Below are 69,277 nucleotides of genomic sequence, written 5' to 3'. Positions count from 1 at the left end.
CTGCGAGCGACAGAGCACAGCCTATGCAGTGTCCTAGTCGCCTGTGGAAGTGCACCCTCCCTCTCCGAACAGACACTGTTGACCTGTCCTGCTCCCGCCTGTCCCCTTGGTCGGCTGTCCCCGGTGGTCGGTGTGACGCGTCTCTGCGCGTCCCGCGGGAGCAGCTTCGCCCCCTCCCCCAAGCGGCTGTCGCCGCTGTCCGCAGCGGCCGCGCAGCGTCCGTAAGTCCGCCGTGGCTCGACTGGGAACGTCAGGGGAGCCGCACCAGCTGGCCAGGGCATGCGGTCATGTGCAGGGGAGGGGACACACGCACAGATTGCCGAGGGCAATACTCCTTAGTTGACGCAAATTAAGCCTTTCTTGAAGATTTATCTGCGCATCTTTTTCACTGTTTGATGTGACTACTAGGCAACGCAAGGTTCAATAGTGCTTGCGGTTTTTCTGAGTTCCATTCGAATTTCTCTCGATGCATTGGTTAAAAAATGAATAGCTTCTGATAGATAGGTGGTACTGCCTTCACACGACCGTTAAGTCTATTTAACCATGATAGGCAGCGGTTTGTTAAGTCCATTTTAGGAATTATTTATAGATGACATCGTTCAAAGCGTAGCTTAGCGAGATAGATAACTGATGGTTTTGTGTGAAACTATGTTTTATTCTCCAAGTCGGCCATTGGAAGTTTGAGACTTAAAGTGGACGACAGATCAACGCGAAGATATGCACCCTAAGGGTCAGTAAGCTCGTTGTGTCTTACAAACACCCCGCAGTTGACTAATTCACTACCCCAAACTTTTTTGCGGTAACGATCACAAAACAGAAGCATAGAAGCATCTGCACGGCCGCCGACAGGGACAAACTGCACACAGAAAAACCATGTTTTCTTTCCCTGGCTGCAACATCGATATCACCTTTCATCAATGAGAAGGTGCCCACAGAAAAGGTCATCATGGATAAGAACAGAGAGTTATACAGGATTTACATCGATATCACCTTTCATCAATGAGAAGGTGCCCACAGAAAAGGTCACCATGGATAAGAACAGAGAGTTATACAGGATTTGCGATAAGGGGACTTATCAAAAAAGTTCACACCAAAAAGACTTCTCAGCGCGCAGTAGCCGCTGAAATTTCTTGTAAAGCTTGTATTGACATTGCACGGCTTCAATCGGCTCAAATTTACATGTGTAATCATATTTTTCCCCCGAAATTCATATACGCACATTAATACATATGCAACTCTATAAGGGGAGGGCGTATGCCACTGGTGCCCTCTTGCATACGCCTGAGGATAGGTAACACCCTCGACTCGTCGCGGTGCGAGTATGCTCCTGGGCACACTCCCGGGACGTTGAGCCATGCCGACAGGAGACGCGTTCTGTAGCTGAGATAGAGGGACAGACGCATTATACTCACATAAAATAACTAAAGTCGCCGCGGGAAAACGGAAAACGTTACGTTTGTAAAGATGCATTTGATTAATGTATCTGCGAAATACTTGTGGTTGGCTACATATGCTCTGCAGTTCGATATCCTGAATCGCATGGCCTTCCAAAAGATACCGCTGCATAATGATTCAGTCACTCCCTACCGGTTGCGACAGGACAGAATTACGAGGCCGACACTAACAAGACCGCCATGGCGGGCGCAAACGATACTCGATCACTTGCTGGTTGCCTTAGCCACCTAGCGGCAAAAGTATGAAACGAGAGTTCATCTCCACGGTGAGGTTCGCTAGATGGCTGAACATTTCGTCAACCGGCTTTCATTGGACAATGCCTTAGAAGCCGCCCCAAATTACGTTACGCATGAAGGGGGAGGAGGGCGTTGACGCAGCGTAATGGAAGCGTAAGGGGAGAAAGGGGAGGATTTGACTGCACAAAGTCGCTCTCAGGTGTGCGAAGCATGCTGAAATCTTAAACACGCGCTCGGGTGGGGGTCAAATTGACCCTTCCCGAAGGCTTTTCCAGAATGGTTTCCCAACGGCGCGGCGTAGCCACGCCAAATTTTGCATAGCTGTATACAGTTGAACAGTGAATCGTCTGACATTAAAAATTAGATGCACCTTGTAAGGTTGCTGCTTTATGGCAGGTCAAAGTCAGGCCATGGTTTCAGCGAAGGCAATTTCCAGGGAATGGTTCAATCTGATGCAACAACAGAGTGCTAGACGAAGTCATATATCTCTGAGATGCTTTCTTAGGCATCTCACAAATATTAAATGAGCAAACTGAGTTGACCTAAGGTCAGGTATGATGGTCAGACCAAGGTCAAAAGCAACTTGTTTATTACTTCAGGGCCTGCTGTATGGGATAGTTTCTGGCGCTGATTTCGAATACATTGATAGCAGGAACCGCATATACATCTTCTATGGACATGGACTCCTTAGAGGTCAGAATAGGTCATTGACCTAAACTGACACAGGTCAGAACATTTGTTTTTAGGAACGTACTGTCTAGCGTAATCTTTGTCGCTTATTCAAATGCAAAACTCAGAGCAGTCTTATATAATTTTGGTCACCATGACCTTTCAAATTATGCATCTTCTATGACTTCTTAGAGGTCAGAATAGGTCGCTGACCTACAATGATCCAGGTCAAAAAAAATTATGGAGCATACTGCTTAGCGTAATCTTCTATACTTCCAGCTCATGAGATAAAGGTACCCGAAGGTATGGGAAAACTGGACCGGGGTGGACCCTGAACCCGCCACTTTTTCAAGACAGTTTAACATCAATGCAATGCAGCAAATACAATGGTGATATACGGAACGAATAGTCTTAAAAGTGGGCGTGGTGTGACTCATTTTTGGGATGTCCCAACGCCTCTGATTTGCAGATATTCGTTTGATTTAGTGTCATATGGTACATTTGGTCAACGTGCAGTCCAAAGTTTTTTAAATCCATCGCAGGTTTGAATGGACATCTTTGATATATATATATATATATATATATATATATATATATATATATATAGACTTTAAAGCATTCATCTTCAACGTGCGTCGCTGAAAAACATACATGTAGTGGCCTCAGTACCAAGGAATATTAACTTTTTGATAACTGGTGATTATGTTGGTATGGTTGGTCAGCACTTTGAGATAAATTTCATTAGTTTCCACCTTCTATATTTATTTTGATTTTAGTTTGCCATGCCCTCTCTCTTCCTTTCTCCCTCCCTCCCTCCCTCTCTCTCTCTCTTCTTCTCTCTCCCTTTTTCTCTCTCTCCCTCCCTGTCTCTATCTATCTTTCTATCTGTTTCTCCTCCGCAGCCAGTCTTCTTCCCTCTGTCTCTATTTCTAAATCAATCGGTATCCCTACGTTAACCTCCAAATGGCTCACAACCTTCTTGTGACCAGTTTCTTCCCTTCCCTTGCCACTCTCTCTTGTTTTTCGCAACGTAGAGATGAGCTAAATGATGACCACAATTCAAGCGGTCGCCGATAATCCTGCTGCTTGGCACATCCACACATTAGTATGAGAGTGAACTGTCACTGGGGCCACGCCGCCTTCCACCCATCTTTCGCTGCTTCCTTTGCCGTGGGCTGGGTGACGTCAGGGTCGCGCCTCACGTCTATCCGACGCCACCGAATTCGCCGCGGGCGACTTGTCCTTGCTTCCGTTTGCTCAGCACCACCGCTCTGCGCCTCTGCGCCCACGTTTGTCGCCGACGCTCGCTCCGCGCTGGCCATTTCCGCCTCTGCAAACTACGACCATAATTCTAACCAAGATTCAATCTATGCAACGGCGATAAGAGCCGCCGCTCGCCAGCTTTCGCTGCGATTCTGAGCCGTATCGGCTGCTGAGTATGCTGGATTTTGGTCAGTCGGCAGGCCGGCGGAATATTTCGAGCATCGCCAGGCTATCATGGCCGCCAGCTACAAATTTCCCAGATGACTAGATTTGAATTGCTGCGAACGGCGCAAGCGCCAGAGAGATGAAGAGAGCGAGAGAGAGAGGTGAGTGTGCGTCCGCCTCGTCGAATCCCCGGATTGGGATGCGGCTTACGTCTCGTCGGCTGGGACGAAATGCGTCGGACCGGCGTGGGGCCGGTGTGTCCCGAGGCGGGAGTCGTCGGTCCGCCGACCTCCCTCCCCCGGCCCACGTGGTCTCTGCCGGGTCACGACCTGACCCCGGCAGCCGCACGGCGCTAGCGCACTGGACGCCCATGGAGTGGTGGGCGCCCAGTGATGCTGCGGAGCTGCGCCTCACAGGTCTGACTCCACATTGCTGGCTTCAAACGGACGCACCGGCCTACAGACAGGGTAAACACCTACACGAGAAGCTGACGCCGTACAGGGTCAACTCTCCTGGCCGGGTCAGCCGCCGGTGGCCGTCCAGCGGGTCGGACCGGCGCGTCGGCCGGCGGCGGCGGCGGCGGCAGCGGCGGCGGCGCGGTGGCGGTGGCGGCGGCAGCAGGTCGATCGACACGGGCGGCGGCTCACAGCCGTAGGCAAATCAGCCGTGCACGCCTGATCACGGCCGGTGGAGCCGCCGCGACAATCGATCCGACCAGTCCGGTCGGACCGACGGCGAGCGGGTCCGGACCGCCGCTGCCGCCGCCGGCCGCCGCCGCCGCCGGTCGGTCAGCCGGCGCCGACCCACAGACGACTGGGTCAACACGGCGTCCTGCTGGCCACCGGCCGGCCCAACGGCGGCACCGCGGAAGCGACCGCGGGTCAGCGAGGACCGCCTCCATAGCCGACTGGGGCAACACGAAGGTGTCCTCGGAGGTAACTCAGGGTCAACACGCCGGCCCGCCGTGGCCGCCTGGGTCCACACAAAGTTCTCCTGGAGAACGACGGAAGCGCCTGTGGAGTGACTCGGGGGAGGCCTTCCGCGGTCCACTAAGATGCGGATCCGTGTGGATACTCTCCAGTGGAACCGGCCGCCGACTGACTGATGAGCCACTGTGAGCTCCTCACTGCAACAAGTGGACAGGCGAGGCCAAGTGTGGCGCGGCACGACTGATGCGGCGCCGGTCTGCGGCGGGGTGTGCTCCAGCGTGCCGACCCTTGCCGCCTCCGAAGTCCCGACCCTCGCCTTCCCTGGAGCCCTACCCTCTCCTTCTCCGGGGCCCCGACCCTCGTCTCCTCCAGAGTCCCGATCCTCGCCTCCCCTGGAACCCCGACCCTCACCTCCTCCGGAGCGCCGACTCTCCTCCCCTGGAGCCCCGACCCTCGCCTCCCCCCGGATCCCCTCTGGCGCCGGGCCGGCTGGGGTCAGGGCCAGCCGGCCCTGAGCGCCGCCCGTAACCGCTCGGCCCCGAACGCCCCGCGGCGCGTGACCGTCGCCGATAACTCAGCCCCCCCCCCCCCCCATTTGGTTATAAAAATAATATTAGATGCGTCAAAACAGGACGTGGAGAAACGACTCACAGGAGACTGTGTAACTACCCATTGTCCGTCCAGAAAAAGGAATTAAAGAGAGGGGAGCGCGAGAACCGGGGGAACAGCGAGAAATTAGGAGTGACGGCCGATGGCAGAGGGGCGAGACAACCCTGATGCTCATACGACAGAGCCCCGACCACTTGCACAGCATTCAGAACGTAGAAAAGCCATCCGCCAATTATGAGGAATTATTCAGTTGTCAGCGATGCTATTCAGGGTCGTGAATGTACTGGTGTGTGCGGGGCGAAGATCCTCATGGTCTTAATCAAAGGCTGGCGGCCGCTGCGTGGAACAGCGGCGAGTCGCTTGAGCCGATGATTAGGGCTTATCTGAATAACGAGCCCAGTGCTGGCTGACTGCTCTTGACTCACTCGTGCGGGTGATCAGGGGTAGCTTTCACCATGAACTACGCGATAAAGCCGGATCGAAGCTCGTGCATGCCTACTTTTCCGAGAAAAGGTATCCTTCTTGTCGAAACGTTTGCAGGTAACAGGGTGCGAAAGCCTGCATGGCTTAGAAAGATGCCAATTGCATGAGGCTTTGTCATGCCAGGCGTGTCCCTATAAGCCCTCTCGGGACAGCTTTGCCTTGCCAGAAGGCGAGCACGGCAGCGGTAAGGCGCGGCAAACGCCCCGCTATTTGCATAATGCCCAATACCGCACCATCAGTTGATTTCCCAAATGTCGGTGCGCTGAGTGTGCAGGTGAGCGTTCATGAATGAGTAAGGGCTGACATCGCGGCGGCATCGCGGCAGGCCACTGCCCGTCGTGCGGGAATAATAATCAGAGGGTCGATTACATGGTCTGCTGGCACAATCTCTTGTTCCCTTGGAATGCATGCTATTTGCTGCCGGTATTTTATGTAGCAGGGCCGTGGGCGTGGCGCGCCGCGGCCGGCTGGCACGGCGCCGCACAGCCACCCTGTAGGGTCACGTGGTGCAGGGTCTTGGACAGCGTGCAGACGCTGTGGGGTCCCTGGCGTCACCCGCATGGTCACGTGGTCGAGCCTGTTACTTGTGTGGTGGGACCTGCCACTTCTCTTACAGGTAATGCTAAGTTTGCACGAGAATGGTTTAAGGTGCGGGGGATTCGAGGCACCTGTTTCATGGGTACGTTACGAATGTCGTCGTGAACGGGTTTAGCGTTTAAAATGGTGCGTGCGCAGCAAAGAGAGAGGAAGAGAAAGAGAGGGAGAGGAAAGATGGGAAGAGAAGGAAGCGGAGGGATAGAGGAGATGAGAGGAAGGAAAGAACTGACTGGGTCTGGCACATCTCGCTGCAGACCTCACGCTGATCGGATGGCACCTGTACCCGTAGACTGTACCGCCGTGCATGTACGTCTGGAGACCTCGACGCAGTATAGACAAGGGCTGCTCCCTGCGTCAGCGCTCAGGGCAGTTGACCTATCCGCCCACGGGGCGCTGTGTTATGGAAGGCAATCCCAGGTAATAAACACGCAAGGCGGGCGGCATGAACCTCATTCGGAATAAGCACTTCACTTGAAAGAAAACATCAGACAAAATGGTGGCGTCGCTCTTGGCACGCGGGGCAGCTGAGCCACACGGAAACAGTGAAGACGGGACGCGGATCTGTTTTTTTTTTTCATCGAAGGGTCAGGGTTCGAGTTTTATTCCAACGGGAGCACCATCTTCAAGCTTCCAGGCCTCGAATGTTCCCTACGTTGGATTATCCATGACAATCACCTTGGCAGATTCGGCTGTGATTAACGATCACGATTATCGTGATAATGATATTCGTACTTGACAAAATGCTTAAAACTGTGCACTCAAGCAGTTGTGGGTGTAGTCATGATCCAAAATTGTGTTGCCTTGAGCATGGTCTTAACAAATTAGGATCAGCGAAGGAAAGTCCGACATGATGTCTTCTTATAAAGAGAACAATGCAAAAAAACATGCATTTGTTGCAGCCCAACATCGTTTCGATGGCAGACAAAAGCTAATTAGGGGAGAAATTAAGAGGAACACGTTCTCTAGCATCCCAACTGCTACATCCAAGCGATACCCGCCTCCAACATGCTCCAAGCGCCATAGGCGATGTTTGAGTTCGTATCTAGATTTCCATCCCCCCCCCCCTAACAACCAGGCATGAGGGTGTTAGGACTGCCCGCCGGTTTGCACCCCATTCTCGGAGTCTGACGATGCAGCCCCATCATCACGCACGGACACAGGACGGCGGTCTCCCGTCTCAGATGCGGCCCGGTCCGCGCCACCCCTTTCGCTCCCCTCCGTCCATCAATCCGACAGCTGACTTGTTGCGGTTTATCTGTTTTCATCCTTGGGCAGTTTCGATCATATCTCCATCCCTATCTGTCCACCTGATGATGGCCCGCGTCGAGGCGCGCGCGTCCGATTGGCGCGGGCGCCGCGCCACGCGTCTGCCGCTCCCCTTTCGCCGCCGGCCGGCCCGCTCCCCCTTCAAACGGCGCAGCGCGCATCGCAAATCGCCGCACTCGATCAAAAGGAAAACACTCGGGCGCGGGGTGACTACAACGCCGACAAGGGTGTTTTGTCAAGAATCTGAATTTTTCAGCGATTAGATTAGCCCTAAAATTGCGGAGATTTATCCGTTGCGGAAGGGGTTGTCAGCCGTCGAGATTGGGTTAGTGAAATAGCAAAACGACCGGATACGCTGCGCCAGGGTGGGGAATGTGGGAACTCAATTATGGCGACGTGTTTGTAAAAGGTGTCAAACAGCGCGGGAATAACGGACCGCCTCCGGGACAAGGTACAACACACATAGTACTCCCAATGCATAGGTTTACGACCACCGCCCTTGCCGGGTGACTCAAAAGCATCCGATGTGCAGCGTGCTGTGGCATCACACGTGTCAGAACCGCTACCGCCGGGCAATGTATGTCTGCAGATGCCGGCAGGTGGACGAGCGAAGCTCTACCGCTCGCTGGCGCTCGAGGAGCAGGCGCCGCCGCCGCCACCTCCGCCACATTATACTTTCATGATGGGTCACATCATCAACGTAAGCTCGTCCCATCCGCGCGAGGCCCGCCTCTCATCCATGTTGTTTCAATCTCAATCATTTTTCAATCAAATAGCCGCAGGCGCACCGCATTGGCTCATTGGATAACCATAAAAGTGTCGGCTGTATGAAGCATGGCCAGTGCCGGCTTATCTGTTACCCTCAGCCGCGTGGCTATTTGACCGGCGCCGGCCGCTTTCAACTGGGCGGCAGGCGTGTGGCTATTTCGCCCGCGTCAGCCGCTATCGTCCGAGCACCGTCCGTGCGCGCCGGAAAATAATTTGAGATGTAAAGCATCGGCAGCGGGTAGATACCGGACGCGGTCGGTGGCCTCAATGGACGCCCGATCGATGCGGTTTTTGCCGCGGGAGCTTGCAAGCTCTTTGTTTGCGTCCGTCAGCTCCGGCTCTTTGTATATTCGAGCCGGCGCCGGCGGCCGGCATTTGGGTCGTCGCGTCGATGGCTGCGGCCAGCGCGCGCCCATCTTTTTGTCACCCGTCCTCGGCTGGGGAGATTTCATTACAGCCTCCATCAGCAGCAAATGAGGGAGCACTTTGACTCGGTGTGAAATTGAATGGACAGGTAAATTAGATTGCAGATAGCCGTTGATTGAGTAAAATCAAAGTCTGCCGGACAATGGCGGGGCGTCGCGGCGACCGGCGGCCGGTCGGCGGCGATCCGTCAGTCGCGGGCGGCGAGGGTGCGGCGCAATCGGCGGCCGTGCGCCGGCTCCCCGCCGCCGCCGATCTGAAATTCCGGCCACTATCTGGTGCCGGCACGCACCGCTGGACTCCGGCCCGCGCGCCGCCGCCGTTTACATATCCCCCGTCGGTAACAATCTCGGCGCTGATTGTCCCCTGTTGACTCTATCAGCCGCCCCGATTCATATGCTGAATACGGAATCAATGTAGATGCGGCGCCGGCCGTCCGCCGCCGCCGACCCGGCCGACGCTGGAGGACCGCTGGACCGGCCCGGACCTTCGTTAGACTGCCGCGCCGGAACCGTTGGACCGGACCGGAGCAGACTGTCGCGCCGGACCGTTGGACCGGACCGGACCACAGTGTCGCCGGGCTGCTGCGCCGCCACCTCGCCAGGCGTCGGGTGTCGGCCGGACTTCCATTCAAATTGAATGAGCGATGGCCGCCGGCGGCCGGCCGGGCCGCCTCGGAGCCGGCGGCCTCCGGGCGTCGGCCGGCGCCTCATCAACTTTACATCGCTCGTCGCACGCCGGGCGCCGAGGTCACACCCGGGCCGTGCGCCGGCGGCACGCGGACACCGGCGCACGGACGTCGGCCGCCGGCGGGCATCTGTTGCGACGCCGTCGACGCGTCGCCGCCGGCGCCCCCGCCGTCTGGAGCGGGGTCGTTAGCGCGGCGCGAGACTGGGGGCGCCGACGGGGCGGCCGGCGCCGCTCCCCAGCCGCCGCTTTATGCATATATTGAGCAGCACAACAGAGCTAGCGGCGCGTGAGGCGGCCGAGATTGTTGAATAAACTCCGGTCTGGCCAGCAGATAACATGTCCACAGTCAAAGATTCAATTACGCCGGCAAATTGAGTGAGCGTGCAGCAGCCGCGCGAGGCGGCCGGCGTGTGGGGAGCGGTGGGTGCCGACGCGACGACTGTGGTCTGTCGGCAGCGATGACCGGCGGCGGACCAGCCCTGTCCAGGTCACGGGCTGACAGCAGCTTGGGGGACCGATCACGAGACAGAGGCCAGTGATCGTCAGTGCCGGACGCTCCGCCGTATCCCCCAGAGTCTAGTGCCGGCCTGGAGGAGGTGATGAAAACAGATATAAGCACACGGACGGCTGCTGCGTAGGCATACGTTGAGTATGCGGCCGCGTTTTCACCTCACATCGAACGCGTGGCTCTGCGGTGTGATTTAATGGAAACGGTTGCATGCGCGAGGTCAGCTATGAAATCGGCTGATACGCTTTAAAAACAAACTGCAATGACGTCATAAAGTTAGGCTGCTTGACCGGGAGTTGACTGGGCACAAACACAAGTTTGTGCAGCAACAGCCGACAATACCTTCAGCCAGCATGACTTTGTGTCACAGGCAGTTAATGTAAGCGCTCAATGCTGCATTCGCGTGATATACGCCGATCATATCAGGAACGGAGTTTTGCAGAACAAGTTGTGGGTTAAACAGGGAAATGTGCTGAGCCCACCCTGAAATGCATAAAAATGGTTTTCTTCTCGGACTTCTCCCACTTGCCTGTCGACTTTTGTGGGTAAGAGTCCATCCCCCAAATGGAAAGGAAGCTGGAGCACATTTTCTGTGTACGCTTTTGCAACAAACGCAATTTTATGTTTGTCATCGCCAATGAAACCGAAATCCAGTTTTTCGATGGGATCACATCAAGAGGGACTCCGTCTCATTAAGGAAGCCTTAGTTCCTGCTCCTTCAGAACTTGCAGTCTGCTGAGCTACATAGGAGAATTTGACTGGAGAGGAAATCTTCAAATGCATCTGAAAGTCTTCTTAAAGTGAGCAAGATTCTCTGGGCCTTGAGGAGCACCAAATGATTGCTTGTGACAGGAATTAAGCATGCCTCCACCCTCTGTACTCGCTACAAGCTAACTGCGAAAAGTCACATCCCAATTCGCTGAGAAAACGAAAGAGGCACTGTCGCGTATCATCCCATTTTCAGTACCCCGTTACTACCCCGTACTCGTACAACACCGATATATAGTCGAGGGGTCGCGCGGACGTCGCGCACGCACAGAAGCTGTTTGCCATAATACGCTCGGTGAGCACTGCACAGATTTCCGCACGGCTTACTCGTCACGCGCCGCTCATTTTGCACCAGCGCGGACGCACCGCACGGGATCTTCTCCGCTTCCACCGGGCGCAGGCTTCTTTGAACTGCTGGCGATGATGGCTGACGGCCGGCCCTTGTGTCGGCGGCCGACGCGGTGCGTCCACGCTTGCAACGCAATCTCTGCCGGCTGCCGGCCCGTCCCGGGTTCCTTTGAAGTGCGTTGACCGAGCCGTGGCGGCGGGCGAGCAAAAACGAGCGGCGCCGGCCGGCCGGCCGTCCGTCCGCGGACAGTATGCAAGGGCCGGCGCTCGGCCGGCATATCGATCGTCGGACGGTTACCGGGGGTGGACGGGTGAGCGGCGGCGCCTCCTCCGGCTGCAGCGCTGCAGGGGCACCGGAGACGGTCCCGCGGCCGAGCCGCGCCGCCCGCCGGTTACCGGGGGTGGACGGGTGAACGGCGCCGCCTCCTCCGGCTGCAGTGCTGCAGGGGCACCGGAGCCGGTCCCGCGGCCAAGCCGCGCCGCCCGCCGGTCACCGGGGGTGGACGGAGCCGGTGACGGCCTGGAGCGGTGCGACCCGGAGGCGGCCGCAGCCGGTGCCTCCAGCACCCTGCCCGGAGGCGGCCGGTACCCGCAGCACCCTGCCCAGAGGTGGCCGCAGCCGGTACCTCCAGCACCCTGCCCAGAGGCGGCCGGTGCCTCCAGCACCCTGCCCGGGGGCGGCCGGTACCCGCAGCACCCTGCCCAGAGGTAGCCGCATCCGGTACCTCCAGCACCCTGCCCAGAGGCGGCCGGTACCCGCAGCACCCTGCCCAGAGGCGGCTGCAGCCGGTACCCCCAGCACCCTGCCCAGAGGCGGCCGGTGCCTGCAGCACCCTCCCCAGCTGGATAATGATTATGTAAATAGAAGTTCCAGTTGATGGGAAGTCTTTCTGGCAAAAGGTCAAGTTACCTAAAACCAGGCACGTGGCTGAAGACACTAATGGACCAAGGAGTCCGTGATGACACGCATTCCGTTGTGTGCAATAGAAGAGTAAGTTCTCTGAACTACTCTACACTCTCTGCATTACGTCCAAGAGAGATATACAGGGAACCAGAGTGGGTTGAGATCCTGAGCAGTACCATAGGCCAGAGAGAACGATTTCAGAAAAGCCTATTGCAGCGAAGATTTCTGGCTTTTGCCATAGTCCTGTTCACTTTGCGAATCTAGCCGATGGCACTTAAAGCTTCGTCACCTTTCGCCATTCCGCCCGACTTCTTCTTTTCGCGACGCACTCACCCTGTTATTGTGATATTCTGTGCAAGACCGCCTTGCATCCCTCTGTCTGATGTTTCTCTATATGTGTGCCTCCTAATCTCAGTTATGCCTGCCTATATCCTACACCCTTTTTGTCGCTTAAATCGCATATGATAAATAACACAATCACAATCCCACAATACAAACAGCATCAAAGGTTCGTGGTAATTGCTTGTATGAATGAAGATATTTTGTGTACATGCACGTGCATGACCAAATCACGTACAGCTAATTTAGACTATCGCACCATATTTTTTAAAGATTTAATGCGAACCTTTTGCATAGACGAATGTCTGAGATCGGAGTTCACGCTAAGCAGTGCGTGTTGTGAGAGCTCTGTTCCCCACCATCTGATCGCGCAATTCCATGTCAACGGCAAAATCTGGAGGCGGGAGTTTAACGTGCCGCAATGCTCGGCATGGTCCGTCCTGCCCTCTAACGTCATCTGACATTTATCGCGACCGCTGCCACCAGCAGCAGCCCATACCTGTCGAGGACAAATAGCGAGCGCCTAAAGCGATTCGAACTCACCCCGCCACGGTTCGGGGAATTGGAAGGCAGGCGCTCTAACCAACTGAGCATTTCATGGAAATAGCAATCATGGAGATGACAGTGCGCCGACCTCCACTCTCGACCAAACGTGCACCGTGTTCTTCAGTTTTCAGCAATCTAATTCAATAGTTCGCTGGCTAGCAGCCCGCTTCCAAGTTGTGAGTTGTGTCAGCCACTGCCCCCTGTCGTGACGCCCTGCGAGCTGCGCCGCCGACGACGCGGACCCTGCCCGCCGCGCGTGTTGACCGTCCTCCTCTCGGCCGCCCGCAGACTCGGGTATCAACGGCGACCTGGAGGACGGCAAGAGCGACTCGTCGGAAGGCGGCGCGGCGCCGGGCGCCGGCAGCGGCCTGCCGGCCGGCGACCTCTCGCTGGACGACTCGCTGGACTCGGAGCGGGGCGACGGCGTGCTGAACCTGGCGCCGCAGCGGGACGGCGCCACGCCGCCGCCGCGGTCGGCGCCGCTGCCGGGGCCGGGCGCGCCGCCGCTGCCGCCGCCGCCGCCGCCCTCGGCCGCCGGCGTGCAGGCCGCTCTCGCCGCCATCCAGGCTGGACAGATGAGTCTGACGCAGGTGAGGCGCCCCGGCCAGCCCGACAAGAGCATGACGTGCGCGACATACGAGACAGAGGCAGACACGAGAGACAGACAGACAGATGGACATGCGAGAGTTGCCGCGCAGACTGGACAGATGAGCCTGACGTGAGGGAGTCGCCTTGCAGACTGGACAGAGGAGTTTGAGCCCGATGCGCCGCCGAGCGGATTCGGCTACGGCTGATATTTTCCACACAAAAGAATGATTGGGTGAGAGGATCCCAGGGACAATGTTAAACTTCTCAAGGTGTATTTTTTATACGACGCCTCAGGCGTAATTTTAAAATTGAAATCAGTTGGGGGCCCGTTCCCGAAAAGTGCACAAGGTGGCACACTTGAACTGGGAAGATTTGCGCGGGGCAGATTTTCACCATGAGCACCCTGCAGATAAATCTGAGTTAGACAAAACATCTCGCATACTGGGCGGCTAAGCACGCCACGGGTTGGTCTCCTTGCATGCTGAATACATGTCGGCATTCCACGCCATTTTGTGGCCATAGCGTGGAGGTCGCTTCTGGTTGTCTGCGTCATCACGATCGACACATTCTGAGCAGCAAAGTTGACGGATGACGTCATCCCCGGGAACGGATGACGTCACCGCTGGCCCGCTCCCAGTCATGTGTTGCGTAAGAGCGGCAACAGGCCGGTGACTTACTGCGGGCCATCAGCCTGTGGGAGGCGCGCATGCCGGCGCTAACCCGATTCAGGCGCGCGCCAGAGCCGTCTCCTGAAAGCCTCGCTCTCCGACCAGCACTCGGCACCTCCCGTCAGGGTGGTAACAAGCCCCCCCCCAAGGTCGGCGCTGGGCGCTGAGCCGCATGTATTCGTCTGTTCCGACCACATGCCCGTCATGAACTCATCGTTGAAACATTACTATTGATTTGTAATGATGCGCTACCCTTTGATTAGGGATGTGGGATCGAGGCTGATTAGTCGAGATCGATGGTGGCGCCGGGTCCGACGGGCCGAAGGACTCCGCCGGCCGGGGTCGCCAGGACTGGCCGCGGGGGCGGGCGCCGCGGGGGCGGGCGGGCGGCGGCCGGGGTCGCCAGGACTGGCCGCGGGGGCGAGCGGCCCGCTCAGACAGCGCCGCCGACCGGCCGGCCGGCCAGCGCCGGGCCGATGTCCACCGCCAGAGGGGAGCAGGGGCGCCGGCCGAGGGGAGCGGAGAGGGGAGACGCTGGAGCTGCCCGGAGGGGAGGGCGGCCGAGGTGTGCTGGCACCGGCCCGGCGGCAGGAGTGGAGGTGTGAGAGGCAGCCGGTCGCGAGGACGAAGGGTGCGCCGTAGACGGAGAGGAGATGGACGTAGGCGGAGGCAGAGCGAGGGAGACTAAAGGAAGAAGACTGAGCTGCAGGATAAAGAGAGTAAAAATACATTGCTGAGAAACTGACCTTTGATAGGAGTCGTTCCGACCCTGCATGATATGAGGACATTTCGCCGGGCGACGCTCGGGCCCAGGGCTCCGTTTGTAATCTATAAATGGCCGACAAAGAGCGCGCGCCTGTCAGCAAAAACTGACCTCGTTCCGACGCGGGCCTGGATCCATCGCAAGTGGGGGCCTATGTCCGTGAGGTCCGGGATGACGGATCCATCGAAGATGTTGGTCTGTATGCGCTTGGAGTCGGGGCCCGGGCGGGCAGGAGATGGGTGATCACTTCATGGGATGTGGATGTCTAGATCCATTCGAGGTGAGTGGTTTGGCTGGAGACGGGATCCTGAATCCATGACATGCATGGACCTGGGCTCGTCGGAGATGACATTTGGAATAATTCAGAAATGGAGTTATGAGATAGAGTCATCTGCAGTTCATCGGAGATCGTTTTCTGATTCGATCAAAGATAAGCCCTGGATCCATCGGATATGGGCTTCTAAATCGTATGAAATGAGGCTCGGGTCCATCGGAGGTGGTTTTCTGAATTCATCAGAGATTGAGTCTGCGCTAATCGAGGGTGACATTCATATAATCGGAGGTGGAGTCCTTAACTCACCGGGGTGGGTATACAGAACCAACCTGTAATGGCGTCTTTGAATGCATAACCAAGTGGAGGTGACTCCGGCCCGGTATTCGTGAGCCGATGCAGAGTATTGTAAACTCCTCCGTTCAGCCTGCTGCGGTACCAGCTGTTGTGACGCAGACGACGGCCACAAGCTAACAACCCTCGGACACTGTGACTGCATTGTGCGCCAGCGCGCCGGACGTGGTGCAGACGATGACATTGGCCCTCCCATGTGAGCTGACATCGACCTCCTGCGGGCCAGCAGCAGATGATGCTGCACAACCAGCTGGCGGCGGCGGCGGCTGCAGCCAGCCAGATGCCGCCCATGTCGACGGCCTACGGCAATCCCCTGGCGGGCTTCGGCAACAGCGAGTCCATTCAGGTGCGTGGTGATAGCGGCGGATTCGTCGGCGCGCTGAACGCCTTACTTCGCTTTTCGACGCCTTGTTGATATACCGGCCGGCCATCTCGCTTGTTAAATGACCGGAGCGCATTGATACGGCGTATTCACTCTGTCACAGCACTAGACGAAAGCTTGTTAGATGCCTTGGATTTCATCCTATGCCGCCTAAGGGTCTGACGCGCAAGAGCCAGCGCACTGGATTGAGAGACATAACGAAACCGCTCGACGTAAGGAATATACAGGTGTATTCAGACCGCATTTGACTGCTTGTTAGGCACCTTATATAAGGCATTTGGCGTCGTGGAACTCAGCCTCAGTCAAAGGGCCGCGTTGGGAACTACAGCACAGATCAATGTCCAACTTGGGGACATTCTTTTGACCGATGCCTGAGTTCTTTCCACGTCGGTGGGCGTGCTCTCTCTCTCCACTCGGAGAGCATTCTCACTGTTGCTGACTAGGCCCGGAGTTTTGCTCTTGCTTTTTTGCTGCCGTGCACGACAATCGATTTCAGAATTCTAACGCCATAGATCCCTTAATGATCCCTTCACCAGAAATTCACACGCCATGATTTGATAACTGTGGTAAATGCTGGTCTAACGCTATGAAAGTGTTCGGATGTGGTACAGTGTTGGACACCGTCCCTACCAACTGTGTTGATATTTACTTGAATGCTCGGCCACTTATCCCTCCAGCCATCGCCAGTTAGTGCTTGAACTGTGACGGTTCTGTCGATGGACAGTCGTTGGCGACGTGTGCAGCTGCAGTACAGCCATCGCCAGCTAGTGCTTTAACCGTGACGGCTCTGTCGACGGACAGTCGTTGGCGGCGTGTGCAGCTGCAGTACAGCCATCGCCAGCTAGTGCTTTAATCGTGACGGCTCTGTCGATGGACAGTCGTTGGCGGCGTATGCAGCTGCAGCGCGCAGCGTATGCTCATCCATGCTGAGCTTTCCCGTCGCGACCTCCAGCATCTTTGTATCGGATTGCTCTTGTGCGCCAGCTTGCCAGCGCGCTCCGCTCATGCCAGCCGGCACTGGACTCCAAATAGTTCAGGCAACAGGTGCCGACGGCTGGAGGAATAACGAGGACGAGCGCTGGTCCACGTCACGAAGGTGCTTCATGATCCACGTTTTAGGACATATTAAAACGCTTCGTGAAATTGGGTGGTACCTACCAGATGCAGCTGTACGGGGCAATACAAATTATTGCTGGCAGCACAGGCTTCCTTGACATGTGCAAGTACCTGCATAACATCAAGTGATATACACAACAGGCGTTGACAATAGGCGATAATCAAGTGGGCATGGCAGTTCCGTTGTTATAAGAAATAATCAACCTGAAACAACTTTAAGCAAACGTGGCCAATCGTGATTTTCCAGAAAAGCAACTGTTTTACACAGTCGCAGTATGCCTTTAAGAAAGCTCACGATGTTCCGAAGGCATAAGTCAGTGCAGTGGTCGCTATGATATTCTCCCCAGAGGTCTCTTTGCGGCCCTCCCGGGACGTTTGGGTGGTAGCTAGAGACCAGGGCCAGTGACTCATGGCGGCCACTGCCGTGTATCTCGTGGTGGGCCCTGACGCCCACCCTGTCAGCAGGCTCTGCTGTCGGCGCTACAACAGCAGCTGCAGCACCAGCAGCAGACGCTGCAGCAGCAGCTGCAGCAGTTCATGATGATGAGCCCGGCCGGAGGCAACAGTCACCTGTCGGCGCAGCAGCTGTTCCTGCAGAACCAGGTGTGTGCCCGGCCGCAGGCCGCGGTGTCGGCCCGTCCGCACAGCGTCACGGAGCAACGCCGAGGGTGCCCCGGGCAGGCCGCCCCTAATGTCAGCGCTGCATTTCGCCGTTGAGTTCAGTGTCATGCACGCACGACCCCACACCGACAGTGTACTGTCAACCACTTGCTGTGTGCAGGTGGCTTGTGAGGTAGGTACAGAAAAATTTTCGTGAAGCCACCGCTGTCTATAGGTGATCAAAGAAAGCTAGATTTTGACTGTGTTTTGTGCCTCCAGCACCCTAATTTTGTTTGCAGGCTTTGTTGCTATTTCTGTGCTCATTTCTGCGCGCGAGAATTAAACAATGTTGGGTTGAGCACTCAAACAATCGCTGCATTTTGTGACGCAGTGGACAGCTGCGTCATTCAGCGGGTCCCGGGTTCCCCAGCACGCGTTGCACCGCGCGTGAAGCCGGCGGCCGCTGCTGAGCTCCTGCGCCGCTACGGTGCAGCACGGAGACGGTGCGGCCGCCGCCCCAGGTGTTGGCACCTGTCCGGAGACGGCCCGGCCTGCCCGGCCCGGTCCGCTCGCTCCATTACTGTCGTACCTGTCGCAGATTTCCAACCAGCACACTCCAGCCACCCGACAGGCTAACGAAATTTAAGGCGGCGTAAATTCAGTCGGCGTCACCGCCTTTCAGCGCGGCGCGGCACCAATTCATCTGGCCGGCCGGCCGAGCGCGCGCGCGCGCCCGCCAAACACATGCCGCCGGCGCTGCGCCGCGGCGCATCAATACTCCCATATTGAAGACAGTTGCACGACAAAATGGCCTCCGCGGCGATAAATTCGGATGGACGGCGGACTGCGAATTCAGCGGCGCTCCTGCTTGAATGCGCGCGTCTGCTTGGACAGGGCGGCCGGCGCCGAGGAGCTCACCCCGCACCTCTGCGCCCCCGCGCCGCTCAGCCGTCCGCGCCGGGGGGGAATAATGAGGCAGGGCGCGGGGGCGCGAGATTCAATGAGTTACGAGCGGCGGCCGGCTGAAACGCATGCTAATTCAGCGTGCCGTCTTGAAATATTGACCTTTGGGGAGATGCGTCCGGCCGAAATGTATTCACGCTGCTGAATGGCCGCCTCGACCAACAAAGGGCCGCCGGCGACCATAAAGGCACCCTCGGCCGGACCTATTTCGTAGGCCATAATGCAGCCGGTGGACGACCGCGTGATGCAGCGGAGGGGAGGCCGGCCGCGCCAGAGCGGCAGTTTGCATTTTGGCCGCGAAAAACAAGCCCGGCGCGACGCCTGATGAAAAAAGACGTGCTTTTGAGAGCTGCCCGACTGGTAAAACAGGAAATGCCGCTCAAAGCCAAGCGGATTACATGTAAAGATGCTTTGCACCCTCTACCGAAGAGGATTTATGCTCATGCAAATGTGCAAAGCTTATCTACGGCTATCAAAAGATTACATCTCGCAGACAATGCCCCCTGGGGATGGCCGACGGCAAATGGGATAGAGGGGCCGTGGATCGTTGTTGGCGTTCGCGAGATCAAAAATGGGAAGCTAGAATGGTGTTTGTTGTGTTCGGGGAGGGTCGGACATTACAGCAACACAGGCGCACAGGGGAGCGGGGCTTCACAGCTTACTGCAGATCATGATGGATAACTCATTTCTTGCGATCGAACGTAAGAAGTAACAATGAAAGTACACACTTGGAAAGTCATTAAGCAACGCGGACAATCTAGACCTAGCCTTCTCCGGTGCTGTCTGTGGGATTGGGGTGTTGTCGAGGGCATTTTAGAGAAGGGGAACAAAAGCAGCGACAGTTTACGTCATTAACTAAGAAGCATGACGTAAACTGGTACGAGTACTGGCGTAACACCCGACAATTGCTTACGCCATTGGGCCGTGATTAAACCCCCCACTCTGTGCCCGCGAGTGTGCGCCAATGTTCGTTGAAAAATACAGACTTTGCCGGAGCCTGTTCTGCAAAGAGCACATTGCACAAGTTTTTTTCTTAGAACAATACATGCCCTGGAGAACATAATGGAATCGATATCATTCCATTGCTGATATGGTTGTCTTAATGTTCCCGTTGGTCGCTGCGGTTTATTTAGTTTTACATTGGACCTGTCCATCAGGGTCTGCTGCCGTCTGGCCTGCTGCCGCCCGGCCTGCAGGGGTCGCCCACCGTCAGCCACGCCCAGGTGGCGCAGGTGCAGCAGCTGGCGCAGGCGGCGCAGCAGCTGCAGCAGCTGCAGAAGCAGCGGCAGCTGGCGCCGCCGGCGGCCAGCCCTCCGCCGCCGGGCGCGCTGCGGCACGCGTTGCCGGCGGCGGCGCCGGGCGCACGCCTGCTGCCGCTGCCGGGCGCGGTCAGCCCGCACGGCCCGCCGCCGCCGCCGCCGCAGACCATCGCGCGGCGCTACACGGAGCCGCCGCCAGAGGAGGCCACCGACCTCGAGGAGCTCGAACAGTTCGCCAAGACGTTCAAGCAGCGTCGCATCAAACTCGGTGGGTGGCGAGCGCCGCAGCTTGGAGCGCAAGGAGGGGAGAACCGCACAAACAGAGGGCAGCGGAGAAGATGAGGAAAGCAAACCTAGTCGTTGCTGTCTTCGAGGCTTCAGACTTTGGAGGCCAAAAGCTGACGGAGACGCGGTCAATTTCGGTGATGATACTGATGACTCGTGTTGTTGGTGATGTTTCATTATGACTTGACGGCTTTGGCAGGAAGCTGGAATGCGCTGACAGATAGGTTATTGCTTTCTATCGATCTTAATTACTCACCGTAACTAGGAATCTTTCGTCACTGTGACTAGCATCGTCATTATTCTAAACGTGCAGGATACACTGATGTTTAGAGAATTGCAGGGATGTCGAATAAAGATCCTTTTTTATTTCAGGATTTACGCAGGGCGATGTTGGCCTGGCTATGGGGAAAATGTACGGCAATGACTTCTCCCAGACCACCATCTCTCGCTTCGAAGCACTCAACCTCAGCTTCAAAAACATGTGCAAGTTGAAACCGCTCCTGCAAAAATGGCTGGCAGACGCCGATAGTTCGATGTCCAGGTGCGCACCAGTTCAGCCAACCCAGCCACGGGCTGCGTTGCAGAATGCAGCGTGTGCTTTGAACAGATCTGCACGCGACTCAGTCATCAGTGCCCGTGATATACTTGGAGACTGACGCAGCACCCGAAAATGAGTTCGGTCCCCGCCGCCCTTATGACCTGTTGGATTTTCTATATTCAGTCGACAAACACTAGGGATAAATACAAAAGGGAATGTTCCGAATGGAAAATTATTCTGAGGCGTTCCTGACACTCACCGTGCACTGAAAACAGTTGTCAATGAAAGCTCTCGCGCGCGTCACGCGTGTGTGTCTATTACTGTTACTGATCACTTACTCATCATCATCAGTTACTGATCACTTCAAGTAATAGAACAAATTCCACTTCTATTTCACCTTCGACCAGCCCCGTAATTTGTGGTTCTTCCAGCGACATCTAACCTTGATGCGTCAACAAGCAGTCACTCCGTAACCCGTGACACCGATCTGCCGGCAATCCTTTGCTCCTGGTGACGTGCCTATGACCTGTGACCCCGGCCCACTGTCGGTCAGTTGCTCCCTGCTACCTGTGCCCCTGTCTGAGACCTATGACCCCTGCCGCCGCCAGTCCGTCGCACGTGACACCGCCGCACAGCACGGCCGACTCGATGGGCCGCCGCCGCAAGAAGCGCACCTCGATCGAGACGGGCGTACGCGTGGCTCTGGAGCGCGCCTTCCTGCACAACCCAAAGCCCACTTCGGAGGAGATCTCCATGCTGGGCCGCTCGCTCTGCATGGAAAAGGAGGTGGTGCGCGTCTGGTTCTGCAACCGGTAAGCCCACCAGCGCCACACAGCGCCCTGTGTCTGAAAGGACGCCACCAGTCGTCCGATGTCGCCATTCGCCTTATGCTGACGTAGACTTTGTCCGACATTGTGCGCTTATGCAAGCAGTCAGTGCGTGTTGTGCTCCGAACGGCTTTCAGCGGATGACATTTTATATTTTGCGGGTCCAAGTCTTGTTCCTTGGCCCTAATCAGACCCTTGGCCTACTATGGGCCATTCGCTGCGCCCCCGACGCAGTGCTGCGGTGTGGTCTGTGACCTGCCGGGCAAGGCAGCCGCCGCCGACCGCCGTGTACGAGTAACGTCGCCTTTGTTACAGTAGACAGAAACAGAAGCGCATCAGCACGCCGACGGCGTCGATGGGCTCGCCGCAGCCGGCGTTCCCGGCCTACTCCAGCGCCAACTCCGCCGGCTCGGTGCCGTCGCCCAACTCGCTGCCGTCGCCCATCTCGCCGCCGCTATCGTCGCCGCTGCCGCTGGTCACCTCGCCCCAGTACGCCACCGCGCCGTCTCCCGGCAGCCAGCCCTACAAGGACTGACCCGTGCTGGGCTGGGCTGAGCCGGGCCCGAGTCGGGCCGGCCGGTCCGAGGCCGCCTCGCCTCCGGACCAGCCCAGCCTCGAGCCGACGCCGCCGCCCCCCGGCCGCGATCTGGACTCGTCCGCGTCGGCGCTAGACCATGCTCTCGACGCCGCAGCGGCGGCGCGCTACAGCTTGGACTCGCCCGCGCAGGGGGCGGAACGCTCCCCGCCCCGAATCCACGGCCTGGCCGCCGGCACGCTCCAGCCTCCCGCGTTCAGCAAGGATTCCCCCCCGCTGCCCACCGAACACAGCTTCGACGATTCCGAGGTGTCCGGCTTCAACTTGAACTCATTCGGAGCGAGGCCGGAGCGCAGCTACGACCCAGCCGTGTGCGGCACGCCGCGCCCGCCGCCCGCCGCCGGACACGTGCCGGGGTACGGCGCGCCTGAGCCGGAGCACGCCCGGGCCGTACTGCCGCGCGACTACGGCGCCGACGCCGCGCGCCGCCACTTCCTGTCGCTCGGGTACGACGCGGACCTGCTGCGCCCGCCGGCCGGCGCCGGCCGCGGCTACAGCCACGGCTACGGCGGGCCGCTGCCGCGGCCGCCGGCCGGCCTGCCGCGGCACGACTACGGCGGCGGTGGGCCTCGGGGCGGGCCGGAGGGCGCGGCCGCGTCCGAGCGACCTGCCATACCGCCCGGCCACTGGCAGACCTAGACGGACACGCCCGGCCGGCCGGCGCGGAGGCGGCCGCCGTGGGCGACAGGAGGGCACGGCCGTCGGAGCAGCCTTCGAAGGGGCCATCGAGAGCCATCCGAAGGCGGCCCTGAGGAGAGCCGTCCGAGGGGATCGCCGAGCGGGGCCCCTGCAGGAAACTGCCGCAGGGAGCCGTCGAGGGAGCCGCCGGCGACGTCGTTGGCGCCGCGGCTCGCCCTCCGCCCCACCGGTGATAGACGCACAGACTCACCGCTCTGAGCGGGGTCTATAAAGGACAGAGGGAGGCAGAGGCAGCAGTGGGGCCGCCGCCGCCTGTCTTCCAGGGCCGGGCCGGGTCGGCATCAGCGCGGACGGCCCACTCCGAGGGCACACCAGTTCCTATTTTGTATTAACTTATCACGTGACGTCGACCGCTGGCGACGGATAAGCTCAATACGAAGCGCACGCGCGAACCTAGTTGGATTATGCTATACGCCCTGTAGATAGTTCCGATATGTTTCCGTGTGCATGTGCTGGAGCGAGTTCAGAGGGACCACAGGGCCCCCGAGGGCCCCGATCCCGCCCTGATACACCAGCGAGTCCTCCTCGGCCGCTCCGGCCCTCCGTTGTTCACTGGCCGGTGTCTCCCGGGGACGGTGTGCGGCGTGCGGGGCCCGTGATCACTGTCGTGGCCGCGTGCCCGTGTCCCTGCGCGTGCGCGTGTGAGAGAGGCGGCCGCCCGAGCCGGCCTGCGCGCCACCAGCGCCGCTTCAGTGTACAACCCGTCGTGTTGTGTGTTCCGGAAGGGTGGCGGCCGCCCGCGCGCGGCCGGGCGTCTGGCAGCGGAGGCGACCGCGGCCGCCCGCACTCCACTAGTCGCTTTGCTCAGGTTACACGGAACAGCACGCGCGCCCTCACGCTCCGCGTACAACGATTTCGTTCTGTTCCACGGGTTCGGTAGGGTTACGTTGTACCTGTATCTCAGATCAGTTCCAGGGGTGTGCTGTCAACAGTCGGCCACCCGTCCGTGTTCCGGTAGAGTGTGGTAGAGTCCCATCTGGAGAGCCGCTTCGGCCGAGGGTTGAGCGCGCGCGCGAGCGACTGGGTGTGGGTCCGGGCGTGTTCGTGTATATACATGTGGATATTTTTGTAAAGTGTTCTGTAGTCGGGCCGCGTCGTTGACGTATTTACAGGGTGTTTAGTTTTTTCCTGGATGATCACTCAGTGATCCAGTGTTTGACGGTGGTTACACCGTGTTAATTCTAAAATTAACTATATTACGCTAGGAGACTGTTGTAATGACGGTGTTGATTACAGTGAGTGTAAACAGCGTCATCGTGCTTTGTTAATTATTTTGTAGACACACGAAATACAAAACTGTACCGTCACTTGCGTTTTAAAGTTAACAGCTCGCATTAAGCAAATGGAGCATGTGGTCTTTAACATGACGGTCACTATCTACGCCGCAACAAAAACAACGTATTCAGATGGAGCATGTGTACACGACAGCGGAATCGTATTACGGTTCGTCACTTCGATGTCGAGCAAAGCATAAGCAAACATAACATAACGTTTAAGCTCACTTTCGCGCGCTTCCTGCATTGTCGCAGTTCCCCGGGGACGCCTCACTGCAGCAGTTGCTGCCCCGCTGCGGCTGCCGCGAGGCCTTGGTCGCTCGCGCCACCTAGCGGTGACCGGCGGCCGGCGGGGGCGGAGCATGTCGGCTGTGCTCCGCCAGGATTGGCCGTGACGTGGTGGAGAGGAGGCGGGGCGCCGCTGCGGCCGCCGGCTTCGGCTGCGGCGGCGGCGGCGACTCCAGCAGGGCGTCCAGCTCGTCCGGGGAGGCGACGCGAGCCTCAGGAGAGGCCTCGGTCGGCCGGCAGCCCCGCCCCGCCGCCCGGCACACGGCCAGGGAGCGCCCCACCACGTAGCAGACACCGAACACTGCGGCAAACGGTGCGTACATCCCCGTGACAGACGACGGACGCGGAGACAGGTCTCGGCCACTGTGACAGATGACGGACACGGAGACAGGTCTCGGCCACTGTGACAGATGACGGACGCTTACAGGAAATGCACACTAACAAATGACTCATTCTGGCAGGCGACATACTTTGACAGATCTGAGGCGTCTGCAATTAATGACGGATGCTAGCAGATGACAGACACTGGGACAAATGGCCGAAACTGTAACGGGAGGTGACTGTTACAGAAAGAGCTGCGGTGAGTTTAGGAATGGGCGAGCCACTGAAGACCCTAGAGGCTACCCGGCTCCGCCGATCAGCGTCTAGCGCTCTTTCCTGTAAACTGTGTTTTTACTATAAACTTCAGTCCTTGACAGTTCAAGGTGTCAAGGCTCTCTTTCCTAGAATACAAGTTTCAGGGGCGGTGGCTCTGAGAGTAACAGTATTCAGATCTTCGAGTGATGCTTCAGTCATTCATCCTGCCAGTCTTCGTGGCATTGGTCGATATCTGTCCTTCCATATGCAAGCAGCGCACCAGTGAGACGCCTTGCTTGGCGCGGGACGAGCGGAGCCATAACATCTGTGAATGCTGTCAGTTTGTGTGTAGATGACGCTAACAGCTAAGCTTGTGAAGCCAAACACATTCGGCAACTGATACCAGAAGCTTCCATCAGTGCGTTGCCAAGCATACTTCCCATGAACGTGTAACAGGCGGAGGTCAGCTGGTGCAGCATTAGCGCATCAATTCACAATCACTGCAGTACTCGCGCATCAACTCACAATCACTGCAGCACTCACGCATCAACTCACAATCACTGCAGTACTCGCGCATCAACTCACAATCACTACAGTACTCGCACATCAGTTCACAAGCACTGTTCCCGAAAGGGGGCTGGCTATCAGGCAGCTCAGGCTCGGAAATTACAGTGATTTACGGTCTTTGCAACTGCAACCAAGGTATTGAAAAGCGCAAATATGTGAGATGGATATTGAGCACAGCAGGCAGGGCTATGTGCAGATCAGTTAGCGAAGTGTAGCTGATACATTCGCCTACATCGTGCAGCTGGTTCCACTATTCCAGCTCCTCTGGTTGCTGAGAGCTGCAGTTGGTTCCAGTACTCCAGCTCCTCTGTTTGCTGAGATCAGCAGCTGGTTCCACTGCCTCAGCTGTTCTGGTTGCTGAGATCCGCAGCTGGTCCCACTTCTTCAGCTGCTCTGGCTGCTGAGAGCTGCAGTTAGTTTCACATCTTCAGCTGTTATGGTTGTTGAGATCCGCAGTTGGCTTCAGGTGTTCAGCTGTTCTGGTTACTGAGATCTGCAGTTGGTTTCATGTCTTCAGCTGCTCTGGTTACTGAGATCCGCAATTGGTTTCACGTCTTCAGCTGTTATGTTTGCTAAGATCTGCAGTTGGTTTCACGGCTTCAGCTGTTCTGGTTGCTAAGATCTGCAGTTGGTTTCACGGCTTCAGCTGTTCTGGTTGCTGAGATCCACAGTTGGTTTCACGTTATCTGGACTGGTTGCCGTGCACGACACCAATCGTTAAAGGCGCCACAGAACAGGTGGATGCATGGGCGTGCACGGAAATGGACGACGGTTTGCGAACATCAATTTACATTTTTGGCTATGTGATTGCCCGTTTTCTCGTTATCGTCGTCGTTCAGGCCTCGAATCGGCTCCATTTCTTCCGTTTTTGTTTGTGATTTGAATATTCCACCTTTTCCATCTCAACACAATGCGATGGGGAAATGAAATCGCAGTGATCTTATAATGTTGCAGGAACAATCGTCTGACCTGACGGACTGCATACGAATGCCTGGCAGTTTACATAACGGAACATTTCAAAAACTTGGCATCTTGTGCTATATACGTCCACACGAACCCGCAATCAGTGGTTGCAAAGATATCAGCTTCCAGAAAGTGTGACGGCGGCGTCGGGCCGCTCAGGTAGAAACTTGTATCATAGCTCAGGACCAGCCCGGCCTACGGCCTCGCTCGCGGCAATTTTTGGTGGTAACCATTGTCCAATCCGTCCACAAAGCCGGCAATCCTTTAGCAGCGTCTGTTTCGCCCAGCATCCGTTCTGGTCATAGCTGGCGTGGTTCGGTTTACCAGCCCGTCTGGCCCCTGATGTCCGCCGATCCCCACATGAGACCCACTGAAGGCTGACAGATTTGATTTGCTTTTAATTATAATTTGCTCTTAACTGCGGCGTGCCGCAGCAGCGCCCAGACCTCTGGCCCAGCACAGATGTCTGCTCTACGGGGCCTCCGGGGAGCGGTTGTAGCCCGGGCCGAGGATCCGCGCAGAGGCGGATCTCCTCGATCCCGCTCGCCGCGGTGTTCGGCAGGCGCGCATCTACGTGCAAGGCCTGCCTTGTTGCGATTAGCTCCGCGCGGAGGCTGCTGCATGCTGTCCCCGCCTCCGCCGCACACCGCACATACCGGCCCCTGTGAAGCAGTTTACTGACGGCCCCTCCTCCTTCGCTCCTCACGCCCCCCCCCCCCCCCTGCTCCAAACGCCCCCTCCTCCCTCGGCTGATCCGTCTGACCATACAGTACGATCCGACGCTGGGAGAGCCCGCAGCGTGCCGGCTCCCGCTAAGCCCCTGACGTGCGGCGGGTCTGCCCTCTCAGTGACCCGGGTACGTCGTGCCGGTCGGGTCCTCTCATGGGGCTTCGCCGGGCACCGGGCTGCTTCGCTTCGGACTGGCCAATGCTCGCGAGGCGGCCCATTCACTGCCGTCCTCGTCTGAGGCACGGGTTGTGATGGAACGCCATGCGTTCATCCGGGGGCTTCGGTGGTGGTCGTCCCTGTGCAGGGGCCGTGGCTTATGCCCTCTCCCGCCACGCTAGATGGAACCGGTACTTGGACCTCGACGCACTCCCGGTGCAGATGGCCGCAAATGATCTCATCCTCCACACCGGTGTCGCTCCGCATTTCGCACCATGCAGACCACACCGACGTGTTGTTGTCAGGAACAGAGTCCCTGTCCGACTCACCACATATTCAGCATTACAGGTCTGACTACCCGCTGTTGGCGTCGGATAAGACAGCGGGGGCAGGGGCGGGGGCCAACGGGGCGACCGTCCGGAACGTTTTTTTTTTTAAAGATGATTAGCCCTACGACGCTGTATGAGGATCCAATCGCTATCATTAAATCATGAATATGACCTAATGAGTCATACCGGATGCTCAGAAGATAATTTTGTCTGCCAGTTGAGGTCCTGTATGCACCAATAAAGCTCGAGGAGTTAATACTTCGCACGAAAGAAGTAATCAAGTACGCGCTGATAGCGCAGCCCACGCTCAGACCGCGGTCAGCGCTCGCTGAGACCGCGGTCAGCGCTCGCTAAGACCGCGGGCAGCGCTCGCTAAGACCGCGGTCAGCCCACAGCCAGCCCACGGTCAGCCCACAGCCAGCCCACGGTCAGACCACGCTCACTCCATGGTCAGTCCTTATAAGCGACCTTTCAAAAGCGGTAACACAATTATGAATCTGACGCATCAATGAAGTCCTGAGAACAGCAGCATGGTCCAGTGCTTGTGGAGCGCCATACTCAGCATCCAGAGCTAACTGCTCATTGCCAATACAACATTAGAAATGTTCACCGGATGGCGTGCGGTCGGATGCTAAAAAAATAGGCTTTTAGAGTAGGAGCCGAGGACGCATCGGTAAGGCCTCAAATGATGGCACGGCTTCAGGCGATTGAAAAAGTAAGAAATTTTGTGAGAATCCTCTCCAAATCACAAATTTTGCAAAATGAAACGATCAGGGGCGGATCCAGGATTTCATCAAAGGGAGGTGGAGGGAGTGGGTGGGCACGCATTTATATATATATATATATATATATATATATATATATATGGGCATATATATATATATATATATATATATATATATATATATATATATATGTGTGTGTGTGTGTGTGTGTGTGTGTGTGTGTGTGTGTGTGTGTGTGCGTGTGTAATGTGAATATATGTATATATGCATACATACATGTATATATATATATATATACATATATATATATATATATATATATATATATATATATATATATATATATATATATACATATATGTGGGAATAAACGGAAACCCATTGTACTGTGCGCAGCCCCATTAAGTTAGATGTGTTGCGTATGCACATACATGGAGCTCACTCATTTTCTATCAATTATGCTAAACCCTGGGATTTTGAAGCTACCTGTTTTGGAAAACAACAGACGAAAGAAGTTCAAGTTGGCTAAGTACCATCAAAACCAAGAGCGAACTTCATTTCTAGCTTATTTACGGGTAGCTGACTGGACGATATAATCATCTGATGGCTGATGACTAATGCAGAATTTTTCCTTTGTCACAAAGGAGTGCACAATATGTTACCATTCAAAATATGCTAAGAACGTGATGCACAAGTATAATAAGTCACTTATTCAATAACCAAGGGAAATGACGCATACAACGTCAGCGGCGCGTCAAATTACGTTCGACAACTGCGCGTAAAAATTCATCGGCGCATACCCGACGCTGCTCTAAGGCACCGATGCCAATAGGGACTAAACCTGGGCGATCATGAGTGCCGCAGGAGACAAACAAACAAGCTCCTGTCAACAAGCATAGGGTCCTCAGAGCAAGCAAAAAGAATCCGAGACCCACGTGGTGTGCCCCTAAACGACCGGTGTACTCCGGCAGGCTGACATATAAGGCCCCGGCCAGAGCACATGACCCTCTGAGCAAAAGAGAATTACCCAAGACCATGAATTGATATCCCTCTGCGATCAAGAGCACCCCGGCAGGTAACAGCAAGAGCCTTGACAGGAGTAGAGAGTTCTCCCAAAATAAAGTCAAAGGGAAAGAGCCCTAAATCAAAGTGGGGGGGGGGGGGCCTAAGCATCAAGTGTCTCGGTGCCTTATCATAAGTAAGCTCTAGCAACAGCACACGGTTCACCGAGCAAGTGTTTAGAACCCGATACTAATATGATGGGCCCTTGAGCAACTACGTGTACCCTGGCATATGAGGCCCCGGAAAAAGATGTACAGAGCCTTTCGGGAGAGCGGGAAAAATCCTTAGAGGAAAACCTGATCGATCAAAAGTGCCCAGGCATAAGAGCAAATAGCGCCCCAGCAGCAGCATTGGGTCCCACGAGAAAATGCAAAGAGATCAGGGGCAATATATATGGGACCCCGGCTATAGCTCACAGAACCATTCTGACGAATAAAAATAATCCGTGGAAAGCCCCTGATTGACAAAAGCGCCTGGGCACACCAGCAGGAAAGGCACAGCAACAGTGCAGGGCCCTCCGAGCAAACACAAAGAAGCCAAGGGCAACGTGGAAGGCTCCTTAACGATCGGATTAACCCTGCAAGCGGGCATATAGGTCCCACGAAAACAGCATAGGGTCCCTGGACAGCATAATAAGGCTTAGCATTTCCAATTACTAACTTTTTCAATAATTGTAAATCTTTCTCCCTTCTCGTTGGCCGTTCACTTTCGCTTGCACCTGTTCTTGGTGGCTTGGAAATCCAAAGATGTCCAATTTTGTTGCGTTTTGCGATAAAAAACTATATCTGGTCGTCAATACGGGCCCCTTCGGAGCCTATGGGGCCCTTCGGGGCCCAGGGGGGGGGGGGCTAAGGCCCCGTGGTCACCCCCTCTAGACTCGCCTTGGCAACCATAACGCATAAAACGACTCGCACAACGAAGTAAATACCTAAAACGACACGGACTTGGCTGGCCCACACGATGTGTCGTGTTTTTGGTTGGCATTGATCCATTCGAAGACACATAGCCGGGCATGCATTAATCGCCCTTAGGGCCATCTGATTGTTCTTACGATTTGTAAAAAAAAAAAAACAATTTGCATCAAATGCATCGACTCGCATTTAGCGCGAACCCTGTAACAAGCTCATCAAAAACTCCTCTTTAAGCTATACCGTCACGCACGAGTTAAGAGCTTCGGGAATCGGCTTATACGCGTTGTTGCTCTTTGCTGGTTGCTGACAACACGACAGTCTAGGTCAATGCTTCTGCACAGGTGCTCTATGTGAGCTCTGTTTTTATCAGCCATCTTTGTGTCATAAATTGGGTATTATCAACCAAACACACGCCCTTGCAGGAAATGAGCATGCACAATTAGGGCTCTCAACAAGGATGAGGGTGAGAATTCTCATTAGAATAGAAATCTTACCGAATCTGGACTAGTTCCCACGTCTTCTGCATGGTGATAAAAAGGCTGGAAAGCTACTCCCTTTTAAGGTACATTACCTTTGGAAATCTGTGAAAGTGAGGTTCACCTGACGATTTATCTCCCATCGGACTTACGTATTGATTGCTTTAGAGATGCATATAAGTCATGTGGCGCCCCATTTACCATGCGTGCAAGAATTGGTACATGAACCTGGCCTCATACCTGGATCAGCTGGTCGCACGAGACCGTCACCCCCACGTGACAGCCTCGGTTGGTCGCGCGGGCATCGTGAACGAAGCACGACTCCTGGCACTTAATCGTGAGATTAATCCGTGCTGCGGTCTAAACCATCGCAAACGACACGGTTCTGGGCGTACCACAAACAGCGAGCGCTGAGCGTTACGTCCGCGGCGGCCGTCTCCGGCGTCGGCCCGGCACGGGTGACCTCATTCGGAGCCGCACGCCACGACGAGCCGCTTTGGCCCACATGAACACCTCGCAAGCAAGATGCTCGAACATCCGTGAGGCGACGTGAGGTACACCACTGTGTTGGTGTTACGCGTTATAGAATATAGAATATAGATTATATATATACATATATATATATATACAATATAGAATATATATATATACAATATAGAATATGGAAGAGCATTGCTGAATGTTCGAAACAAATGCAGCTCTGATGTCTTACGAGACATAGAGTAAGCGTGTTGGGTTTGCCATATTATATAGGGTCAGACGACACAAGTTCAAGTCCGGTCAGTTTTGAAAGTAATACTCCATGTAGTGGGCACATCCGCATATAAAGCGTTGTGCGTAAACTTCTTCACTCGTATGCGACCCAGCGGTGTTCAGGATGTAAGACAGATTCATTTACATAGCTTTCGAGTCAGCATGCTGCAAAGATGCTTCATATGCGCCATGACCGCACTTTGTAAAATTTTGCCCTTATGCAAGGATTCTCAACCCATCCTTGGGTGAGAACACGGAACGCCCAGCCCAGCTTCCAAGCCAAGCCGTTTGCTCGACGTACAGCCACCGATAACTAAAAATGGTCCAAAAATAACCAAAAATAACGGACATCGTGACGCCCAATCAAATTAAATTTCGTGGGAGGGTGAGAGAGGTGTGTGAGTTTTTTATCAGCTTGTTACGAGTAGCCAATTGATGAGAGACATGATCGCATCCGGTATAATGTGCACTTCGCTTATGTTTCCCGCACCATCCTTCGGTCCACATGAACTTCTAAGCCCAAGGTGCGTGCCGGACGCTGTGTTTAATGTACCAATAATGCCTCCCTACATTACTGAAGTAGACCCAATACCTGTTCCTCAGTGCCTTTAGACCATTTTGCGCTAAATGGCCGGATCTGAGAGCCAAAGACATGTAAAATCACAAGGTCAGGCCGAATATTTGCCGTTAACTTTCTTTAAAAATTCATTTGGGAAGCAAAGCGCTACGTAAAAAAAGACTGCGTGTGTGCAGCTCTGAAAATTACGAGCGAGCATACAGGCAAAGCGAATTTCATCTGAACCATGAGAACATCTTCCATTTAGCTGCTGGGCACATCCCGACTGTAACAATTTCTAGAAGCTATCATCTTCGTAACCACTGCTCACATATTCACACTTTCCACATAAATGCAGCATTCAGCACCAAACAAGTGCTGCTCCTTCCATGGGCGGGACGTGGGTTGGGCTTGAGCTGAGCAGCGAACGCACACGGAGTATATGAGTAGGCAAAAATATACCAAAATACTGATAAATCAACGGATGTGCATGCTTTCAAAATAGCCATTTTGGAGCAACAGGGATGTGCTTCTGACATCACCGGGCTAATATGGAGGACAATGTCAACCAGCGTGCCGCTGCTGACGGAGGGTGCCGGCTTAATGCCGCCCATCGGCAGCCGGCGCCCCCCCCCCCCTCGCTCTGACCTGCCAGCACGAACAGCAGGTAGGTGAAGACGGCTAGCGGCGAGTTGGCGCGCACGTGCAGCTGAACAGCCACCGACACCAGGATGGCGGCCGGCAGCAGCAGCACCAGTGACGTCACGGCGCAGAAGAAGAAGACGCGCGCGCGCACCTGGCGTCGCCGCCGGGCCGTCAGCTGCCGGCGGTGGGGCGGGCGGCTGAAGGCGACCGACACCAGGTGGAGGCTGGTGTGGGGGGGGGGGGGGGGGGGCGGCCTGACGGACTCATGCTACGCGCCCCGGCGCTTGGCAGGACCGGCCAGTTTGGGCGTGTCGTAAACAAAGTCGCAGGCGGGGAAAGTGTTGAGTCAAGCAGTGGGGAATCCGACAATTGCCGTCTATTTCATCGCTCAAGAAAACTGTTTGAAGGATGTCTTCTCAAGACCTCCAAGCACTACTCTTTCGACAAAACGCGATACACTGTGTCCCTAAGTGCCACAAAAGCATACACAAAACTTAGCAATGAGACCAAAGCTGAAAAATGTATGCGATCTGACATAAAAGGCCGGTCAGCAAAAGTCTGGCACTCCAAGATAACTAGACGAAAGTCAGGAGCACGTCGGCAAAATGCCGGAGAGCTATTCGGCCGGCTCGGCTGTGCTGACCTGTACAGCGGAGAGGTCGGCCAGGCTGGTGCTGAACACACCACGGTATGTGATTAGGTCGTCGTCAAAAGCCGACAGCCAGCCAGTGTCAGCCATTACGGCGACTGGCTGTTCCGCTGGCAACTCAGCGGCAATTTAACTGCTGATCCGAGAAGCGTCCTTCTTTCATTGCGCGTTAGTGATTCGTAATAAGCAAGTTACAAAAAGAACATATAAGCCAAGTTTCGCTTGCATTAAGCTGAACAGCGAACCTGCATGGTAAACAAACTAAAAAAGCAGGGAAGCAAAAAAGGAACTTAACGCAGTTGCGGAAAGTATCGTTTTATCTCGGCATGGCAACGTCAAGCGCACTACGAGATCCGTTACTTTTTAAGGCGTCGATTTTTTATCCTACGCGCAGCAGCTATATCATTTCAGGCAACTACCAAATCAGGAGAGGAATTTTTCGGGTCGCATCTATGTGATGATAACAAGCACTTCTGCTGCCACATCATTCGTCCCGCGTCGCAGCCAGCCACGGGTGCAGCCATGGGTGGACAACTACCGAGGGCAAAGATCAGAAAGACGACAATGAATGGCCGACGCATGACCAACCTTCACGCATTGCATCACATATCCCCAGTCATCTATAATGTTCTTTGGTCTCGCCGGAGCTTCCCATGGTAATACATTGACGTACACCGTACCGGCTAAATATGGTAAGCGCAGCGGAAGCCCCAGGGGCGACCTCCAACTCCGCGAGGTAGAGCCCCCGTAGAACACTGGTCTCCAACTGCGCAGGCGGAGCCTCCTGAGGCCCTGGAGGCCTCCAACTGCGCAGGCGGGCCCCCTGAACCCCGGAGGCCTCCAACTGGTCAGGCGGGGCCCCTGAAGCCCTGGATACCTCCAACTGCGCAGGCGGAGCCCCCTGAAGCCCTAGAGGCCTCCAACTGCGCAGGTGGAGCCCTCTGATGCCGTCCCTGACGCAGCCCGGACGCGGCAGTACAGCGGCGGTGACTCCCATCCGTCTTGAGGGTGCATCATCGCTGGCCGCCGGTCCTGTGCCTCCCGACATCGGCACTCCACCATCGGGTCCTCTGACTCATCCCACACCCTCCGTATCTCGTGGATAAGCTGGCACTCTCCACCATCCGGTCCTCTGACTCATCCCACACCCTCCGTATCTCGTGGATACGCTGTTTGAAGTTCAAGGCTGAGATGACGACTAGGATGGTGCACAAATGCTCACGTTCTGTCAGCAGCCTGGACGTGGCAAACCAGCGGCACAAAGATAGCCCGATCCGAATGGGTTCCGGTTGCAGACGAGCCGCGTGGGAGGACTCGGCTAGACGACGTCAAAGTCTTCTCAGCGTTATGAGCGTTCCCTGGTCTGTCGTTTCTGACAGGAAAAGCTCGCATGGACTTCCACCAAATTTTACTAACAAGCACCTACATGAGCGTAGTAGTGTATTTTCAAACTGCCCTAGCCCAACAAGTGTCCTGAAAAGGTCACGAAGTGCATCTCATGAAACCGCGGAATATACGACCCTGACGACATTACTCATTACAAAATTCATGTATTGTCTGTGGAAAACAACGCTCGGAAATTCGAAGTTCGGTACAAAATCACATGAAAATCTGCACCCACCACTGCCAAAAATCGCCGCTACGAAGAGCGATTTCCCCACGTAACAACACCGCATCCGAACAAGCACAGCAACGTGAATGGCGCGACACCGCAACCGCCGCCACGCACTTCAACCACTCGACCAATCACCGGCCCGAATTCAGGGTGGTGTGCACCTGACCTTCGTAAGGTCACGCATTCGGCGAATCACCGTTACGAAGCGCAGCAGCCTCAGCGATCAGCGGCGCGGTGATCGCTTACAGCTCTCCTATACCAATAGCGCGCCTGTGGACGGCTACCGCTTCTTGGTACGCGCCGTCTGCGGCAGGTTAATCTTCAGGCGGCCGGGGAAGTTGCGCGTGACGTCCTCGAGCTTCAGCGACTTGACCAGATCGCGCTCCCGCGCCGAGGCTGCCTTGTCTGCGGCGAACACCTGCAGCGCCGTCTTGGCCGCCTTGCCTTTCTTGCCCGTGCTCGGCGTCAGCTTGACCTTGAACCTGCCGGACACACGACGCCTGACGATTAGCAACGTGGCGACGTGATGATACCCAGGTAGCTATCAACGGCGACGGCCGGCACGTGAGTTTGCAGGAAATAAATCGTAAATATAACGAGTGAATGTAAACAGCGGATCATGCCAGGGCACGCTGGTGTTCACAGTCACGTGGAAGGCGGATATGCGGCAAAAAACGAATGTTGCCATGTTCAAAGAAAGTGATATCCAGCTATCCATGCAGCGACATGCCGCACGGCATCAAACGAACCAAATCACAAAGGAAGGGGCTTCAGCAAGGCTTTGCTATACCGTCCCGCTGGCGTCAGCGTGTCAAGATGCATTCGCATCGCCTGCCTTCAGGGTAATTAGACAAATGCCAGTTCGCATCAGGAGATGAGGAGAAAAAATTGTCTCCGAATGATTACATCCATGCATGTACACACTTTCGAAGCACAACCACATCATCAGCCTTGCGGAAAGCACGTCCTGTTCTGAACTCGCGGCGTTAGCACGCCGCACAGGGAACCGTCTGGCTCTCAGTTGGCCGTCAGTATGATATGTTTGACTGAACGATTCTTAAACCGAAGCAGCGAGACAGACAATGTTGCGTCCGATTTTCTACGCCAGCTTGCCTGACTGGACTGTCAAAAGACACACAAGACTAAGCACAAGAGAGCGAGAGCGAGAGCAAGAGCAAGAGCAAGAGCAAGAGCAAGAGCGAGAGCGAGACAGAGACAGAGACAGAGACAGAGACAGAGACAGAGACAGAGACAGGCAACACTCGGCTGATCATCGCACACGTCATCATACAGGCGATATCATCGACATCCGCGGAAATTGACACAATCGGCCAATTGCGGTATCTACGCACGATCCGTAACCGGTGTAAGTCAAACGCATTATCCACGTTTTCGTATGATAAAAAAGAAACGAAAGGAAGGCCCCTGCCGCTTTCGTGTGGTGGGATTCCCAGCACAGCGAAGTCTCCCAGATGCGAGCGGCAGCTGACCGGAAACGCAATACGATCAAAACAGGCCCTCTTGTCCACGCCTCGAGACCTCCCGTTTTGGACGGCAATCGCCTGGTGGTGCCGACGCTTTCCGGGCGGAGGGCTGACCTGGAGTCGCCATGCTCGGTCCGTCCGAGTCCAACGATATCGACGGAGCACTTCGCATCAGAAGGTGCTGACCAGGAGGGCAGGTGTGACAGTTGTCAGCTGTTGTCATGTGGATGATGACAAGGACTGAGCTAATGGAGCTAAACACCTTTGGCGGCTGAGAGTAATGGGTTTCGTAAATGCGTGAGAAATCGCAGGGCGTTTCAAAAGAACTGATGAACTTGTGATGCTTTCTTGCCTTCGAATCCCGTGGGCTTGGGCCAAAAACAACTACTTTTTGTGAATGAGACACTTAGGAAATTATGTACCATCTCATGCTTTTCAACGTAACCAGTTACGGCATCCTTGCAACGCCATGAAGTTTTAAGTCTTGTGACGACGCTGCGGTGTCACAGATGTGACCTTAGCGATTCTTCAGACAAGCTTTGATGCTTGAAACTAAATTTTCATCACTCTCTTGCATGCTGGATGCGACACAGATCTTCAGAACTCCTCTCAATGGCTTCTTGGAGCAGCACTGTGCGATGACATTAATATAGACGTCGCCTTTCGCGCAGCTCCGCACAACGAAGTCAGATGGGTTCTAGCCGGCAGAACGTGGAATTCAGATGGGTTCTAGCCGGGACAATTTGGATACCAGGTATATTCTTTTTTTTGGGGGGGGGATCATGCCCGCCAAAGCGTCCCGGAAATCTTCTCTGTGGTTTCTAGTAGAGTATCCCAGCGCAACACAGTGCTCTAAATGGCTTCATACTGTCAGCACCACTGACGATTAAATGTACCTGACCGCTGCGGGAGCGGCGAACTTTGAGCGTCTTGATAGTTCTCCCTATTCAATGTCACCGCCCTCACGTCGTCATCTTCCAACCAAAAGGGTCCCGTCGTGCCACGTTAACTCACGGCAGCCCAACGGCGCTCGCCTCTCTGCCATTGGGGCTTTACGACGCACCCAGCTGCTAAGGCTATGTGGTGTCGCCTGCCTCTCACCCTGGCAGGAAGGGCGGGCACCGCGGGGAATCGAACCCCGTGCCTCTGGTTTCCCAGATGCGCAGCGGTTAACGCAGACGCGTCAACCACTACACTACCGGCACCCCGGCACTAGCTTCTCCAGAGGTGGTGATTTTGGCTGTTGATCACGCACCTGAGGTGAGAGTGGGCCTCGTCTCCAAGCCCCACCTGATGGATTCAGCCTTCATCCGACTCCATCATCTGATTGAACCGTTGACACATATCTATTCCCGCTCCTCTACCCGAGCCGGTCAGAAAGTGCTGGATGTGTACTTTGTACGCGCATGATTTTAAGCGATCCCATGTGATTCTCTGGACCGTGGTGAACTAGATTTCGAGTTCTAGCGCGGACGCTGGCGACAGGAGTTCTCAGAACTTCGGACAACCGACGGTCTCACTGCACCTATGTTCTCTTTTGAATGTCCGGTTCTGATTTGTCATGACTTACACATCACTAACAGTGCATTCCTCTCGAAACTTGCTGTGTCTCACAAAGCGCTTGGTGGGCGGCACTTTGAAGCCTCCGAAAGAACAGCTGGGCAGTTCTTGTAGCGTAATTAATCTGTCCCATAAATGTCATCAACTTGGTCTTTAATCGAGATGCAGGAGTAATTCCAACAACTTGATCCGATGCCGTATCGCGCATAACGTAATTGTCTCAAATCAAAGAAACGTGATAGCAAGCATCTGCCCACCTTCCAGAACGCTATTTGAAAAAGGAAGAATTTAAACTATAATCACTAATATGACAATTACGAACAGCGTATTAGCAAAAATAACAATATTTTGCGTGTGTGTTAGTCACACTGAGCACAGCAATACAGCTAGTGCGGTTTTCGTCGTCTTATCCCTCGGCTTAGACCGCAGCGTCTTGCATCATTCGAGGTGGGCTTCGAGCCCACGCCATTGGCAGGTTTCCGACCGGCTGTCAGCCCACCTACCGGCCGGACCACTCCGACGCCTGCTGGTGTCGGTACGTTTTCCAACACGCTGCGGGTGGTTTCCCGTCTTCGCCAGCTCTGGTTGCCGAGATCCCACGTCAACTCTTCCAGATGTCGCCAACCCAGCAGGCCCATGGTCTGCGGGCCCATAATCCGAACACGGCGGCGCTTGCTGGTCTGTCAGCATCGATCCACGCTTTTCCCGATACCATTGTTCATTTTGTTTTCAGCCAATCCCGTCTCGCGCAGCCGCGAGGCCCAGTCGTCGAGATCTCCACCTGGTTTTAACCACCGTTCCTCACTTTTTGGCAATTTGGAAGTTCTAAGCTTTCCGTCTTAAGATGCGTGATCCCATCTCTCCGATCTTGAAATGGATTCAGACGCGCGATACAATTTCTTCCGATCATGGAATGAATTAAGATCCTTAAGATGCTCAATCAACGGGCTTTCGTAACGCTCATTTTGAGTGACCGTCTTTCGTATAAGCCTGGACCTATCGAAAACAGATGCCCGACGCACTGACCCCAGGGCAGTCTTTAGGACACAACAAAGCGCTGCCGTGCCTGCCAACGGCGTGACGCGCGTGACTCGCACCGAGCGTGCCACCAGCAGACCAGCTTACTTGTAGGTGAGCACGGTGGCCCAGGGAGCGCAGACGGGCACGGCATACAGCAGCTCGTCCTGCTCCAGTGGTCCACCCGTGAACTCGTCCAGGACCTGGCAGTCTTGCGGCACCACCACCTGCCGGCCGGGCACACCGACCGCGCCGTCAGCGCACGCCGACTGGCGCTCTCCGCTGGCACGGTGGACGGGGTCGGGGAACGGGGGCTGGTGCTCTCCACTAGGACGGTGGACAGGGCCAGGACACGGGGGCTGATGCTCTCACTAGGACAGTGGGCAGGGTCAGGACACGGGGGCTGGTGCTCTCCTCTGGGACGGTGGACGGGGTCAGGCAACGGGGCTGATGCTCTCCTCTGGGATGGTGGACAGGGTCACAGCACGTAGGATGATGCTCTCCACTAGGACAGTGGGCAGGGTCAGGACACGGGGGCTGGTGCTCTCCTCTGGGACGGTGGACGGGGTCAGGCAACGGGGGCTGATGCTCTCCTCTGGGATGGTGGACAGGGTCACAGCACGTAGGATGATGCTCTCTCCACTAGGACAGTGGGCAGGGTCAGGACACGGGGGCTGGTGCTCTCCTCTGGGACGGTGGACGGGGTCAGGAAACGGGGGCTGATGCTCTCCTCTGGGATGGTGGACAGGGTCACAGCACGTAGGATGATGCTCTCCACTAGGACAGTGGGCAGGGTCAGGACACGGGGGCTGATGCTCTCCACTGAGACGGTAGACAGCGCCACGGCACGTGGGCTGATGCTCTCCACTGAGACGGTGGACAGGGACAGGACACGTGGGTTGATGCTCTCCACTGACACGGAGGATAGGGCCACGGCACGTGGTCTGATGCTCTCAACTGAGACGGTGGACAGGGCCACGGCGCGTGAGACGACACTCACTGCAGGACGACAGACATCATCACGGGAGGTGGGGTGATACTTTCCAATAGACCAGCGGACAGCATCATAGTATCTGCGACCAACTGGCTTGAGAGACGTTAAGCACAACTGCTTACAATTATGACTGAGATGCTGACATATTAAATAACAAATTATTTTGGTTTTCATCACAGCTCGTCAATGTTTCAAAAGAGTGCTTCAACGAAGGTGCCACGCATTGATTTACCTACAACTGGTTTCAATGCGTTGGTTTTCGCATAACTGCTGGATGTATCTCGCCTGAATGAAATTACCAGAAGTTTGATTGCTTTTTCTGGATGGAACGCCTAAACGGAATGTGATGTCGATTTCAATTCGGAAGCAATGACGCAGGGGGAAAAGATGTGTGTATCTTCCACACAACAGCGTCGTTCCATGTGGTTTAACAACGTATGTTTATGCCACCACAATTCCATCACGCACAATTGCTCTTAATCACATAATCATTCTTGCACCTAGTCTATTTATCAATATTTCATTGGTTCTCGATAAATCGGCGCACCAATTAATCATTACCGATAAAAGTAGAGGCCTGCACCAACTTCCAATACTAGTAACGATGTTGAATACAACTGTCACAACTGTAAGGGCAAAACAGACAGAAGTAATAATGACGTCACAGCACACAGTGAGGCACATGAGCGAATCATACGAGCCCAGGTCCCCCAGGCTGGTGGGCACCTGAAGCTGACATCGGCCCATAGCCCAAGTACCAAACAAGCAACATTTCGGTTACGCAAGCTTTGCTGACATCGCTAGCGACACAACTTGCTGCTACATTTGGCAGGCCTGCTATTGAGGAAATATCGCATTCAATCCCAACACCCGAGGAGCGCGGATCCTCATTCTCACCTCATGGCATGCGCCGCCAGCCCACTGGCCTCGCTGAGTCCGTGCAGTGCGGCGTGCCTACCAATCACTGTCTTCTCTGACTGCAGATGCAGTAAGTGTTCCAAGAAGCTCGCACGAAGTGCCGGTGATTATTCGCCGGTCTGTGCGCATCCCAGTCGCTTCTGCCTACCGCGCCGGCCGCCGCCAGGACCGGACGACCGATCCGGCGGCCCCCAGGACAGGATGGTCGATGACGCAGACGGCCGCGCGGAGCCGAAAGACCGGGCTCTCACCTCCTCGTCGTCGCCGTCCTCGGCGTCCGCCTCCTGGCGGGCCTTGACCTCCTGGCGGCGCCGCTGCTGCTGCTGCTGACGCTCCAGCTTCTCCTGCAGCTGCTGCTCCTCCCGCTCGCGCTGGATGGCCGCGTGTGACTTGCCCGCCGACTGCAGCGTGGAAGGCGGCACGGTCACCGGCGGGGGCGACACTGCAGGCAGCGGGGCCCACAAGGGGGGCAGCAGGAAACCGGTCACCAGCGGCAGGCGGCAGCCTTGTCGTTTGCTTTTGTTTGCTTTTGTTTTTGGACTTTTCCAGTCATCAACGAAAAAAGTGAGACTCGTAACATCTTACAAGTGTCCAAAAACACCTTTCCTGGTTATGAAAATGGCCCAACCCAATCTGGAGATAAGTTGCACAGCAATGTGCTTTACTTTTTCAAACGTTCTGCCGTAGGCCGCAAATCCACGAATCAAGCTACATTGGTCTAACTACAAGACTCAGCCGATACTGAAACATGCAACTTACGGAAGCGGCACCGAAAACGCATCAGACTATTCATTTGCGTGCAACACTCATTTTAGGAGAGCGAGTTTTCCCCGTAAAAGGACGTTGCAGTACTCGCTCGCCCTTTGGATTTTGGAAGCACTTCCTATTCACCAAAGAAGCTGCCACGGGATCGCAGGGGGTCTGCACATCATCTGCAATTAATAAAGTATCCTTTTTTCATACGCAGTCTAAAAGATCTTCCGTCGCATGACCATGTATTTTCATCTGCGCTGTTTGCGCACAGAGGGGTCGTGTTTTATCCGTGTTAATTGAAGCCAATGTCATGTTTTAGCGATGTCTCCTAGACGTGCGTTTATTCACTGCCACCTTTTCTCGCCTGTATCCTGATGATGATACATATGTATGAGAGCGTTGACGGATTACATCGGTTGATAGCGACTGCTTCCTTGCCATCAAGGTTTTACTGTTCCTATATATATATATATATATATACTATATATATATTATATATATATAATATATAATATAATATATATATATCTATATATATTATATATATATATATATATATATATAGGAACAGAAAAATGGTTATTTGGACGGATTTCCAACTAACCTTATCAGAGATTCGCCCACAACATCAAAAGTTCCACGCTGAAAAGAATATTATATTTATCAACTATTACGCTACCTTATCTGTTAGTCAATATGTCGAGCTTTTCCGACCACTATGCTACAACTTTTGTCACGAAACACACTGGAGAATAATACAACCGCATTACTTATTTAGTCAATGGGACAGTCAATCTGAATTAATGTATCGTAAAAGTAAGGCTGTAGTGCCAGCAAACAAGAGAAACGATGGGCGACAAGGTATTTGGTCTGCTCGGCTTTGTTTTCTTTTGTTTTTGCTTCGCAGGTTTCATATGAGTTGATCATGCGTACGAGAGCTACTTCCTTGCGCACTCAGCTTCCACGGGCCGCGGAGTGCACCCGTGGACATGGACGTCGCCCAGGACAATGTAAGCCATTTCACACCGGACGGGTCTGACATGCCAGCCAGTAATGCAACGCTTCATCCGGCCATACATCGGCCGTGATAGGCGCATTGCTGACGATATGCGTAGCTCCGCTCCCGACAGAGGCCCCGGGGAAGCCACTCGTCTGAGTCGCGGCCTCCCACGAAGGGATTTCACGTCCAGCGATCTGCTCGGGCCGTGCCAGCGGCGAGAGAAGCTCGACCGACATCACTGTGTCAGACGTTACTGTCTTCCTGTCTGTACCAGCACTGGCCGACCCGTGCCAGCGGCGACAGAAGCTCGACCGACATCACTGTGTCAAACGTTAGTGCCTTCCTGTTTGTACCAGCACTGGCCGACCCGTGCCAGCGGCGACAGAAGCTCGACCGACATCACTGTGTCAGACATTACTGCCTTCCTGTCTGTACCAGCACTGGCCGACCCGTGACCTGGCCTTCTGGCAGGACCTGGACGCCGCGCGCTAAGCCAGCCAGACAGTCCGGTTATATCGTTCGTCGTCTAAATGGTTAAATTGGTCATTGGTATTGTGCTTGGTAAATTGTTCCGGACAAACATTTCCAGGATTCGACAAAATACACATGTTCGTGAGCTTAGAAAACAAATTGGATACATATTTTTCTAATTCCGATTTAATAACTTTATTTCTGAAAAAATGCGCTTAGGTCTTTTGACCTTTGGACGGTAGAATAGCCTGTGTCCTGCCTCCGCCACAGGCATGGTCTGCTTTGCCAGACATGGCTGGCAAAACAACGCGAAACGAGAATAAATTGAACAGCCTTGGCGCCATTTTATTTTCCCCTGTTTCGCGACGCACGTAAGCGCCATTATCGCAATATTCGCATGGCATGACATCGCAACGTATTGGCAACACCTCACCTTAATAGGTGCGGCAAAACAAACCACAGAAAAAAACGGCAGGTATCGAACCGCCGCCCTCAAGGTGACATGCCACACGCGCTGCCTCTGAACTTCATCATTAGTTCTCAGCCTCCATCACATATTGCTTACTGGTAGCATTCACACTAGCCTCAATGCTCTCGCTGGCCACACATAAGCGTCGCTTTGTGCGCCGTCGAGTTCGGGTGATAACGTGACTAAAGGCCCCGAGCCCGCACACCTGCCCATTACAAAAGCTTCGCGTCACCCAGACTGCATAGCCAGACTACACCTCAGTTTGCCGACTGTGTGAACAGGAAATGAAGAAATCCCAGTGGATCTTACTCAGAGCGCCCCTTCACTATAACAGCCGAAGCCTCAAGTCATTCAAATAGTGAGTCGATGCTTTGCAGTCGACTGCATGCTTTACTGCCTACCATCGAGTCAGTTCCAGATAACATGAATGTCCTTCGGCCAACGGCTGAATTTTACGCATTGTGAATTATGTAGCACGTTGACAGGTCACGTCTACAAAAATCACCGGTGCACCATACCCTGATTAGAAGCTCAAAGGACTGGTAGGAATAGCCGCGCGATGGTAAAGGACTGGATGGTAACACGCGTCATTTCCACCATTCCATGACTGTTAACATACAACAAGGGCATTCGCCTTCCCATTATCGTTGACCCAATTCGCCCAACATTTCACTTGTTGAGCATTAACATGGCGCAAACAATCATTCATCTTCCCGAAATCCGCCCCATCGGGCACTTCGCAAAAAGGGCGTCATGGCCGACAGGAGCACACCTACTCGGAATTTCCCGTTAGCCTGCCGTCCAATGCTCGCTCGGCACACGCCGAGGCCTGGCGCGGTCATGTGTGTACCGTGACCCGCGGCCATTCAAGAAGTCGGCCACCCTGCCCGATGTGACGCGCTTATCTATCGACGGCAGCTGGGACGAATTTGGCCCATCACCAGAACTTGCAGGTCTCCGAACATCAAACAACTTGACGCCGGTTATAATTCGGGAAAATCTGACACTGAGTGCAGCTGCGTCGTAAAGCGCTGCAAGGTGCAAGCCTAGACCGTGCCAGATCGCCGACCATAGACCGCATGAAAACAGACAGCGAACGTATTGCATTCACCTGCATCTTGCATTGCCTTTTCATTCATTGCAATTTCAGTATAGCGTGGGAAGCTGTACTGTGGGCCACACATAAAAAAGCTCGTCCTCGTAGCTCGTTCGGTAATGGGCGCCGAACATCTCAACCCCGCGGGAGAGACACGTGATTTAGAGTCCCAGAAGCCGCTCTTACAGGGATGATGCTGGAAATGCTAATTAGCAGCTAGCCAAGGGGGTCAGGAGGCACCTGGCGACCTATCTTAGCGCCGCATGACACGTCACATGCCATCCGCAAAAACCGTTCCATGCACTGCAACTGCTCAATCCGGGAAGTGGGGTCAGGGCCTTCGCACCAAATTACGGTTAGCAACGGCATACGCAGTCCCAGGCAGCCACATTCACGATACGCACATTATTCTAGAACTGTATGCACCTCAGGCGTCTGCGCCAGGTAGTCGGGTTTGTTGATACAACTTGATTGCAGTTGGGGCAAGACAGGCTCCCTTTGATTTTCTCATCTCTTCCGCCTTCCTTCGTAAACTAAAATGTTGGCCTTCTCCTACAACGCGATGAAATCATTCATCTTGCAATACCCGAAAAATAACGGTTTCTTAAATCTCCCTGATGCTTACCCTCCCCTGATTTTCGGACGCCTCTTTGATGCACGGCGAGGCAGAGGACCAGCTCAGCAGCAAAGGGCTTTAAGAGAGAGATCGAAATTATTCAGACACTGGAAATGCTTGTGGAAGAAAAGCAAAGCTACGTCCTTTTCCTTAAAGCCAAAATTGTATCCCGCGGGAGAGGGCTAGAATTTTAGATTTCTCAGCCCGTTGGGAGAAATGAAAAGCCAAAGAAGGAAGATATGTTCAGAACACTGCTTAACACGCCCTGTGACTAATGACACTGACATGGCATAACAGAAACATACACCATTCTGAAAAAACCGTACCATGGGTATGAATGCGGTGCACATTGGTACGCGTAGGCATGCATTGGTACGTGTATGCGACGGCGGCGGGGTGTTTGTGTAGCGCAACGGTGTTGTCTTACGACGGGTATATCGTCAGAAAAGAATACAATGACATACAACGTTGAGTGTATGGCGTAAATGCTGCATGTCTGAACCTTATTCTACTCATACAAACATGTGCAGCAGGCGTCTACGACACGAATGCGTGCCATAACTCCCAGACATCTTTCACCGCAGAAGCACATCGACTGTGAGGACGACAATTTTATCCTGACGTGTGTTTGTAATGGGGGGGGGGGGGGGGGGGGATCCAGCAAAAACACCCCGCTAGATATCTGCGCACCAAAGCCCCTCCCCCTCCCCCCCCGCCCCCGACCATTTTCCGCAGTGTGGCGAGACCGAGGTCAATGGAGACCATTGCGTGTCAATTTGTTGCTACCCATCACATATGCAGACAACGCCTGTTTGTATCATTCCCAGGTAAACCGGGCCGGCAAATTACCAAACATTCATATTTTACCTATCATTTGTATGACATGTAACGTGCTATGCACGGGTATCACGCGTCCTCCCCGCGTCGTTGTACTGTGAAACCCAACAGCCAACTTTAAGTTGGGTGATCGATAAAATTAAGGCACAAAATGCACATAAGCTCTCCGCAAACGAGGCTTTATCATATCAGATGGATTTGTTCTCAACCGTTCCCTAGCGGATGCAAGAACGCGACTCCTTTGGAAATCAATACCACCCCGTCCGCAAGGTGCGCAATAAAGGTAGCCCATCGTTACGACACTGAAATAATGAGCCACCGCGCGGAAGACCCAGTATTTGAACACCAATTTCCCAGCAGACAAGCACGTTTCCCCAGTTGTTGCCATCGGCTCTTATTCGGTGGAGGCCGCGACACGGCAGAACAGCCAAGCTATCACTCCGTGAAAGGGGCCTTCGGTCAAAAACATAACGCAACTGGAAAGTCAATGTTTGGAAGCTTTGGTACGCGAAGCAATCTCGTAACAGCTTTGTTGGACAGCCCTATTCTCTTCAAACTGTCGCGACGTACAAAAACCAGGCCGGGGCGAAACGAAGAGATCCCCGGAGGTCCAACAAAACCTGGACGTTACGAAGACTACCGCACGATTAATTCTGGCTTTGACTTACGCAGTTAATACATTTCGTTCCATTTCCGCGAGTATCAGGTTGATTCCACACCATCGCTGTGATACGTTTGGCGAACCGACGGAAGTCCGAACACGCAACGGTTCATTTACCACTACACCTGTCTCTGATGCTTGATATTTGCGGCCAAAAAGGCCCCGCACCCTTCCTATCCCCAGATGATATTTTCAGTGATGGCTCTAGCACTAAGCAACTTCGATTATTTCGCTACATGCCATCACACGTTCAAGGAATAGTTTTATTTGGGGACAGCTGCTAATGTGAGGCCTCACCGAAAAAGGAGGCAGTGGTCGCGGGAACAATCAACGTATTTGTGCCGTACATGTCACGCATAAAGGAGCACATACACATAAAGCCAAAATTATAGCTGCGTGGCTAAGCCATGCATATGTACACATGAACAAAGTGGCACACCGAAAATAGTTAACTGACGATGTCATGTGACCATAACGAAAAGGGAATATGCTTCCCCAGCCCTGTCCTTAAAAGTCATAAGGTCACTAAGTCAACAACAAACATCATTCGAGGATTATGTGAACTACAGTGAGGGAAAACCCTCAAACAGGCACCACTTGCGTGGAAGCCTGCAAACGACTGGTCGCTTTGCCGACCAACAATGCCTTACAACGGATTTAACATGGGCTTTTCATGCAACCTACGCAGCCATGTGTAGGGGCTGCGGGCCCAATCCCGCTGGTGTAACGCCTGTCATGCTTATTCCACTCAGGCACAAGACCCCACTGACATTCGCTAAGTCCCGGCAAGTGCAAGACAAGACATGCGTGCACCAGCTGGAATACAGTACTGAGGGCTGTCAGTACTGGAGGCCGGCTGCGGGTCCGGTGGCTACGGGGGTAGTCCCCCGCCCCCTCCCCACATCGCCCCCCCCCCCCGACGCGGCTGACCTGCAAGATCGCCATGCGAGCTGCCCGCTCCTCGTCGTCCTGGTCCTTGTACTTCTCCTTGGCGCGCTTCATCTTGGTGCGCTTGCCGCGCGGCTGCGGCGGCGGGGCGCAGCTCTGCTTCTTCTCCTTGCCGGCAGGCGGCGGGCCGGACTGCCTGCCGCGGCGAGTCGCCGGCTTGGGCCCGGGCAGCGGCGGGAACGGGTTGTCCGGCGACCGGGCGTCGGACGGCGAAGTGACCTCGACGGTGAACCTGGGGCAGCCCGGTCACGCAGGTCAGACCATGGGGCACTCGCGAGGAGAGCCGTCCGTGCAACGCGACGCTGAACACTCGCCTTGTTGACAATATGGTGCAAGTATTGTTGGTCAATGAGACGTTCGCAGACATTGGTAAGACGTTAGAACACTTTGAATATTAAACGCGGCATTTCCTCTGTCAGTAGGTAGCTACGCGTAGGTTTACAAACAGGATCATACGCCACCCGTTCCACAGGGCCTGATCCAGAGAAGGTCGCGGTCCCGGTGCTGAGAACGTACTGGCCGCCCCTGAGGTGTTTGAACTCGACGCTGGTGTCGGGGAACACGTCCTCGGTGCCGTCTTCCGCCCCCTCTTCCTCGTCCCCCTTCTCTTCAGTCTTTTCTTCATCCTCTCGCTTCTCGTCGTCCCCTCCGGTCGCAGGTCCTCCGTCAGCACTGTCCTCCCCGCCGCTCCCCTCGTCCTCGTTCGCCGACGGTCCTCCGGCGGCCGTGTCCTCCTGATCGTCCTCGTGCGCCGGCGCCGCGCCGTCCGCCTCCTCCTCCGCCTGCTGCGCCGCCGCCGCGCCACCGGTCAGGTCCGGCGGCGCGCCGTCCTCGGCATCGAGCGTGCGCACGCGACGCTCGCCCCGGTGCCTGCCCACACGGACAGGGCCGTCACGTGCGCCAGGGCGAAACGCGCGCTCGGTCATGTCCGTACAAGATACCCGGGAGATCGTTTTGGAAACTACAACCCGTGTGGATCGATATCACGAGTGATGTTTTGCATTTACATCGCGCTCCAATATATGACAAAAGTTGATCCCCGGTCTTACGAGTTAGTCTCTCCCGCTCGCCTTTGTAATTCAACTGCCGTTAGCCAAGGACAGGTTGGCCAGCCAAGGGAACCAAAGCTACTTCCCCCCGGAAGCAAGGCTCTCACGTAACGTGCCCCAACTACGAACCATTTACGTTGAAGACGTCTCACCTCTCCATGGAGACGCGTGCACGCTCCAAGTGAATCGTATTTCTATTCTTGCCTCCCGCTTGACAGCGACTTACCTATCCATATGACGCTCATTGGCTTCCCAGGCACTCACCTCTCCACGGAGCTATCCTCCAGCTTGAAGAGGACGCCGAAGCCGAGCGCCAGGTGGCAGGGTGGCAGGTAGTTCTTCTTGCCCCGCACCATGAAGCTGCCCGTGGTCAGGTACTCGCCGGTGGGCGCCGTCTTGGACACCTGGTGGGCATGCACCCACCAGGCTGACGTCACCACCTTGGCATCCCAGGCCGAGCTGGCGGGCAGTGGTCACGGTCAGCGAGGTCAGGCGGCGGTCAGCGGTAGCGGCGAACCGCGGCACGGTACAGCGGGCACGGAGTCGCGGGCCAGCCACCTCCCCCGTCCCCCCCCCCCTGTTTATGGGGCCGCAGCGACGCCGGAGCGACACCGCGAATCCGCCATAACAGCCAAGCGCTGCTCAGTGGCCCCGGCAAGCGCGTTACCGGATCAGCCCAGATGGGGGATACGGTCCCGAACGAACACACGCGTGCTAAGCTTCGCTACATCAGCCTCAGCGGGGGGGGGGGGGGGGGGACGGGGGCCGTCACGGTCACGGTCTATACCCTCCACACAAAAAGAAGACCCTGCCCCCTTCGAGCAGACCCGATCGGCGACACCAGCCCGGCTGGACAGCGTCCGCCGCCAGCGGTGCCCACGCCGGAGACCCGCACCGCCCCGCAGCCGCCGCCCACCTGTTGCAGACGGCGAACGTGCCGGCCTCGTTAAGCGTCTTGGGCGGCACGTGGCCGCCGCTGGGGTTCTTCAGCACGAGCGAGGCGGCGCCGTGCAGGTCAGCGTGCACATACAGGTCCCCCGGCCGCAGGTAGCGGCGCACCAGCGTCTCGTTCTGCTGCTGGTCGCGGCCGCCCAGCACTGGCGGCCAGCAGACGGCCGTCAGACATCGGACACGGCACAACGGCACGCACGCCGGTATGTTTGAAGCGTGCTTTGCGTCTTAAGACGAAACGCGTGGACGATCTGCAACGCAGCACCCAGAGAGCACCACACACTCAAAGTGGAGACAGAATGGAGCACAAATGCCCACGGCAAAACGGTACAGCCCGACTTAATTTTCAGTGCGATTTAGTTGCTGCAAATTTTCCTACACGACTGAATTGCTCACACCAACATAACTGATGCAAATCAATACTAACACAAGCCTGATGTCTCGACGCAACAACGAGAAGGGTTATGTGAAAATCCAGTCCTTTTCCATACCCAGACAACAAAACCCAACATTTCCACCGCATTCTTCTTGGCCACATACTGTGCGCTTCCAGGCTCATGCCAAGATAAAAAATGCCATCTTGGAGAGCGACAGCCACTGACCGAGGTAGTTTTCGGAGGTGATGAACCACAGAAACTTCTCGAACCAGTGCACGCGACGCGCCTTGTTGATACTGGCGATGGTGGCCGCCTCCTTCAGGGTCTGCTTGGTCTTCTGCTCGGCCGACTTGAGCGCCTTGAAGGACGACTCAATGGTCTTTTGCTGTTTGCGCGCAGCCGTCCGCTTCAGGTCGAAATACCTGGCGATGGACAGACAGGTCCGTCAGGCGCACAGCAGGCACCCCTGTCTACGAACAGACCTGGCAGGCGTACAGCAGACACGCCTGCCCACGGACAGACCCAACAGGCGCACAGCAGACACGCCTGCTCACGGACAGACCCAACAGGCGCACAGCAGACACGCCTGTCCACGGACGGGCCTGTTGGGCGGACAGCAGGCACGCCTGCCCACGGACAGATCTAACAGGCGCACAGCAGGCACGCCTGTCCACGGACGGGCCTGTTAGGCGCACAGCAGACACTCCTGCTCACGGACAGACCTGGCGGACATACAGCAGACGTGACCTCTCTGAACGACACCCTGGTGACGTGTGACACCATTGCCCTGGCGGCGACCGGTCACAGCCAGTGGCGACCTGACCTCTCTCCCTGGGCGGCCGGTCGCTGCCGTGCGATGCTGACTGACCTCGCGGCGTTGGCCAGCGCCGACAGGTCCAGATCAATGTCCACCAGCATGGGCCGCACGTGGGTGGCCTCGGCCGGCGGGTCCTTCTTCTTCGGCGCGGTGCCGTCCTCAGAGTCCTCGCCGTCCTCCTCGTCCTCGTCCTCCTGGTCCGAGTCTTCCTGGTACGGGTCGCTGTGGCACACGTGGCGTCGGTAGAGCACGAGGGACTGAGGAACGTATCACGGATGCTATCCCGTGACTTGTTCTAGGATAAGTGAGCATAGTCTGCTTGATACTTTATCAGTACTGCAGACCGTCTCATGGTCAGTACTTTATATGTCGTTTCAGTCATGGCCCCAATGATGCAGCGCTTTTCACCGACTTGCGACGGCATCGTCACTCACCAGGACCTGGTATGCTAATGCCAATCACAACTCCCAAATTCGGCTTCCTGTTCCCTTCTCCGATTAAATGTTAATCGCATAGAACCAGCTCCAACTGTGCCGACGCTGGTGTTCTCTACCTCCAAGGCGACCGTCGCCTCACCAGCCGCCACATCACGGGACGGTGCAACGCGCCCCGCTGTCCGCCTTACTGTAGCAGCATGGTGATGTGGTTCTTCTCCAGCTTGAGCGCCTTGATGACGTTGGCCACGGGGTCGCCGCGCTTCTGCGCCTCCTGCACGATGTGGCCGATCTCGCGCCAGTCGATTTGATTGGCCAGCGCCGAACGCACCACCAGCGCCGCGCCGTCCACCAGCGCCGCGTTACTAGTGATCAGCTCGGCCCGCCACCTATCGTCTCGCTGCGCAAGCTCCAGTGCCTCCAGGCGCCGCTGATGGTCTCGGCGCACGTTGTCCAGCTTTTTCATGGCATCACGTTCCTGAGGGAAGAGTGAAGTTCGGACATGTGTTTTGTAGACAAGGGTTTTCGAGTAAGTCCTGAATCAATCAAGAACCAACTTGCAGGCATTGGGTGTTCGTCGAGACATATCTCCGGCCTCATAAAGGCCGTTACGTCGTTCCGATAAGCAGCTATACGTTACGAGCGCGGCTTTATAGTGACCTTTTGCTCGCGAGGAGGATTCCTTCGCCAAATAACTCACAGTCTGGAATGCACTTATCCAGCAGTTTGGCAAGCACACCACGGGACTGAGCATATGTCACCGTCATCCCGTTGGGAAACTGCTCGCGCAGACCTCCAGAGTAACGACTAACGCTCACGGATTACGTTTCGGTAGCCAGGTGGACCAGGCTTAACTGAACGGTCTTCTCGTGTATTCGGTTAGCACGGTGCTGCGCCTTGATGCTGTGCACTTCAGTGCACTAGTGGCGGTGCCAAAGCAGCACCGAACACTTCGCCCGCAAACGGCCCGGGACGTAAAGCCAGACAGCTCGCGTCACACTATGTTTCGCTTGGCAGTGACTTCTAAGCACCTCGGTCCGTGATCAGCTACAAACAGCCGCATTTTCCACTGTTCCAAAGTGCTCGGGCTCGGGCTGGGAGACTTGCGAAGGGACGAGACGATTATGTGCAGGGTGCCACATAAACCCCGAGCTAAATGAACGGAAGACGGAGGAGGTAACGAGGAAACACTAGGGACACACCACAGCCCGTCCCCAGGCGATGGCTCCTGTCACAGCGCGGAGCGGTGCGGCGCGATCGGTTGGCGGCCGCCGCCTGACGGCCCGGGGTCCTCACCCACCTGTTGCACAGCTTTCATGTCCAGCTTCTGGCTCTCCAGCTGGCTGAAGAACTGATCGACGGCGGCGGTGAAGCTGAGGTAGGTGTGGTGTGGCTGACCGGCGTGCTGCCGCAGCAGCAGCGGATGGAACTCCTGGTAGCCGAGCAGCTCCGTCTCGGCCGGGCCGCCGGCGCCCCGCCGCTCCACCTTGTAGGTGATGACGCCCTGCACGCCGGCCGGCCGCGAGTCAGTCAAACTCACGCGGCACGGACGGGGGTCATGCAGAGGTCAGAACGCAAAGGTCCGCTCGCTAAACCACACACATGGGCTCACACCGCACACGACAGCGGCTCCATAGGTGCCTGGTGACCGCGCCCATCCCAACAAAGCTCACGTCACACGGCGGAAGCGACCCCTCTCACAGCGCGCCTGCGACGAGCCCAGTCGTCGGCGGCGTGGCGCCCAGCACGACCGCGTCAGAGGGAGGCGCGCGGCGCCGTCATCCGTACCCGGAACTCGTGCTGCTCGCCGCGCAGAACGGCCTCGCCGGCGCGGACGGCGGCCACCAGCCGGTGCAGGTGCTCCGCCGGGTGGAACTCGTGCCCGACGCGCGCCGCCGCCGGGAAGCCCGCCTCCAGCAGCAGGTGCTCGATCAGCGCCGCGCCGAAGTCTGCCGGCCGGCGCGGAACGCCAGGTTACGACACCCGGCTGCCCGGTGGTGCTCTGACCAGAGCCGTGTGACTTACAACACCGACCTGGACAAGGAAGGAGCTCTTGACCATGTCTTTATGGCATGTGAATCAGGCCATCTACAAATCAGTACCAACAACTCGGAACAACATTGAAAATTGCACTGATTATGGTAAAAAAATCTGAACAGGCTGACATAAGCTAAAGATGAAGGGGAGACACATCTTTTTTTAATGAATCAGGTCGAATTTCATACAAATCTACACTTTAGGAAATTACTGTTTCACATGGTTGTCAGCATTTTGGAACAGCAACGCGCACAGTCAGTTGGTCGGCGCCGACGAGGATGCCTTAAGCCACCCTCAATGCACAAATACACCGGGAGCGCCGACTCAAATGACACAAAAGTCCAACATCCTCCAGGAAGGTCCATCCACGAGCCAGGCTGGACCACCAGGTCTCCCATGCCGTCTGCTGGCCGCGGGTTGACGCCATACCCAGATGGGGGTTGATAACCTTCTTGAGCACGTCGCCTTCCTTGGCGGCGCTGACCACCTCCCGCAGCTGCTCCTCGGAGCGCGGCTGGAACGGGCGCGCCTTCTCCACCGGGTACACCTCCTTGGACGCCAGCCTGACGGCGGCCGGCGTCACGCCGTTAACGCCAGTCACGGGGGGGGGGGGGGGGCGGGGGGGGGGAGTGCAGCAAATCATTTTGAATTGGGCACAATCCAGTTAAAACACGTGAAGCCAGTTCAAACCATGCATCCACACCATTCTGCCACCAGAGAGGTCATCCCTTGAGGGACAACCTTATGTCCCTTGACACCCCTGCTGCCAAGTGAGTGCTCCACTGACACCCCGAACGCGGACTGAGCGTCTGCCGGACACCAGCGCCACCTGGTGGGTGCTCACCTAACACCGCCAGCGCCCCTACCTGACATTGGCACCGCCTGGTGAGTGCTCTCCTCACAATCCCAGCGCGAAATGAGTGCTTGCCTGACATCGGCGCCGCCCAATGGGCCCTCACCTGACGCTCTCAGCGTCGGTGCGCGGCCGCAGGATGTTGAGGATGGTGTACTGGTGGTCGGTGAGCACGACGTTGCCGCGGTCGTACACCTCCAGGATGACGTGGTGCGCCACCTCACCCGAGCCGAACTGCAGGTCCACCACCCGGTCCACGCCCAGCTGGCGGATCGACTCCAGCCGCTTGTTGCGGATGTGTTTGCGCAGCTGTGGGCCGCAGGTCAACCGCGTCAACGGCGCCGGCCCCGTCACGTCGACCGAGACCGGCGTCCGTCATCTGTTCAGCTACACTACGCAGTGGAGCCACACCACACTTTAAGAGACTCCCTGGCAGCAATGTGAAGTGGACATTCAACTAAGATGCGAGGATAGTCAGGCAGAACAGCAAAATGCGCAGTATGAGTCAATATACGTGTAATGCGCACAACACACGACGGCTATGAACTTACACCACATACACCAGCCAAAAGATGCTATTCTGACACCTGTTGCCCTCCACAGAGCGACTGGCAAACGCTCCCAGGCAGTGCTTCCCACCTTCATGGAGAAGCCGGAAGGCGCCGGGTTTTTGGGCCACTCGTACTCGGTGGCGTGGATGCGGCAGCCGGACTCCAGCAGCAGCACAGCTTTCTGCTCTGGCCGCTGCAGCTTGATCAGGTAGGTCTTGTGGTCGGCGTCATACACCTGCACTACACGCATGCCCACCAGCCTGCAGAGCCAGAACAGCAGTCGTGAGAGGGCACAGGCTGCTGGCCGCTAGTCACTGAAAGCCCAATATCAATGTTGGTGGCTGTTGATTGCTCACAGTGGTGAGGCGACCTTTGCAGGTATACAGCAGTACTCACTGTGCCTCAGAGTGGTACCATGATCACCGGGGCATTAACCACAGACACAGCCCACCCACAAAATGTATGTGCTTCATGAAATGGGAGAGTGTTGTTATACAAGGGCATGTTTGGAAAGATGTGGAGTTTAATACAAGAAGGATGCTCACCTCTCATTTAACTCCGCCACCATGGCGATCAAGTCAATGGTGGTAAACTTTGACTTCATCTTGGCTTTCAGAAGGCCTGTTGAAGGTTATCTGGAAAAAAGAGCTGCCAGTTACCACCATTTTGCAAGCAGGGTATCCAGCACATCGGTAACCAGCTTAATGTGAAGAACACTGCAGCAACAATTGTAGGTTTACAGCAGTCATGGTATACATTGCTACCTCATGTTAAAAAATAGCATTGTACATAAGCTGTCACTTTTAAGGCAGAACCTATCGTAATTAATCGTAAAACTGGTCATCTAAACTCTTACCTTGGAACTTAAATATCTATGATAGCGAACATCCGAGTGCCGCAAACACGCAGCAACCGCGGCCCCAGCGCCATTGCTACGCGTGATCATAGCATTACTGCGCATCAAGAACCATACAAATGTATGGGGCCAAGGTGACAAGGATCCAATGAAATATGTTTCTTGCGTATCCAAGCAGTCTCCCGTACAATTTGTAGATTGGTCGACATCGTGGGCAAATATGACGTCTTTGGGTGGGGAATGAAAAGCAAAATGAGAAGATGGTGGCTAAACAAAACTTCTTGATATTGTGCATATATATATATATATATATATATATATATATATATATATATATATATATATGACATGGAACATGAATGCCAATGGGACACTGGGTTGAAGGGGATGGGGTGGGGTGGGGAGGTTAGGTTAGGTTGGGCTAGGTGAGGTGAGGTGAGGTGAGGTGAGGTGAGGTGAGGTGAGGTGAGGTGAGGTGAGGTTAGGTTAGGCCAGGTTAGGTTAGGTTAGATTAATTTAGGCTAGGCTACACTAGGCTGGGTTAGGTTTCATTAGGTTAGGGTAGGTTAGGTTAGGTTAGGCTAGGTTATGTTAAGTTAGGTTAGGTTACACTAGGTCAGGTTAGATTAGGCTAGTTTAGACTATGTTCTGGACTATTCTGGCCTGTCTATTTCGCAAGCATACCTACATGTGACAAGAAACATATTTCATTGCATTATTGTTGTTACCTTGCCCCCATACATTTTTTACGGTTCTTAACAAGCAGAAATATTGTAACCATGCAATGATAATGCGGAAATGGTGCTGGGGAGTCCAGGCAGTGGAGTGTATGGGGCGCTCAGGAGCTCGCTACCATGGTTATTAAAATTTGATGGTAGGGACATGAATCTACCTGTTTTATGATTATTTACAATATGTTCCATCTTAAACATGATGAATGATGTACAACATTTTTCCTAACATAAGGTACCAATGTATACCTACAACTTTACAGCTGTTTGGCCCCCATTCACCCTGCCATATGTCATAGCCATCTTTCAACCCATTTTGATATCATCTGAACATAATATCATTTGTATATGGGATAAATCTGGGCAGAATATACATTTTGGCAACAGGCAGGTAAATCCCTAAATGCAATTAATGATATCATTGAGATTTTTCTCTCCTAAGCAAAATTCCTCAAAAAGCCCAATCTGGATCGTCTGCTAAAAATCCATCCATTGCCACAGACACCCATGCCATCTAAGTACTGAAATTCTCTCATGTGCACCGGACTCCAACAAGGTAAAGTTGGGCTGAATTTCAAATCCTTTTTAAGTGAATTTTTTGTAGCATTTTGCCTCAGACTAACCAACCAGCAATATGATGGCTTGAAGCATTAGCTCCTTATGTGGTTAAATTGACATCATCTGCACATAACTTAATGAACTTAAATTCATGGAGTACATGTGCTGAGATTGTTGCCACAACTCAGTATTTATGCTGGTGTTGCCCTGTCAAACATGTGCCATGGCTGCATAACTCACATTTTTTTGGAGTCTGGAATCAAATATGAAATTTGCATGCCTTTAAAGCTTACCCCACCAGCTGATGCAGAATCTGCATCTCATCAAAGCCATCATAAATTACTACTACATTCCATTACTTCAATACATCTGCCAATCCATCACATGCGTCACCTCTCCTCTGGCCCGTCTCATACATTGACCACAAAACGTAAGGACGTTTGCTATTTGATCCAAAGGTTCCCCAAAGCATTCGCGTTCCCACCGAAAGGATCTTGATAAAAATGGAACAGTATTGCACAGGTTTCCCTTTTCAAAAGCGCGCCGATTGCATCGGGTCCGCGTACACTCACACCCAAACCGTGCGGAGACCCCTCAGCCCTCCACGCGGACATGTGACGACATGGCGGACGCGATGCCGTGTAGAGGGATGGACGTGATGCCTGGCCAAGGTACTGACAATCTAGCAGCAGATTGATATCCAATTGCCAGTTGGATATTGCGGGGCGTCTGGATTGCCTTGAAATTTGGTGAGCAGGGCCTTCTCAACACCCTGTTTCCGAAAATCACTGTCTCTGGGGTGGAATTTTGCGTAATTTTCGAGTTATACGCTGCGTAACATCCCAATGTGATATTGCGGGGCGTCTCGATTGCCTCCAAATTTGGTGTGCAGGGCTTCTCGACACGCTGATTCCGAAAATCACTGACTTTGGGGTAAAATTTTGCGTAATTTTTGAGCTGTACGCTGCGTAACATCCCAATGTGATATTGCGAGGCGTATTGATTGCCTCCAAATTTGGTGTGCCGGGCCTTCGCAACACGCTGATTCCGAAAATCTTTGCCTTTGAGGTGGAATTTTGCGTAATTTTCGAGTTATACGCTGCGTAACATCCCAATGTAATATTGCGAGGCGTCTCGATTGCCTCCAAATGTGGTGTGCAGGGCCTTCTCAACACGCTGATTCCGAAAATTTCAGCCTTTGGGGTGGAATTTTGCGTATTTTTAGAGTTATACGCTGCGTAACATCCCAATGTAATATTGCGGGGCGTCTCGATTGCCTCCAAACTTGGTGTGCAGGGCCTTCTCAACACGCTGACTCCGAAAGCCACTGCCTTTGGAGTGGAATTTTACGTAATTTCCGAGTTACACGCCGCGTAACATCCCAATTTCATGTTGCGAGGTGTCTCGATTGCCTTGAAATTTGGTGTGCAGGGGCTTCTCAACACACTGATTCCGAAAATCACTGCCTTTGGGGTGGAATATTCCGTAATTTTGAGTTATACGCCGCGTAACACAACAGTTGGATATGGCCTAATTTAATGATATTGTAATTTTCGAGTTATACGCCGCGTCACGTCCCAATTTGATATCGCGGGGCGTCTCGATTGCCTTGAAATTTGGTGTGTAGGGCCTTCTCAACACGCTGATTCCGAAAATCACGGTCTTTAGGGTGGAATTTTCCGTAATTTCCGAGTGATACGCCGTGTAACATCCCAATGTGATATTGCGGGGCGTCTCGATTGCCTCCAATTTTGGTGTGCAAGGCCTTCTCAACATGCTGATTCCGAAAATCGCTGTCTTTAGGGTGGGATTTTGCGTAACTTCCGAGTTATTCGACGCGTGAAACCTCAGTTGCGCTTTGGAATATGTGTCCTGGAATTCGCCTTTGGGCCTGTCCGTATCAGTTCACTGGAGAAGGTCAGTTCGCGACATGTGAGTGATAACCGTGTGGTACGTGATATCATTGACTTGGTGATATCACCCAGTGGCATCCCTTTCAGCTTTATTTCTTTTCTGACCTTTAAGGTGATTGAGTGATAGTCCGACGTAGTTACGGGCATTGTTTGTCCTGACCAAAAAACTGACAAGATGTCGCTGATGATCAAACCAATCGTGCCTCACTGCTGGAGCATGAAGATTTGGGTGATGTCACCGTCTGTCTTATCTCCCAAGGACGCTGGTGGAGCAGCGCATGCTACTTGTGCACGCCATGCCCATGTTGTTGGCTGGCCGGCCACATCAGCCCGCTGCTCCTGACCGTGGTGGAGACGCTGCACTTCGCGAGCCTGCCGGACGGCGGTGGCGACACACCGGTGGTCAGGGGGCCCGCCAGCTGATAGCCGGCCGGACGGCGGCGTCGACACACCGGTTGAGAAAGCCCTGCAAACCAAATTAGGAGGCGATCAAGACGCCCCGCAATATCCAACTGTTGTGTTACGCGGCGTATAACTTGGAAAATACGCAAAATTCCACCCGAAGACAGTGATTTTCGGGATCAGCGTGTTGAGAAGGCCCTGCACACCAAATTTGGAGGCAATCGAGACGCCCGCAACATCACATTGGAATGTTACGCAGCGTATAGCTCAAAGATTACGCAAAACTTCACCCCAAAGGCAGTGATTTTTGGAATCAGCGTGTTGAGAAGGCCCTGCACACCAAATTTGGAGACAAGCGAGACGCCCCGCAATATCACATAAGGATGTTACGTAGCGTATAACTCGAAAATTACCCCAAATTCCATCCAAAGGCAGTGATTTTCGGAATCAGCGTGTTGAGAAGGCCCTGCACACCAAATTTGGAGGCAATCGAGACGCCCGCAATATCACATTGGGATGCTACGTAGCGTATAACTCAAAAATCACGCAAAATTCCATCCAAAGGCAGTGATTCTCGGAATCAGCGTGTTGAGAAGGCCTACACACCAAATTTGGGGGCAATCGAGACGCCCCGCAATATCACATTGGGATGTTACGCAGCGTATAACTCTAAAATTACGCAAAATTCCACCCCAAAGTCGGTGATTTTCGGAATCAGTGTGTTGAGAAGGCCATGCACACCAAATTTGGAGGCAATCGAGACGCCTCGCAATATCCAACCGTTGTGTTACGCGGTGCATAACTCTAAAATTACGCAAAATTCCAAACTAAAGGCAGTGATTTTCGGAATCAGCGTGTTGGGAAGGCCCTGGACACCAAATTTCAAGGCAGTCGAGACGCCCCGCAATATCCAACTGTTGTGTTACGCGGCGTATAACTCAAAAATTGCGCAAAATTCCACCTCAAAGGCAGTGATTTTCGGAATCAGCGTGTTGAGAAGGCCCTGCACACCAAATTTGGAGGCAATGGAGACGCCCCGCAATATCACATTGGGATGTTACATAGCGTATAACTCGAAAATTACGCAAAATTCCACTCCAAAGGCGGTAATTTTCGGAATCAGCGTGTTGAGAAGGCCCTGCACACCAAATTTCAAGGCAATCAAGACGCCCCGCAATATCCAACTGGCAATTGGATATCAATCTGCTGCTAGATTGACAGACGTGGCAGAAGGTCATTCGCAGCAAAGCGATTTCCAGCTCGCATGATCTGGGCGAATGCGGCGCAGTTATTGAAGGTAGGAACCGCGGCTATAGGTGCCAGCTGATGGTGACGTTTAATCGCGAAAATCCCATTTCATGAAGCGACGGGACTTGCAATTTGAACACAAAGCAAATATAACTTGCGTCTGAGAGTGAAGCGGATGTAGCGCGTTTACTGGGCCGCAAACTGGGGCTACGCCCTAACTATGCGTGAGTGGATTTGGTTCGTGAAGGACGAGTGTCCTGCGGATAACAAAATTCAACGGGGGAGCAGAACCGCACCAGAGTGGACCAATCGCGTCTGAAGAGAACAATGGAAGTTTTGACAAAAACAATGAAAAGCTCGGAACATAACAGATCGGAGCAAACAGGATAAAGGTGAGGACGAGAAGAACCGGAATAGCTGAGGACGAACGGACGGGACCAGACCGGACCAGGCTGAACCAGGAAAATTGGAATGGGCGGTGTAAGTCGGAACACTCAGTTCGGATCGGATTGGATCGGACTGCACCGGATCAGATTGAACTGGGCTGGAATGGACCGTAATGGACCTTGTAGAGGGCCCGAAAGGACCGGAGGGCTCGAAAGGGACGGAATAGTCTGGAAACCAAATGGGGTGAGTGGACTAGACAGAGTCTGACAAGGCTCAACTGGATAAAACCCAAATGTTCACATCAGAGTTGAGGGAACCCAGCGAATGTACTGGGCCGGACTAGACAGATGACTGACCATGACTGAAAGGCACAGCATGAAGACAGGAAAAGTAGACCGGACTCCACCAGGCCTGGCTTGGTGCTCGGCTAGACCGAGCTGGGCTGAGCCTGAACGGACCATCGATGCTTAGTAATGGACAGAAGGGACCGCAGATAAATGAAGGGGACTTAAAAGTCAGAAGAGTTTGATAAAGACAGATAAGATCGGGACTGGGTGGACTTGACCGGTTCAAACAGAAAGGACTTACGCAGCGCCCGGAACGGGTCTGAGACAACCACGCCCGACCGGAAGGAAGTTGACTTCCCAACTGGGTTCTTTAGCTTCCAGTTGCCGTAGGGAAAGAATAAGACACCGGTGAGATGGTCTCGTGAAATTATGAAGAAAGCACAGCAAATTTTGGAACTTACGTGAAGTGCGAAGTCACCAAAAGTCACGAAAAGACAAAAGCGTTGTCCTGATAGATGCAGTTAAATCTATGTTAACACGACAAGACGGATGTTGAGGGCACGAAAATAAGTGTTCAGACTGTGCTGTTGGGAGTCAATTTTGACCACTTCTGCTCCTTCAAAGGAGTCTAGTCAGATTATGTCGCCGTTCAAAATTGGTCTACCTGCAGGCTATAATAACGATACTTTTTCTCGATGTGCCTCTGACTAAGTTGATCTTATTACGGACAGCTGTTGTGTATTCCAGACACAATACTGTCGTTTAAAGTTGACGTGGAGTTCATCTGAGGTCAACTTTGGTCAAATATATAAACTATTTAAATAAATAAAGTGAAATGTTAACAGGTTTATGTGACCAGTATAGCGTTTTTATGCGGTCAGAAACGGTGTGTTGTACATCTGCAGGCATTCGAGATTGCATAACTGTTGACTACATCACAGATAGTCCCTTTGACGCCTGGCAGTGTATTTGTAACAAACTGAGAACAGGCACGTTGGTACATCAAATTGTACGTCATCAGTTTCACAAATACGATAAGGAGATGGTAACACGCGTTCCGCCCGTTAGTCTAGCCTCTCCGCTACTGACGACACAGGTCATTGACCTAAGATGACCTCATATGACCTTGCATATCACCACGTAGCGTATTGTGACCTTATTATGCATAAGAATGACATCACAGCATGTTTTCAGTGGAGTTTTCTAATTCTGCGTCCAAAATTATCCTATCAGATTACCTATTTTGACCTCAGCGTGTGTTTTGCAGAGGGCACTCGTAGAGGTCAGGCATTACCTGGGCCAAGGTGATGTGCATTGTGGTCGAATGATAGCTGTGCATATGGGTTAGTACTTTTCCCTCACAATCAGACAACAAAACAACACAAAATAGTAAAAAGCTGCATTATTTACGAAAATAGTAAAAATTGACCTGCCTTCAGGTCGCTGACGTTGCCTGTTTGGAAAAATATGAAACGAACAGGCTGCAGGTACTTTCGTGCTCTATTGCTATTGTAAACATTTTCACCCACGGCGGCGCGGCGCTCGCGTGACGTTCCGCGGTCGGCATGGCGCGGGCGCTTGGAACGTTAGTCGAGCACCGTCCTTGCGCATGGCGCGGGCCTCGGCTGTAAACGGCACCAAGGTTTAGCTGATTTGGGGAACTCTCGCTAGAGGGCAGGTGGCGGCCGTGCTGGCTCGGGAACCCCAGGCTGGCCGCCGAGCGATGGAAAGAGCTCCGAATCAGGTGTTCCAGGTGCCATGGCGAGGTGGTGCGCATGCGCAATGGAAAGACTAGTATCAGTCCGGCGCACACCCTTTGTAAGCCGTGGATCTCGGCCACCCGTGGCGCTCCGCACCGTGGCCCCTCTGGGGTAGGTTCCTGGGGACGGGCCAAAAAGTGCGGGACTCTGCGGCCTTTACGGGAGTCCTTCATGTGTTTGTAAATGACTGTACGCATAAATCTGACTGGTATGAAATGTGCGATTGATCTTTATTCATTGCTCAGGCTACCTCCGAAGCGGGCGACTATTTTTGGAGCTGAAGGGTAGCGGATTAAGATCTTTAAAAGCATTCCAGTTTGAATATGGCTATTGATCAAATACAAATGTGCAGTGTGCATATTTTCCCCCTCCTGGTGCGCTGTGCCGGGGTTGCTCTGCGGTGAACGCTAAACGAACTCTCCCGGGCCGCACAGGCGGAGCAAGTATGCATTAAATTGAGCCACGATGCATGGACGTGGCCACGAAGTGCAACGTGGTTCTTTCACGGCGAAGACTGGCGCGAAGCGCTGGCCAGCAACGCGAGAACTTTACACTGTAGCAAGTTCGAACAATGGCAAATGAAAACTTAATTGTGGCTGAAGTTTTTCGGAGGCTGATCTCTCTGATTTGACCTAGACCATCGATCTTGGTAAATCAAAACTTCGAGCTGACTCAAAGAACGCTGAATGGCAGACGAACAGGTATCAAAAATTGTCTGTTGCTGCGAGCGCTAATTTTTTACCCGTGCTCGAAAATCCGTAGGGGAAGTGCACTTCCTGCGGCCGGGCGCGGGTTACGGGTATGCATCGGGGACTGGACCCGAACGGGGCTCTTTGTCTGAGCAGGCCCGGACTGTACTGAATTTGAATGGTCTGGAATGGTTTGGAAGCGAAGAAAAATGGACTGCAAACAAAATTGTTCCAAATCGGAGAAAATCGGATCTCGCACAAGACGTGGCCCAAACGACGGTCGTATGGGGTAGTAGGTTCCTATGAAACCGTTTTCAGTAACGCGTCGTGCGAGGGTCTTATCAACTTACGGAAAAAGTGGCACCGGCGGCTGGGCTGATATTCGGGTTTCGAAAACTCTGCTATGCATTGCAGGCCACAGAGCACACTTGCAAATAGTGCCATGAAAATATCGCGGTCCAACGCTCTGTGCTCGATTGCAAACTTTCGAAAAGCGCTGCCGTTATTTCAGTGATACATGGTCCATGTGACTTACAAGGTCACTATGCTCGCCACGGAAATTCTTTAAAAAAGTTTTACCATTACGGGTGTGTCGACAGGCATCGAATGCAGTTGCAGAGTTGAGACACGCCGCAAGCTTCCTTTTTGTGAGCGCAGAGCCGAGGCTCAACATCCAGTAACTCATCGCTCTAGTGCCATGCCAACCTGCTGAACAAAATGGCACCGGCATCCGGGCGTGATGCTTGGTGTCGCTCGATAGCCCTGGACGAGTACCATCAAACGAGCATGGCATCACGCTCCGCGCGTGACCGCATCTATTTTGAAACGCTGCCGTAGTTACATAGCGTTGTCGGTTGAACTTGGACGCCTTTGTTGGCCACCACAAAATTTATTTAAATACCCCCATATTATCGTAGGTTTGTCGACGGGTGCCGAAGGGAGCTGTTAAGTGGCAGCACGCTGCCAGGATTTTTTCTATAAGCGCGAAGCGGATACACGCGTTTCAATCAGACGCCGTGCAAGGGTCATATCAGCCTCGTGAAACAAATAGCAATGGCGGATGCTCTCGATGTTTGAGCGTTGTTTGATAGCCCTGCACTAACGCTATAAGGTGTGCTTGTTCCCACTCTCTGTACTAGATTACACACAAATAATCTGTGGATGCTGCTGTATATTCTCGCATGGCTATTTCACGTAATTTTTACGCAAATGCCGCTGTGTAATTTCAAAAATTCTTCCCTATCAACGCAAATCCGTCGCCAGATTCTGATTAAATGTAAAGAGAAGTGATACACTGCCAGCCAGCCGACGGCATTTTACCTGGGCGGACGCTCTACGGTGGTACCGAAAGTGAGCTGTTCGTGAATCCACTATAGTTCTTGTTTATAAAAAGCGATGCTGGTAGTGTCACCATTTTGCACCTGCATTCCGCACCTGTCGATAAACCTGCCGTGACTAGGACGTATGCTTAAGAATTTTGCGGTGGCCACCGGCGGTGTCAAAATTCACGCGGTGACACTAAGCGCGAAAATACGGTAGCGTTGCGACAACACAATTTTAACCGAGCGCGTAGAGCGCGACTGTGCTCATTTTATGGAGCCGGCGCGGTGCCGTAGGACGACACCCACCCATCGGGCCCAGCCGTCAGCTCTATTTTTTAAGTAGGTTGTTATGGGGCCGCCAGTATATTATGTCACGCATGAAGGGGAGAGGGGGTTAACAGAGCGTAACCGAAGTGCAACAAAAAAGAGGGAGGAAGGCAGCGTGCTGCCACGTTCTAGTTTGGCTGCACATCATGCTAAGGTCTTTAAATAAGACGTTTACAACTTTGCAACCAGACATCGTTGGCTTTCTCTCCTGACAGGCGTCCCGCCCGGTGTTGTTTCGTACATCTAGCTCAATTAGGGGCCAAGCGGCTGCTGCCCTTTTAACCTTACGCTCAGTACAGCGTGACCAGGGGGAGAGGGGTTTGTTGCCCAGTTTGACCAATGCGCAATCATGGAGAGAAAGGGTTGAATAAATTGCAAAAATTGCGCAACGTCAATCATGGACGGTTCATATAACACTCACCTGACATTTTTTAAAACGCGCATGTTCGCTTAGCCCTCACAAGAACAGACCGCAAATTCATCGCCGCTTTTCACCAGCATTCGGCAGCTATCAACAAATCCGCGATGGCGCGAGCACATTTCTAGGAGCTTTTTGGCGGGCAGCAAAACCATCACAATCCACATGGAAACCTTATAGGTAAATTTAAGGTAGCATTTCAAACATGTGCTTGATCGATCGTGGAAAGTGCGACGTTCGGGTTTGATAGCACTGGTGCAGAGCTAGCGAACGACACTCAAATAATGGGCGCCGGCGCTGGTACCTTTTTGCCCAGTAGGTCTATGATTGTCGCGCGGTGTCTCATTGGCAGGCTTACATGGAATCACTATGCGTGGTGGCCCGGTTATGAACATTTGATAACGCTGAGGTAGGATCACGCATAAGGTTTCCATTTGCTTCTGACGTTGTTGGAGGACACCACATGTTGTTGTTTTTTCTTTGTTAAATGCCGCCTTTTCACCGTTTGTTTTCGGCGTATGCCGAATGCAGGTACAAAGTGGCGTCACGCTGCAAGCGCTTTTTACTTAAAGCGCCTAGCCTGACTTCTCATAAGATGCCTTCAGAGGGGAAAAAGGGCCAATCGACCCACTGAACAAAATGACACCGGGGGCGACCGCGATGGTTGGGTGTCACTCCATAAGCCTGAATTGGTGACAGCATGTGAGCAAAGCCCCATCCTCCCCGCTCTGATGCAATTTGTTTCGAAATGAAATGCTTCCTTATGTACCTGAATGCGGACAAATACTTGGACGTTTGGACATTTGGACTTGTCCGTTTTCGGCTTGTTTATTTTGAATGAAAAAGGCATCATTGGTACGTATGATGTAAATATCCACCTTAGAATCATCAAGCTGCCTTCACTGTAGCCATGCGCACCTAACCATATTGCAAATTTTGCTCAAAGAAAAACTAAGCGCACTATTTTGACCGCAAGAGGTAATGCAGTGGCGATGTTGTACGGCAAAGGGCAAAGGCAGAGTAGCGTATCTACATACTGCCACAAAATATACCGGAACGAATATTTGGAACTCGTTCCGTCTTCTATTTGATTACTTTGGGTTAAATATCGCAAACAGCACAATTTTGCGGCAAGCAGCAATATTTTACCCGAAGCATGGCTCCGGTCGACGTGGACGGCCTAATGAAATCTTCGCATTTTGGGAGCGAGTCTTTGGCGATGATGTCGGCCAACCGAGTCTATGTTATGAATGGGAGCCTAAGTCGCAAAGTTTTCTTAGGGTTTGAATGCTTGGCATAACGCGCTTTTGTCGAAATAGGGTATGAAAAGCTCTCATACAGCATATGATGAAGCATTCAGTCATAGGCTTTCCTGAACAAATATCTCCCCCTGGCGTGGATAAAACCAAATGGGCTGCTGTTTGATACAATGTTTGTGTTCGTATTGGTCGGCAAAGTTCTTTATGTAAAAGTACTCGGAAGAGGCCTAATTTTAATGATATTTTGTAAGCCATTGAACATTGCAAGCTCTTGAGGAACGATGCAAGAAAACTTGTTCTGCAGCCGGGGTTGTACGGCATACGCCTAATCTAATGAGGTATATTTACAATTAAAGGTAGTCCTAATGAGTGTTGCCCTCGTGGTAATTCATTTGTAATTATATTTTTGTTGATAAATTTTGCCCAAGTCTATTTTAATCGAGCTAGCCTAAGTTTTGTTTCGGGCTGATACTTCATGAATCAGTCATAGGCAAAATATAATTACCTGGACCAAATGCTTATTTCGCAAACTATATATCACTGCTTTGAAACTCTCTTCAATCTCAATGAAGAGCAAGTTCCCACAATTAATCCCTGATCGATTCGACTCAACCGAACCTGGGCCATATGCCTAATGATAAACTTTAACGTCACCTAGCAACAAGCTTCCCATTGCGTTTCACTCGGAGGAAAGGAGGTTCTCATCGTCAGCTCCACGCGCGACAAAAGCACTGCTGACACTAGCGGTTCATCCAAAGTCATGCATATTCGACATGGGTCCCAACGGTGCATCTTGACAACCTGGTGAAACAAAAAGAGCCCCAGATAACTATACAGAAATTAACGATGATCGTAACAGAAAATTTCCTCATTGAACTAGTCTGTGACAGGCAATGGCTGTGAGAGCCTGTGACAGGCGGCAGCTGCCATCGGACCGTCGTCTGCCGTTACCCGTAGCAACGAGCGAGCTGTCATCCCCTGCCAGGTGTCAGCTGGTGTCACTTCAGCATGTGCTGCTAGACCAGAACATCAGACGTGCTGGGTTTCTTCAGCCGCTTTTACAGACGAACGCCGCCGTCACTGGAAGCGCCATCTCGCTCAGCTGGGGAGGCCGCTGACCTGCGCTGGACTGCTGGACCCGGGCCGGGCCGATGACGTCGGCACCGGTGGCGTATTGGCGGCGCGGCGGTCGGCAGGGAGCCCGCCGGCGGTCCTGCTAGCGTCAGCTTTAGCGCCACGGCCGATCCGGGTGGCTCGCTTTGCTATTCAACAAACGTGCGCGGACAACAGCCGGCATCCCGCGCAGCGCGGTGCCGCTCCCGCGACAGGACTCCCAGCTGGCTTGATACCTACTGACAGCGTTTTTAACTTGCGTGCCTTTACCGTGAATGCGACTCTCAGAAGGTCCAGCTGAACATTTGGAAGTGGGCTGGAGTCATTCACCAATCCCGTGATGTGGGCTGGAGTCATTCACCAATCCCGTGAGAGTCCACGTTAGAGATGCCGCAGATTTGTTCAAGCGTGACAAAATCGCCGGAGTACACACCAGCACGGTGTGTAGGCGTAAGCTTACTGTGTGAAGGTTCATTTGGTTGTTAGTTTCAGTCAGTTTTATGAACATTGACTCTAAACATCACATAAGTCCACACCAACTTTGCATCTTGTCAGCAACATTTGCGTCTCCAGACGCCTCTGATATCGATTTACAGTTTCATTCGCATGTCTTTGCTTTGTTCTCGTTGGAAATTCCCTTGTGGCTGTCGCTACGTCAATAGGTGTATATTTCTCATGTTTTTGAAGCGTACAACCTTCTAGGAAACACAGCATGTGCACGATGAAGTGTTTCGTCTGAGAATGCGGAGGTCATCGCGACAAGGCATGCTTAGCAGTGACTCCGATTTCAACGCAATCTCGGTGGAGTATATCCCAGCGTTTTATTCAAATAGGAAAAGCATTTATTAGTCAAAGTTGCATTCATTACGTTCATTTATATTTTGAGTACTGTCTTTTTTGATGAGTAAAACAGTTTCCGACGTATTTCTATATTTTAGCACATCATAACATTGATTCGGTAAACAT

At 54.0% G+C, this 69,277-nt stretch overlaps 3 protein-coding genes across 4 annotated transcripts; 1 reads left to right on the top strand and 2 right to left on the bottom strand.

Annotated features, from left to right (window-relative positions):
* Nucleotides 1-9,008: 9,008 nt before the first annotated feature.
* Nucleotides 9,009-22,552, top strand: LOC119099927 (protein nubbin). Its single transcript, XM_037223021.1, has 9 exons — nt 9,009-9,052; nt 13,331-13,403; nt 13,494-13,556; nt 15,840-15,956; nt 17,574-17,711; nt 19,904-20,198; nt 20,588-20,756; nt 21,362-21,565; nt 21,896-22,552. Exons 1-9 carry the CDS (start codon nt 9,009-9,011, stop codon nt 22,113-22,115), a joined length of 1,323 nt encoding a protein of 440 aa, XP_037078916.1. The 3' UTR covers nt 22,116-22,552.
* A 1,820-nt stretch (nt 22,553-24,372) lies between these two features.
* LOC119099915 (uncharacterized) lies at nt 24,373-33,862 on the bottom strand. The gene is made up of 4 exons (XM_037223011.1): nt 33,528-33,862; nt 32,888-33,059; nt 24,619-24,737; nt 24,373-24,477 (listed from the first exon to the last, which is right to left on the bottom strand). Exons 1-4 carry the CDS (start codon nt 33,621-33,623, stop codon nt 24,373-24,375), a joined length of 492 nt encoding a protein of 163 aa, XP_037078906.1. The 5' UTR covers nt 33,624-33,862.
* A 1,096-nt stretch (nt 33,863-34,958) lies between these two features.
* LOC119106363 (nuclear export mediator factor Nemf) lies at nt 34,959-57,805 on the bottom strand. 2 transcript variants are annotated; one of them, XM_037229993.1, is made up of 17 exons: nt 57,759-57,805; nt 55,587-55,676; nt 55,130-55,301; nt 54,597-54,799; nt 54,067-54,200; nt 53,389-53,549; nt 52,901-53,104; nt 51,792-52,078; nt 51,218-51,388; nt 50,575-50,771; nt 49,938-50,118; nt 49,286-49,480; nt 48,489-48,842; nt 47,955-48,204; nt 41,373-41,522; nt 39,318-39,436; nt 34,959-35,630 (listed from the first exon to the last, which is right to left on the bottom strand). In XM_037229993.1, the coding sequence occupies exons 2-17, from the start codon at nt 55,643-55,645 to the stop codon at nt 35,429-35,431; spliced, it is 3,039 nt and encodes a 1,012-aa protein (XP_037085888.1). In that variant the 5' UTR covers nt 55,646-55,676; nt 57,759-57,805; the 3' UTR covers nt 34,959-35,428. The 2 variants fall into 2 exon arrangements, with proteins under 2 accessions (XP_037085888.1, XP_037085896.1); XM_037230001.1 differs by lacking the exon at nt 57,759-57,805 and adding an exon at nt 57,427-57,440.
* Between the last annotated feature and the right edge of the window lie 11,472 nt (nt 57,806-69,277).

Source organism: Pollicipes pollicipes, unplaced genomic scaffold (genome assembly GCF_011947565.3).
Source record: "Pollicipes pollicipes isolate AB1234 unplaced genomic scaffold, Ppol_2.1 Scaffold_2555;HRSCAF=2994_pilon_pilon_pilon, whole genome shotgun sequence".
In the NCBI taxonomy this organism is placed as follows: Eukaryota; Metazoa; Arthropoda; class Thecostraca; order Pollicipedomorpha; family Pollicipedidae; genus Pollicipes; species Pollicipes pollicipes.
Note: the sequence above shows the minus strand (reverse complement) of the source record. Positions and strands in the feature narration are given on the sequence as shown.

What these genes read in the sequence shown, in the direction of transcription:
- LOC119099927 (XM_037223021.1), top strand. Translation starts at nt 9,009, where the DNA reads ATGGCGGGGCGTCGCGGCGACCGGCGGCCGGTCGGCGGCGATCC. An exon ending in CGGCCGGTCGGCGGCGATCC is followed by an intron (nt 9,053 to 13,330) that starts GTCAGTCGCGGG and finishes GGGCGCCGGCAG; the next exon opens with CGGCCTGCCGGCCGGCGACC. An exon ending in GACAGATGAGTCTGACGCAG is followed by an intron (nt 13,557 to 15,839) that starts GTGAGGCGCCCC and finishes GCGGGCCAGCAG; the next exon opens with CAGATGATGCTGCACAACCA.
- LOC119099915 (XM_037223011.1), bottom strand. Translation starts at nt 33,623, where the DNA reads ATGGCTGACACTGGCTGGCTGTCGGCTTTTGACGACGACCTAATCACA. An exon ending in CCGACCTCTCCGCTGTACAG is followed by an intron (nt 33,060 to 33,527) that starts GTCAGCACAGCC and finishes CACCGCCGGCAG; the next exon opens with CTGACGGCCCGGCGGCGACG. An exon ending in CCTGCTGTTCGTGCTGGCAG is followed by an intron (nt 24,738 to 32,887) that starts GTCAGAGCGAGG and finishes CGTTTGCCGCAG; the next exon opens with TGTTCGGTGTCTGCTACGTG.
- LOC119106363 (XM_037229993.1), bottom strand. Translation starts at nt 55,645, where the DNA reads ATGAAGTCAAAGTTTACCACCATTGACTTGATCGCCATGGTGGCGGAG. An exon ending in AGGACGGCGACGACGAGGAG is followed by an intron (nt 39,437 to 41,372) that starts GTGAGAGCCCGG and finishes CCCGGCCGGCAG; the next exon opens with GTGGTGGTGCCGCAAGACTG. An exon ending in GCCACCGTGCTCACCTACAA is followed by an intron (nt 35,631 to 39,317) that starts GTAAGCTGGTCT and finishes TGTGTCCGGCAG; the next exon opens with GTTCAAGGTCAAGCTGACGC.